The sequence below is a fragment of the Thalassophryne amazonica genome, unplaced genomic scaffold (genome assembly GCF_902500255.1).
Source record: "Thalassophryne amazonica unplaced genomic scaffold, fThaAma1.1, whole genome shotgun sequence".
NCBI classification, from domain to species: Eukaryota; Metazoa; Chordata; class Actinopteri; order Batrachoidiformes; family Batrachoididae; genus Thalassophryne; species Thalassophryne amazonica.
In genome coordinates this window covers 1-72089 of record NW_022986347.1, presented here as the reverse complement: position 1 = coordinate 72089, position 72089 = coordinate 1, and the positions used below count along the sequence as shown (strand labels likewise).

The 72089-nt window shown below is 42.9% G+C and overlaps 1 protein-coding gene and 1 long non-coding RNA gene across 2 annotated transcripts; both read right to left on the bottom strand.

Annotated features, from left to right (window-relative positions):
* Positions 1-2402: 2402 nt before the first annotated feature.
* On the bottom strand, positions 2403-10630 carry LOC117506098. The gene is made up of 2 exons (XR_004559372.1): positions 10589-10630; positions 2403-2626 (listed from the first exon to the last, which is right to left on the bottom strand). It is a non-coding gene; the product is annotated as an uncharacterized LOC117506098 (long non-coding RNA).
* A 20046-nt stretch (positions 10631-30676) lies between these two features.
* LOC117506097 (actin filament-associated protein 1-like) lies at positions 30677-70398 on the bottom strand (the record flags this gene model as incomplete). The annotated part of the gene is made up of 11 exons (XM_034165611.1): positions 30677-30929; positions 32246-32413; positions 32531-32721; positions 38618-38782; positions 46750-46870; positions 62599-62713; positions 66628-66773; positions 68682-68893; positions 68965-69117; positions 69842-69935; positions 70247-70398. Coding segments are annotated over 11 exons (1544 nt in total), but the record flags the coding sequence as incomplete, so codon positions are not given.
* Between the last annotated feature and the right edge of the window lie 1691 nt (positions 70399-72089).

The following is a 72089-nucleotide window of genomic DNA, read 5'->3' as shown; positions in this document are numbered from 1 at the left end:
AGCAATGGAAGGTCAAGGGAGGATAAAACAAGTATTGCTTTATTATGTTTTGTGTGGGTGCGGCATCCAGTTTTTGGTTTTAAATGTATTATTGTTATGCCCCACTTCAACCTAAATTGAATTTCCTTTCTTTTTTCTTTTTTTTTTTTTTTTTTTCTTTTTTTTCTCTTCTCTCTTTTTTCTTTCTCCTCTTTTTTTTTATCTTTTTTCTTTTTTCTTTTCTTTTTTTCTTTTTTAAAAATAAGTCAATGCAAGTTTTGCTGTTTCATGCAGGGGCGGAGTCTTACCCCTATAAAAGGAGCCTCTGTCTTTTGCTTCTCATTTCCACACCGAGTTGAGGCATGTTCAGACCTGTCCAGGCAATGACTGCAATTTGCAACCCTTGGACAAGGACAATTTTTCTACAGTTTTCATACCTCTCAGTACATGCTCTTACGCCTGAGGAAGATCAATACAGATCGAAACGTCGCGACAGAGCATGTTATTTCATTTTTTGGCCAAACAAATTTTTGTTACAACAAGAAGAAGTTACTTATTTAGGCTTCTAATATATCCTAATTTTTGGAGGGTCTTTTGGTCGAGGGAGTGCCCGTGCACCTCCGTCCCTGTTTCGGGGACGGAATCCTAATTTTAATCCTAACTAGCCAGCGCCGCCTCGATTCAGAAGTACCCATCTATAAGCCACAATTTTAGCACGCTTGTTGTTGCCTTAATTTTGTAAGTACATGTCTGAATCCTAACCCTAACCCTAACCTTAACCTTAACCCTAATTTTGATTTTAACCACAATTTGTTTGTGAAAACACATTGTTGAAGTTATGGAGGGCAGGCATTGAAACTTGGGTTAAATAGATTAATAAGTAGAGGGTTATTCCTTTTGGATGTTGGTTATTTACACTAGCATGACAAAGCAATTCTCTAATGTGTTGGTGATAATACAATTATACCTTCATCCTATCCTAACCCTGACCTTAACCACATTTGCTTATATGTACACGCACAGTTTATGGAGGGCAGGAGTGACCCCAATCTTAACCGCAGTGAGGGCAAGTGAGACCCCAATTTTAACCAAAATATGTGCAGTGAGAATTAAGTGAAAAAAAGTTGAGCAATGGAAGGTCAAGGGAGGATAAAACAAGTATTGCTTTATTATGTTTTGTGTGGGTGCGGCATCCAGTTTTTGGTTTTAAATGTATTATTGTTATGCCCCACTTCAACCTAAATTGAATTTCCTTTCTTTTTTCTTTTTTTTCTTTTTTTTCTTTTTTTTCTCTTCTCTCTTTTTTCTTTCTCCTCTTTTTTTTTTTTCTTTTTTCTTTTTTCTTTTCTTTTTTTCTTTTTTAAAAATAAGTCAATGCAAGTTTTGCTGTTTCATGCAGGGGCGGAGTCTTACCCCTATAAAAGGAGCCTCTGTCTTTTGCTTCTCATTTCCACACCGAGTTGAGGCATGTTCAGACCTGTCCAGGCAATGACTGCAATTTGCAACCCTTGGACAAGGACAATTTTTCTACAGTTTTCATACCTCTCAGTACATGCTCTTACGCCTGAGGAAGATCAATACAGATCGAAACGTCGCGACAGAGCATGTTATTTCATTTTTTGGCCAAACAAATTTTTGTTACAACAAGAAGAAGTTACTTATTTAGGCTTCTAATATATCCTAATTTTTGGAGGGTCTTTTGGTCGAGGGAGTGCCCGTGCACCTCCGTCCCTGTTTCGGGGACGGAATCCTAATTTTAATCCTAACTAGCCAGCGCCGCCTCGATTCAGAAGTACCCATCTATAAGCCACAATTTTAGCACGCTTGTTGTTGCCTTAATTTTGTAAGTACATGTCTGAATCCTAACCCTAACCCTAACCTTAACCTTAACCCTAATTTTGATTTTAACCACAATTTGTTTGTGAAAACACATTGTTGAAGTTATGGAGGGCAGGCATTGAAACTTGGGTTAAATAGATTAATAAGTAGAGGGTTATTCCTTTTGGATGTTGGTTATTTACACTAGCATGACAAAGCAATTCTCTAATGTGTTGGTGATAATACAATTATACCTTCATCCTATCCTAACCCTGACCTTAACCACATTTGCTTATATGTACACGCACAGTTTATGGAGGGCAGGAGTGACCCCAATCTTAACCGCAGTGAGGGCAAGTGAGACCCCAATTTTAACCAAAATATGTGCAGTGAGAATTAAGTGAAAAAAAAGTTGAGCAATGGAAGGTCAAGGGAGGATAAAACAAGTATTGCTTTATTATGTTTTGTGTGGGTGCGGCATCCAGTTTTTGGTTTTAAATGTATTATTGTTATGCCCCACTTCAACCTAAATTGAATTTCCTTTCTTTTTTCTTTTTTTCTTTTTTTTCTTTTTTTTCTCTTCTCTCTTTTTTCTTTCTCCTCTTTTTTTTTTATCTTTTTTCTTTTTTCTTTTCTTTTTTTCTTTTTTAAAAATAAGTCAATGCAAGTTTTGCTGTTTCATGCAGGGGCGGAGTCTTACCCCTATAAAAGGAGCCTCTGTCTTTTGCTTCTCATTTCCACACCGAGTTGAGGCATGTTCAGACCTGTCCAGGCAATGACTGCAATTTGCAACCCTTGGACAAGGACAATTTTTCTACAGTTTTCATACCTCTCAGTACATGCTCTTACGGAAGATCAATACAGATCGAAACGTCGCGACAGAGCATGTTATTTCATTTTTTGGCCAAACAAATTTTTGTTACAACAAGAAGAAGTTACTTATTTAGGCTTCTAATATATCCTAATTTTTGGAGGGTCTTTTGGTCGAGGGAGTGCCCGTGCACCTCCGTCCCTGTTTCGGGGACGGAATCCTAATTTTAATCCTAACTAGCCAGCGCCGCCTCGATTCAGAAGTACCCATCTATAAGCCACAATTTTAGCACGCTTGTTGTTGCCTTAATTTTGTAAGTACATGTCTGAATCCTAACCCTAACCCTAACCTTAACCTTAACCCTAATTTTGATTTTAACCACAATTTGTTTGTGAAAACACATTGTTGAAGTTATGGAGGGCAGGCATTGAAACTTGGGTTAAATAGATTAATAAGTAGAGGGTTATTCCTTTTGGATGTTGGTTATCTACACTAACATAACAAAGCAATTCTCATATGTGTTGGTGATAATACAATTATATGCCTTCATCCTATCTTAACCCTGACCTTAACCACAGTGGCTTTACAGACTATGGAGGGCAAGAGTAACCCCAATCTTAATCGCTATGAGGGCAAGTGTGACCCCAACTTTAACCACAGTAACCCCAGCTTTAACCAAACTATGTGCAGTGGGGATTAAGTAAAATAATTGAGGAATGGAAGGTCCAGGGTGGATAAATAAAGTATTGCTTTTTTATGTTTTGTGTGGGTGCGGCATCCTTTTTTTTGGCTAAACGAATATTGTTATGCCCCACTTCAACCTAAATTGAATTTTCTTTTTCTTTTTCTTCTTTTTTCCTTAACCCTAAACCTAAACCCTAACCCTAACCCTAACAACCCTAACCCTAAATTCCCTTCCCTTTTTTATTTTTTATGTATTTTTCCTTTATTTTTTCTTTTTATTTATATTTAGATTTTTTCTTCTTTTTTTCTTTCTTCTTTTTTCTTTTTTTATTGGGTTTTCTTTTTCTTTTTTCTTTCTTTTTTCTTTGTTTCTTTCTTACAAAAAATAAAGTTATTGCAGATTTTGCTGATTCATGCAGGGGCGGAGTCTTACCCTTATATAAGGAGCCTCTGTCTTTTTCTGCTCATTTTAACACCAATTTGTGGCATGTTTACCTGTCCAGGCACTGACTGCAATTTGCAACCCCTGGACAAGGACAATTTTTATGCCTTTTTCATACCTCTCAGTACATGCTCTTGCGCCTGAAGAAGATCAAGACAGATCGAAACGTCGCGCGACAGAGCATGTTATTCAATTCAATTTTTTTTGGCCAAACTAATTTTTGTTGCGACAAGTACAGGAGGTTACTTAGGCTTCTGATTTATTCCAATTTTTGGGGGTCTTTTGATCGAGGGAGTGCCCGTGCACTTCCGTTCCTGTTGTGGGAACGGAATCCTATTTTTAATCCTAACTAGCCAGCGCCGCCTCGGTTCAGAAGACCCATTTATACGCCACAAATTTTAGCCCGCTTGTTGTTGCCTATCCTGTAAGTACATGCCTGAAACCCTAACCTTAATTTTGAATTTAACCACAATTTGTTTGTGTACGCACATTGTTGAAGTTATGGACGGCAGGCAAAGAAACTTAGTTAAACAGATTAATGAGTGGAGGGTGATTCCTTTTGGATGTTGGTTATCTACACTAACATAACAAAGCAATTCTCATATGTGTTGGTGATAATACAATTATATGCCTTCATCCTATCTTAACCCTGACCTTAACCACAGTGGCTTTACAGACTATGGAGGGCAAGAGTAACCCCAATCTTAATCGCTATGAGGGCAAGTGTGACCCCAACTTTAACCACAGTAACCCCAGCTTTAACCAAACTATGTGCAGTGGGGATTAAGTAAAATAATTGAGGAATGGAAGGTCCAGGGTGGATAAATAAAGTATTGCTTTTTTATGTTTTGTGTGGGTGCGGCATCCTTTTTTTTGGCTAAACGAATATTGTTATGCCCCACTTCAACCTAAATTGAATTTTCTTTTTCTTTTTCTTCTTTTTTCCTTAACCCTAAACCTAAACCCTAACCCTAACCCTAACAACCCTAACCCTAAATTCCCTTCCCTTTTTTATTTTTTATGTATTTTTCCTTTATTTTTTCTTTTTATTTATATTTATATTTTTTCTTCTTTTTTTCTTTCTTCTTTTTTCTTTTTTTATTGGGTTTTCTTTTTTCTTTTTTCTTTCTTTTTTCTTTGTTTCTTTCTTACAAAAAATAAAGTTATTGCAGATTTTGCTGATTCATGCAGGGGCGGAGTCTTACCCTTATATAAGGAGCCTCTGTCTTTTTCTGCTCATTTTAACACCAATTTGTGGCATGTTTACCTGTCCAGGCACTGACTGCAATTTGCAACCCCTGGACAAGGACAATTTTTATGCCTTTTTCATACCTCTCAGTACATGCTCTTGCGCCTGAAGAAGATCAAGACAGATCGAAACGTCGCGCGACAGAGCATGTTATTCAATTCAATTTTTTTTGGCCAAACTAATTTTTGTTGCGACAAGTACAGGAGGTTACTTAGGCTTCTGATTTATTCCAATTTTTGGGGGTCTTTTGATCGAGGGAGTGCCCGTGCACTTCCGTTCCTGTTGTGGGAACGGAATCCTATTTTTAATCCTAACTAGCCAGCGCCGCCTCGGTTCAGAAGACCCATTTATACGCCACAAATTTTAGCCCGCTTGTTGTTGCCTATCCTGTAAGTACATGCCTGAAACCCTAACCTTAATTTTGAATTTAACCACAATTTGTTTGTGTACGCACATTGTTGAAGTTATGGACGGCAGGCAAAGAAACTTAGTTAAACAGATTAATGAGTGGAGGGTGATTCCTTTTGGATGTTGGTTATCTACACTAACATAACAAGCAATTCTCATATGTGTTGGTGATAATACAATTATATGCCTTCATCCTATCTTAACCCTGACCTTAACCACAGTGGCTTTACAGACTATGGAGGGCAAGAGTAACCCCAATCTTAATCGCTATGAGGGCAAGTGTGACCCCAACTTTAACCACAGTAACCCCAGCTTTAACCAAACTATGTGCAGTGGGGATTAAGTAAAATAATTGAGGAATGGAAGGTCCAGGGTGGATAAATAAAGTATTGCTTTTTTATGTTTTGTGTGGGTGCGGCATCCTTTTTTTTGGCTAAACGAATATTGTTATGCCCCACTTCAACCTAAATTGAATTTTCTTTTTCTTTTTCTTCTTTTTTCCTTAACCCTAAACCTAAACCCTAACCCTAACCCTAACAACCCTAACCCTAAATTCCCTTCCCTTTTTTATTTTTTATGTATTTTTCCTTTATTTTTTCTTTTTATTTATATTTATATTTTTTCTTCTTTTTTTCTTTCTTCTTTTTTCTTTTTTTATTGGGTTTTCTTTTTTCTTTTTTCTTTCTTTTTTCTTTGTTTCTTTCTTACAAAAAATAAAGTTATTGCAGATTTTGCTGATTCATGCAGGGGCGGAGTCTTACCCTTATATAAGGAGCCTCTGTCTTTTTCTGCTCATTTTAACACCAATTTGTGGCATGTTTACCTGTCCAGGCACTGACTGCAATTTGCAACCCCTGGACAAGGACAATTTTTATGCCTTTTTCATACCTCTCAGTACATGCTCTTGCGCCTGAAGAAGATCAAGACAGATCGAAACGTCGCGCGACAGAGCATGTTATTCAATTCAATTTTTTTTGGCCAAACTAATTTTTGTTGCGACAAGTACAGGAGGTTACTTAGGCTTCTGATTTATTCCAATTTTTGGGGGTCTTTTGATCGAGGGAGTGCCCGTGCACTTCCGTTCCTGTTGTGGGAACGGAATCCTATTTTTAATCCTAACCCTAACCCTAACCCTTATTCACATTTTGCACATTTTTTCTAATAAAAACCCTTTAAAATACTTACCTTTTCTCTTCAATTCCCCCCCCTCCCCCCTGCCCCTTTTCTTAATGTTTTCCTTTTTTTTCTCTTTAAACTTTCTCACACAAGCCCAGAGTGCTGACTCCACCCAACCACAATAAGAGCCACTCACAGCCCAAGGCTGTCATTTTCAAATCCAAACTGGAGGAGAAAGGACTGCAAACTCAGCTGCTCTCCATACAACCACAAAAAAGTCTTTTTTAAGACTAAAAATCACGTGCTTCTCGCCTGAAGAAGATCTTATTAGATCGAAACGTCGCGACTGAAGCACGCTTGTACCATTTTTTTCTATTTTTTGCAGAAATTTCCTTGCTTTTTTTCATTTTTTTCCTCTTCCCTCCTCATTGTACGTCTCCCACCTTTGTTGATTTTCTCATTTCCTGTACATTTTATTTCTATCATACCAAATTGTGGTCTGATTTAACCTGATTGTCCTATTACATGATGTCTGACTGGATTCAGGTGCGTTATAAACGCCACTTCAAACCCCAGCCCCGACCCGACGGGGAGCTTTCTGATCGTGGCAGAGCCCGTGCACCTTCGACCCCGTGGAGGGGCCGAAACCCTAACTTTAAACCTAACCCTAACCCTAACCCTAACCCTAACCTCTGGACCCTAACCCTAACCACAATTGGGCTTTGTACATACACACATTTTGAGCTGTGGTGGGCAATAGGTGAATTTTGGTAGCATAGATTGATAGTGGACATGTTTCCGTTGGATGTGGCTTATTACACAGAAGTTAACACAAGTATGTGCCATGGTCCAACCCTACTCCTGACCATAACCACAGTTTGCTTATGTACACGCACAGTTTATGGAGGGCAAGTGACCCCAATTCTAGCCAAAGTATGCTTACAAGCACATTGAACTTATGGAGTCTGTGGGAATTAAGTGAAACAAATTAAAGAAAAGTGGAAGGTCAAGGAAAATGAAACAAATAATTGCTTTTTTATGTTTTGTGTGAGTGGGGCATCCAGTTTTTACTTGGAAATTCACTTTTGCCTTAACCCCACTTCAACCTAAATTGTTTTCTTTTCTTTTCTTTTTCTTTCTAAAAAGAAAATTGCTGTTTCATGCAGGGGCGGAGTCTTAACCCTATAAAGGCAGCCTCTGTCTCCCCTGCTCATTTTCACATTAAGCTGAGGCCTGTTCAGACATGTTCAGATGATGACTGCAATTTGGCAACCCTGGACATGGAAGTTAATTTTTATGGCTTTTTACAGAATTTATACTGCATGCTCCTACGCCTGAGGAAGGTCCAATTTGACCGAAACGTCGCGACGGGGCATGTTTCAAACTAATTTTTGTTGCACCAAGGAAGAGGTTACTCTGGCTCCTTTACACCAATTTTTGGGGGGTCTTCTGGTCAAGGGAGTGCCCGTGCACCTCCGTTCCCTTTGTTGGGGACGGAGCCTTAATTCTATTCCTAACCCTAACCCTAACCCTAACCCTAACCTCGGCCTTTTGTTTTAGAGGTTTTTGTGTTTTATTTTATTTTTACTTCTATGCACAGTTTTGTAATTTAGGCGGAGGTGGAGTTTAGCCCACTATAAAAGGAGCTTCTCCCCTTTCCTGCTCATATTGATGCCAAGTGTGGGCTTGTTTGGACTTGTTCAGTTGGTGACTGCCATTTTGCTGCTGTTGTTTAGGACAATTTTGGTCCTTATTGATGGACTTTTACATGCCCTTATGCCTGAGGAAGATTAAGTCAAATCGAAACGTCGCGATGGGGCATGTCTTTTGATTTATTATGCCAATTTGGACCTACTGTATTCATAGTTTTGGAGGTTTTCTGGTCAAGGGAGTGCCCGTGCATCTTCCATTCCCGTCTTGGGGATGGAATTCCTAACATTAATCCTAATCAGCCAGCGCCGCCTCGATTGGAGACCTCGCGATAGTGGAGCAGCAGTTTCTGACCAGACGTTTGTTTTTCTTCTAATTTTTTTTTTTTTTTTTTTTTTTCCTTTTCTGCACAGCATGACAAAGCCATTTGGAGATGTGTTGGTTGGGATAGAGGTTTATTAAAAACAAAAAGTATGTAACTGAAACCTATCTTAACCTTAACAACAGTGTGCTGTATATGCCCAGATGGGGTAGTATAAAATAAAGAGGGTCAAACGTCAAAACATTAAGAAATGCAATTAAGCAAAAAACCTAACATAAAAAAAATTTCTTTTTGGCTTTGTCTTATGCTTTGTGTGGGTGGGACACCATGAAGCTTAATTTGTTTTTGGCCCACATCAACCTAAGTTTCTTTATTTTATTTTAGCCCTAACCCTAACCCTAAACCCTAACCCTAACCTCGGCCTTTTGTTTTAGAGGTTTTTGTGTTTTATTTTATTTTTACTTCTATGCACAGTTTTGTAATTTAGGCGGAGGTGGAGTTTAGCCCACTATAAAAGGAGCTTCTCCCCTTTCCTGCTCATATTGATGCCAAGTGTGGGCTTGTTTGGACTTGTTCAGTTGGTGACTGCCATTTTGCTGCTCTTGTTTAGGACAATTTTGGTCCTTATTGATGGACTTTTACATGCCCTTATGCCTAAGGAAGATTAAGTCAAATCGAAACGTCGCGACGGGGCATGTCTTTTGATTTATTATGCCAATTTGGACCTACTGAATTCATAGTTTTGGAGGTTTTCTGGTCAAGGGAGTGCCCGTGCATCTTCCATTCCCGTCTTGGGGATGGAATTCCTAACATTAACCCTAACCCTAACCCTAACCCCTAACCCCTAACCCCTAACCCTAACCCCTAACCCTAACCCTAACCCTAAATTTCTTTCCCGCTTTTTTTTGTATTTTTTTTATATATTTTTTTTCTTTTTTCTTTTTTTTCCCTCTTTTTTCTTTTTTCTTTTCTTCTGATTTATTCCAATTTTTGGGGGTCTTTTGATCGAGGGAGTGCCCGTGCACTTCCGTTCCTGTTGTGGGAACGGAATCTTATTTTTAACCCTAACCCTAACCCTTTGGCCAAACAAATTTTTTTTACAACAAGAAGAGGTTACTTATTTAGGCTTCTAATATATCCTAATTTTTGGAGGGTCTTTTGGTCGAGGGAGTGCCCGTGCACCTCCGTCCCTGTTTCAGGGACGGAATCCTAATTTTAATCCTAACTAGCCAGCGCCGCCTCGATTCAGAAGTACCCATCTATAAGCCACAATTTTAGCACGCTTGTTGTTGCCTTAATTTTGTAAGTACATGTCTGAATCCTAACCCTAACCCTAACCTTAACCCTAATTTTGATTTTAACCACAATTTGTTTGTGAAAACACATTGTTGAAGTTATGGAGGGCAGGCATTGAAACTTGGGTTAAATAGATTAATAAGTAGAGGGTTATTCCTTTTGGATGTTGGTTATTTACACTAGCATGACAAAGCAATTCTCTAATGTGTTGGTGATAATACAATTATACCTTCATCCTATCCTAACCCTGACCTTAACCACATTTGCTTATATGTACACGCACAGTTTATGGAGGGCAGGAGTGACCCCAATCTTAACCGCAGTGAGGGCAAGTGAGACCCCAATTTTAACCAAAATATGTGCAGTGAGAATTAAGTGAAAAAAAAGTTGAGCAATGGAAGGTCAAGGGAGGATAAAACAAGTATTGCTTTATTATGTTTTGTGTGGGTGCGGCATCCAGTTTTTGGTTTTAAATGTATTATTGTTATGCCCCACTTCAACCTAAATTGAATTTCCTTTCTTTTTTCTTTTTCTCTCTTTTTTTCTTTCTCCTTTTTTTTTCTCTTCTCCTCTTTTTTTATCTTTCTCCTCTTTTTTTATCTTTTTCTTTTTTCTTTTCTTTTTTTCTTTTTTAAAAATAAGTCAATGCAAGTTTTGCTGTTTCATGCAGGGGCGGAGTCTTACCCCTATAAAAGGAGCCTCTGTCTTTTGCTTCTCATTTCCACACCGAGTTGAGGCATGTTCAGACCTGTCCAGGCAATGACTGCAATTTGCAACCCTTGGACAAGGACAATTTTTCTACAGTTTTCATACCTCTCAGTACATGCTCTTACGCCTGAGGAAGATCAATACAGATCAAAACATCGCGACAGAGCATGTTATTTAATTTTTTGGCCAAACAAATTTTTGTTACAACAAAAAGAGGTTACTTATTTAGGCTTTTAATATATCCTAATTTTTGGAGGGTCTTTTGGTCGAGGGAGTGCCCGTGCACCTCCGTCCCTGTTTCAGGGACGGAATCCTAATTTTAACCCTAACCCTAACCCTAATCCCAACTTAACCCTTTCCCCTACCCCTAACCTCACCTAGCCCCAACCCTTTCCCCTAATCCTAACCCAACCCCAACTAGAACCTAACACCAACCCCCCCCCCCCCCCCCCCCCCCCCAACCCTGTCCCCTAACACTAACTTGTGGGTCTGGGCCTGCTGCTGGGGCCCAGCACCAGAGAGCTCCAAATGCAATTTCCCCTAACCCTAACCCTAACCCAACACATCAGCCCAAGGTATGACTTGTCGATTTTCAGACCGAAAATTTTTTTCTCTCAAAAACCAAAAAAGGCACCCTGAACATGTGTGCAAACACATCACACTAACTCCAAGGCCTCATTCCACCTCTATTCCCATTCTATTCTACTGGAATAGGGTACTTTGGCAATAGCGCCGCAACCAAACGCGGCACGGCTTTGCGGATGACTCGGCCACATTCGGCACCCTCGATTTAGGGGGGTAGCCAAAGTTTGGAGCCTCCACGACTTTCGGCTGATTTTTCAGGAATATTTTTACACTGCCTTCTGACCTCTTGACCTTTTCTCATAGCTCAGCACAGGAAGGTGCTAGAGACTCCATTCAGGCGGGCTCAGCGCTCAGGTTGATTTTGACAGGAAAAAAAATTTCTCTTCGTACGGCTTCGCGGATGACTCGGGTGCATTCGGCACCCTCAATTTAGGGGGGTAGCCAAAGTTTGGAGCCTCCATGACTTTCGGCTGATTTTTCAGGAATATTTTTACCCTGCCTTCTGATCTCTTGACCTTTTCTCATAGCTCAGCACAGGAAGGTGCTAGAGACTACGTTCAGGCGCGCTCAGCGCTCAGGTTGATTTTGACAGGAAAAAAAAATTCTCTTTGTACGGCTTTGCGGATGACTCAGGTGCGTTCGGCACCCTCGATTTAGGGGGGGTAGCCAAAGTTTGGAGCCTCCACGACTTTCGGCTGATTTTTCAGGAATATTTTTACACTCGATTGTGACCTCTTGACCTTTTCTCATATCTCAGCACAGGAAGGTGCTACAGACTCCGTTCCAACTCAGCCCATCGGGAGACGTTTGGGACCAAGTTCCGGGAAAGTGGTCCGAGGGCCACGGATGAGGTCCGGGGGGCGTGGCCTGGGGTCGGGGGGCGTGGCCGGGGTGGGGGCGTGGACCACCCCGGTGGTCTGAGGACCACCAAGTGAGTCCGGGGGCGTGGCCTAGGGTCGGGGGCGTGGCCAACAAAAAAGCTGTGGTACATAGCGCCAACAGGTGGTGAATTCGTTAGCCTTATGCTAAGCTAAGTAGCCAGACTCCATTGGTGGAGACAGGGTTGGTGGTGACCGCGTTACATAGGAAATAAAATGGTCATCACCGAGCGCGAGTGGACACGACGAAAAGCGTGCCAACTTCGTATGCTTTTCCATATACTCAGGGACACCGATAAAGTTTATTTTCATGTTTGATTGCCTGAGACACATCAACAGACCCTACACCACAGCCCCATGGACTTGATTTCTACCACTCACACCAATTTTTTCTGAACTTGCTCCAAACTCATTTCTGATTGTCTGGCACATGCCCCACGACCCTACACCACAGCCCCCACACATTATTTTGGCCATTCCAGTAAACACTTCATATCTGTCCCCAGACCATGTTGCTGGCCTGGCCCTGGACTATGTTGATGGCCCCGGACCATGTTACTGGCACAGGACCTTGTTGCTGGACTCGGACTTTGTTGTTGGCCACGGACTATGTTGCTGGCCTCGGACTATGTTGCTGGTCTCGGACTATGTTGCTGGTCCCGGACTATGTTGCTGGCCTGGCCAAGAACTATGTTGCTGGCCCCGGACAGTGTTGCTGGACGCTAACCCTAGTTTTTCCTAACCTTGTCATAACTCATGTCTGATTGCCTGAGACACGTCAACAGACCCTAGACCACAGCCCCATGGACTTGATTTCTACCACTCACACCACTTTTTCTGAACTTGCTCCAAACTCATTCATGATTGTCTGGCACACGCCCCATGACCCTACACCACAGCCCCCACACGTTATTTTGGCCATTACAGTAAACACTTCATATCTGTCCCTGGCCTCGCCACGGACTATGTTGATGGCCCCGGACCTTGTTGCTGGCCTCGAACTTTGTTGGTGGCCCCGGACTATGTTGATGGCACCGGACCATGTTGCTGGCACCGGACCTTATTGCTGACCTCGGTCTTTTCTTATAGCTGTTTATTCATCATGGTGAGACAGTCGGCAGAGAACTGATCCAAACACACAGTTAGGTCAATGTGAGAATGGTGCAATACCCAAATGTGGGACTTTAATTGTGAGCCTTCTACACAGAGGGCTGTCCGTCTGTGCGCACAATTACCCAGGCTTTCGCAGTCCAACATATGTTTTAATTCTCACACTTATGAACTGTCCTAAGACTCCCTACAATATCCCACTGACTTCCTATGCCCAACCAAGCCCAGACAGGACTGTATGTGTCACTCCATCAATCCAGGAATTCTCCTTCAGCCTTTGCTGTTGGATACACTGTTTTTGATGGAGTTTAAATGAGACTCCAATACAGGAAACCTCCCATATTCCTATGAAAAATAAACTATCCCAGTGTTATTTTACCCTTGTCTCGGCATCTTATTCTTCTTTGATGTTACGGTTACACTGAAATCCTGGTCAGTCCCCCTACAAAGGGCAAATCCCTCCCAGGTTCGGATGGACTCTCACCTCGATGGCTCAACAGCTGGCTTCCACAACACCTTTCAAAATTTGAAACCAAGCACTTGACATCTCACCCACATCAAATGTCAGTTTTGTGCATTCATTAACTTCACATGAAATTTTATTTCCATTAAATGCTAAATGCAATTAATGTTACATTATCAAAACATTTTGGGTAAGTTACTGTACTGTATCTAATTTATTTCTTGCACAAACACAATTTTTTGAAATACTCAACTTGCAGAAATTCAGTACAAGAGTTCACCTTACCTTATTATTTCGAGGCTTCGGTTGTTTGGAAGAAAATCACTCTCCATCCTTTCTGATGGTCACACAGTCACGGCCCCAATCAGGATCACACCATCCAGGTCACAGCAACAAATTGTATACACAGATCTTAAGTGGTGCTGTCCTGAAACTGCAAATACAGAGCAATAAGAGTTCTTGAAATATCATGTGAAGTCAGATCAGGGTTCTTAATTAACATAGTTCACGCAAGAACTCGCTCAGAAGGAACCCCAAACACAAAACACAAAATTATTTATGGTGTGTGAGAGTTTCCTCCCCATTACAATTGGTGTACCTGTTCTCACAACTAGGGCTGCAGCTATCGATTATTTTAGTAATCGAGTATTCTACTGATTATTCTGGCGATTAATCAAGTAATCGGATAAAAAGTACTATTGCGTTTTTAAACAACTGCCTCCTTACGGTTTTGGGAGCACACAGACACGCCACACACATTTTAGTGCATGCAGAACTTTTGCTGCGGTCAAGATGCAGATTCACCAGGAGTACAGGGGGCATGTGTTGACGTACTCCCTCCTTGCTCTTGCTACTGCCTCCCCACATTTTCACAAAAATGTGGGGGACGTGGCATCTGCAGAAAATGTACGGCGAAAAAAAAAGCAGGGTGGGTTGAGGCCGAGGCTTTAGCAATGGCACAATGTCACTGCGCCAAACTGTTGGCATTTGGCTAAAATGGCGATGGGATGTGGCTTTCTGTTTTGTTATCTCCAACTTGTAAAATTTAACCATTTTTAAGTTTAGGTTTTTTTTGTTTGTTTGTTTGTTTGTTTTTTATAAAGGTTGATGGACTGGCTCCCTGTGTGTTTTTTATCCATCTTTCTCTGCAATACAGCAGATGCATTTCAGCTGGAGGTTGAACATGCAAGCCTCGCACTCAGTTTTTTATTACTATTTTATTTAAGTTGCCATGTTTGTGAAGTGTTGTGTGTTGCCCAAAAAAGCAAAAATTAAAAAGTCAAACACTCAGTGTGAGTCTGAGGGAAACACAGAAGAAATAGTGGACTTCTGCTGTTTATCAATGTAGCTGGGGACAGAGCTGTGACTCACCCAGTCTGACAGCCCGTCACACTGGGCAGAGAGAGACAGCAGCCGGCCACCGGGTCAATACTCCCTCCCCATGCAGAGCAGACAGTGTGTTTTTTGTTTTTTTTTAAATAGACAAACACACTGCTCCACTTTAAATGCACAGTAAGTCTATTTTAGATGATCAGCGTGGAACCATCTTTCTCTTAAAAGGCTTTATTTTACTCTATGTGTCACGTTGGAAAGCGGTAGCTATCGTTGCTAATTTCATTAGCTGTTATGCTCCAGTCTACTGTTTTTTTTTTTTCCTGAGGACGTTACAGTGCCACACACAGGCCTGGGATATGTACTACAACGTTAAACAAAGCTTCCAGGCACAGACTTTGCCTCAAACATTTTTTGAAATAGAATTATTTGAGTTACTTCACTAATCGTTTCAGCCCTACTCGCAAACCGGTTCCTATTAGCTTCACAGCAATTACAGGGGCGGCCCACCAATATCGCAAGCTCAGTGTATGTTGGGAAAGTTGTAGTGGTGGTGTTTGAATTTAGGCCATGTAACTGAACTGGTTCACACACAAATAAGACAAAACAAGACAGCTGCATTTTCTTATGTAGACACAAGACATGATTATGTCTTCCTATAAAGATAAGAGAGGTTGAAACATTCTCAAGAGCACAGTAACTCAGTAGAAAATTACTGGCGGTCACAATAAGATAAAAACAGTGGGAACAGTTTCTGTGAGACATAAGATGAAAATGGTGTGAACACTATTTCTGTGAGAGTTAACCATACATAACCATAACAGATCCAGTGGCCAATTTCATATTAATTTACTTTAAGACTCAACAGAATGTTTTTGACATAGAAAACCTGTAAAGCCTACTTGTAGCACACAAAAAAATTCACAGGAGGTATTGATAAGCGGAATCGATAATGGCATCAATTTGGGATGGGTATTGATAAGATTTTATCCATATTGATGCCATTATCGATAAATGCATATTATTATATTATATATATATTAAAATGTGCCTGAGCCCGGTGAAGCTGACCCCCACCCACATAAAAAACACAAGCAAACAGGCTGTAATTTTTTAACAATAAATGAATGCAGCAGCAGTGATCTGCACTCTGATTATATATTTAATCATCTTTACACTTATATTTATTAATCCATTCGACAGTTTTGTGTTCTAAATCAATATATATGGCATAGTAATGTAATACATTGGTTGAGCAGTCATCACAGCACACCAGCTTTTTGTTTCAGGTCTCCAGCACACTCCTGCAATATTTTCAGCTCCTGCGCATTCTGCCACTTTCAGTCCAGCTGATACAGTCACTTGCCCAGTTCCAGATCATTGCTGGTTCTGGATCAATGATGTAGTATTTGTGCTGCCGTTTCACGTAATCAACACGAATAAGCTAATACTTGGTATCAATGGAAAGACTGATGTTTTGTCTACAAACAACCACAAGCTCAACCGGATCCAGCCATCTTTGTGATCAGCAGATGAATCAAAACATCCCGGAGTCTGCGGTGTGCGCGCTTTTTCTCACTCACTCATTCCTGCAAGTTTGAAAGTAACGATCTCTAAGACGTACCAAAGGTGAGTTAGCCATTCAGTGTCATTGATTCTAGAGTGGGAAAATACTTGGGTAGAAAATGTCAGTGTCTTATCTCTTGCTGTTTAATTGCTACATGCCTTTATCTCTGACGTGAAAATTTGCCGGTTGTGGATCACTGAAGCAGCAGCCTCGTGTCAGTAGTTGTGAGTCATGTGTACTTTAGGGGTCATCTCAACATCACGCATGGCCATGAATGTGGGGGCTTTTACTTTTTAATTTGGGAGAAATCTCACCTCCACACTTCATTTTTTGCTCGTAAAAATGTATAACAGTGCCTTTCGAAACTAAGTAAATTCTCACTTAAGTACAATTTATATCATTTTGTGTTCAAAATGCATTCTCAGGCACAGTGTGTATCATTCTGCATTAGAAGGGCTCCAGCCAGATGCCAGGAATGAACCCAATACAACAATACACAATAAAGGACATTCAGTTGCATTATGGCCCCTTATAGCGGGAATTTAAAAAAGGTGACCCAGAACTGGGCAACTGACTGTACCACGTAGCGATTAGCGTTAGCAGCTGGCACTAGCATTAGCGCACACGGAATATCAACTTTGTTGAATAGACCCTGTGTGTTGTGTGGGCCGCTGAAGAGGAGGTACTGCTGGCCCACCACCACCAGATGGCGCCCTGCTTGGAGTGCGGGCTTCAAGCACGAGAGGGCGCCGGAGCCACTGGGAGTGACAGCTGTCACTCATCCTCAGCACCAGCTGTCACTCATTCATCTCATCACCATCACCATAAAGGCTGGACTGCAACTCCACCTCCTCACCGAGAAATCAGCTACCAATCAGGTAATTTTCTCTGCTGACTTAAACTTTGAGTATTAGTCTGATCTCTTTTTGCAGCCGTTTTCCTGTGGTGTGCCTTATCTGCGGAGTTGGCGTTTGGTGTGGACTGCGACGGCTTCGCCTCACACCCCACTCAGATAAGTGGTTAACTCAGGAGCTGCACGAGTGTGTGATTGGAGGTGCAGGTTCTCCCTCCTTTACTGAATACAGACTGTGGGATTACTGAGTGTGCGACCTCACACTCATCTGGACTGTCTCTGTTCTCTGCCAGCAGTACCGGGTCTGACTGCTGAAGACAGCGGCCACCTGGGACGCAGGGCTTGGCGGCTCCGGTGTTCTTCAGCTCCGTTGGCGGTGGAAGCTGTGTGGATCCGGCTTTTCTCTCGCCAGGCGTCTTCTATCGTCGAGCCTGCCCACACGTCACCTGGTGAATGATTGACAGTCACTGTATTGTTATTGTCTGTACATCGTTGTGTGATTCACAACATTAAATTGTTACTTTTTGGCTTATCCATTGTCCGTTCATTAACGCCCCCTGTTGTGGGTCCGTGTCACGACACTTTCACAACACTGTGCAATAACGTCACTGGGTACCGCCCCCCCCACCATGTTGGAGGACAAGCAAACACTCCAACATGGCGGACGATGTAGAAAGAAGCATTGAAGAGAGTGAATATCAAGCTAATTTACGCGCAGAGGATAAAGTTGCATACAAAGAAAAGTTGAAAATCACTCGGGGAAAAAAGCGCGCACCAAACACATTAAAAAGCACACGCACACACGCGCCAAACACTCGGAAAAAAGCGGGCACCAAACTTTAAAAACACATTAAAAAGCACACGCACACACGCAGTGTGGTTACTCAACTGCATGTAGATATGACAATTTTGCATATTCTATGATTTATAAGTGAAATAAATACTGTACATGAAACACACTAGTTAAATAGGGAGACTGACCTTCAATGAATTGATCCGAACTGGACTCGGATGTAAGGTTACTTCTAGCTATCCGTGCTAGCCAGATTGCTCGCCTCTTTGAAGACAGTTCTCACGTATTTTCTCCTTGATGCTCGATAATTGCCGGTAACCTGAAGAAACTGATTAGTTTCCCCCTGATCTTACGATTACTACAGCCGATTATACCACAAAAACTCGGCATTTTATCGCAAATATCTACAGCTAGCTAGTGTGCGTCTGTAGTGTGCGCGTCTTGTTTGTCCCCCAACAAGGCGGAAGGGAAGTTTCGTGACATCATTTGCACAGGGTCTATAGCAGTGGCACAGCATGCATCAAAGCGTGACAACATTACACAGCATTCATATAAACTCCAGATGGGTTCTTTATTTAAAGTGTCTGGCAGTTGTATAAAAAAAATAAAATGTAGTTCCATCGGCATTAGCTTTGAGCTAACAGTACTCTCTGTACTCTGAACTCACCGGCACTTCCACACGGAATTTTCTCATCAAGTTCCACTCCAGTAGTTAAGTTGTTTGTCTTCTCAACTAATTTATTGTGTATTTCTTATCTTCAGTTACCTACTGGTTTATTCCATTTGCTGTCCAAGTAAAACACGATGAAGTCTCTGTGGCGCGCTTCTAACAAAACGTGCTTCGCCAGAGCGCCCTGTACTGGAAGAAAACAAGCAATCAATCAATGAAACACAGTTGTGTAATTACCTCACATTATCTCTCATTGCACACGGTTCTGTAATTGTTATTGAAGTATGAATACATCATCAAAACTATGCTTCCAAGAGGTAAAAACATCGGGGCCGCTTCACATATAGTACAAATGTTGTCGAATTGCACATGAAGCAGGATTCGTATGTAATATGTGTAAAATCAAAGCTGCCTCCAACGCCTCCTAAACCTGTTGCTACAACTACTTGCGCACACCAGCAGCTGAAAGTCTGCCCGGTGAGAGCCCATTCCATCACTCTCACAGCAGGTGTCAGCCAAATTCCAGGTCCCACACATGACCATCTAACGCAGCTCGCTTTGCACTTACAAAATGCGTGGTTATTCACACTATTACCACAAAAACAGTAGCAGATAATGATTTTCAAGCTGGATGTGAAATTTATATAAGTGCCCCCACGGCTGTGGAGTTGCAAAGCAATACACGTGATGCATGTGTCTCGCTTCGCACCCCCTCCCCCAACACATATGGCGTGCCGGGGGCAAGCACACTTGCTTAAAATGCTTATATGTATGTACAGATCTGATCACATGGGGGCCAGACAGCCAGCTCTGACTGCACACAGCACAAGGAGGTAGCTGATCAAAGCACACTGACACCTGGATGACGGCTCAGTGCATACATTAAAACACAGAAACCACCGCCAGGACAGGTATATAAATAATTATGACAAAATACCTACCTATGCAATTACATAACAAATAATGAAAATGAATGACCACATAACACAGAGACACGTTGGTCTGGGCACTGAATGGACAAGGGGGCATGTCTGCTCACAGCAGCTGCTGTTGTGATCTCTGCTCCTGGACGTCCCAGCTGGAGAACACATACCATGTTTTGAAGGACATGAACTTACAACATTCCTCCATGAGGCGTGTGTCTCTGCCTGCTGTTCTCACGTGGGAATACATAAAAGCATATATTGTTTTTGCCACAGCTGGAGAGCGTGCACAGTGTGCACATTGACAGTTTGTCCCACCTGGAACAGACCGTCAGTTCATGTCGACATGCAGCAGGTGATCTGAATGTCACGTCTGTCTGGCAGGACACGTGTGTGGGCAGGTTGAGAATCAGCAGCTTGGTGGATTTCTGGTAGCGGCGGATATCTCTCAGCGCCACATTGCCGGGCCTGTAATAGTGAGGCTTTTTCACACCGCTGGCAGCCGGAATGCTCTTCCGGGTAGCTTTGGTAGCCAGCTGCTTCCTCTGAGCTTTTCCTCCAGTGGATTTTCTGCGATCTGTTTGGTTCTGGCCATATTAAACGTACGCTGTTTTTCCTACTCAGCGGGATCGTGCATGCTAACCCTAACCCTAACCCTAGGATGTGACATCTCGGCCTTTTGTCGTATCTCGGGACAGGAAAGTGCTAGAGACTCAGTTCCAAGTCAGGCACGCTCAGCACACTCAATTTAGTGGGGGTAGACAAAGTTTGGAGCAACTAGGACTTTTGCCTGATTTTTCAGCAATATTTTTACATTAGGATGTGACCTCTCGGCCTTTTGTCATATCTCTGTATGGGTTAACCCTATCTCTAACCCTATCTCTGTATGCACCACTCTGCATTTAATCATTAGTGATTGATCTCTGCTCCCCTCCACAGCATGTCTTTTTCCTGGTTCTCTCCCTCAGCCCCAACCAGTCCCAGCAGAAGACTGCCCCTCCCTGAGCCTGGTTCTGCTGGAGGTTTCTTCCTGTTAAAAGGGAGTTTTTCCTTCCCACTGTCGCCAAGTGCTTGCTCACAGGGGGTCGTTTTGACCGTTGGGGTTTTTACGTAATTATTGTATGGCCTTGCCTTACAGTATAAAGCGCCTTGGGGCAACTGTTTGTTGTGATTTGGCGCTATATAAATAAAATTGATTGAAAATTGATTGATTGATACTCCGGACAGGAAGGTCATACAGACATCAGACAACTATCCACGGATTTGTCTCAATGAGACCTTTCAAATGACACCAAGATTGTTATGCTTTGATTTCTTATGCCATGTTAATCTCTAATCTCTGTAATAAAATTTTATGGTCAACAGTATCAAAAGCAGCACTGAGGTCTAACAGAACAAGCACAGAGATGAGTCCACTATCTGAGGCCATAAGAAGATCATTTGTAACCTTCAATAATGCCGTTTCTGTACTATGATGAATTCTGAAACCTGACTGAAACTCTTCAAATAGACCATTCCTCTGGACCTGTTGCCAGATTTGGCGCAATTCCGCACAGCAAACTGGAAGGCGGCGGTGTGATTGGCAGTGAGAGCAATCGCGGTGAATTTTTCTTTTTTTTTTTTTAGTCAAGAGAGGTGGCGTATCAGGATCCAGTATAAATAGCTGGCGGAGCCAACGTCAGAGGTTCCGGAGCACGTGTCCGAGGTTCCGGAGCACGCTCCGGCTTGCTCCCCCTCAAATTAAGCCCTGGATCAAACTGTTTCTTTACAGCCACTTTTGCATCAACTTCTTGTAAAAACTTGTGAATAGGAATAGGTATCGAGAACCGGTTCCTTTTGGGTATCGTTAAAAAATTATTCGATCCACCCACATCAATAAGCTTTTTGCTTAATGATTCCCTTATCGGTGCTTCAGAGTGGCTGTTGTTTTGGTGGGGTGTTTGTCAGGAAAATGTTCATTTCTCTACATTGATTACAGACCTGCAGCGGGTCTGTAATTAACTTTTCTGCAGCTTTGCTTTGAACATTGAACCAATCGAAGCAGTGAATTTGTGGATTCATTGTTTTATTTTGCTTTATCCTAATTTTTTCCCCCACTAAAGCCCAGAAGAGCATATGTCTGCGAGTAATATTTAATATTTGTATGTTAAACCGACCTGTTATGGTCTTCTGAAACAGTTGATAGATGTATAACTTAAAAACTGGACCGATGGTATGGCGTTTTCAATGTTAAAGTTAGCATTAAGCTGTTCGTATCAGCACGTTTGTGTTAATTTGTTTTCTGTATAATTAATGGCTCAGCGATTGTTGTCGTAAAAGAGTCAAATTGTAATTTTTTAAATTTATTTTTATTCATATATTAATAATAATAGCAACAACAATAATAGTCTACATAATAGACAATAACAGTCAATAATAATAATAGACTAATAACACTATGTAACACAATTTTGTTCCTGGCTACTAAGTGTTATATTTCAACTGCTTATGTCTAAAGTCTATGGAAAAATGACTACATTCAGCACAAACTTTGATTTTATTTTTATAAACATTCTACAAAGTTCTAAAAGTTTCTTGGAATTTCTAGATAATTCTGGAAACTTCTAGAAAATTCTGGACAGTTCTAGCAGTTAAAGAATATTCTAGAAGACTACTCAGTAGTACTGAAGGGGAATCAAGAATATTCTTGGAAACAGACAAATTTCAAAATATCACTGTCCTGATCACAGAAGCAAAGTTTCTGTGGAATAACAGCTATTTTCTATTTATTTAAGGCATAACAGGTTAGGAAAACACACTGTGTACCCAGGAACAAAACAAAAACTAAAAATTTGTTACATAGTGTAATGTTACAATACAATTTTAGAGAAAGAGACAAAAAGAACCTAATGAAACAAAACAACAGAAAACATAAAACCATCTAACAATGAAAATAAATAAATAAATATAGAAATAAATGTTTCCTGTGAAAACCTAGTGACTCTTACACCTCCATTTCATCCGTTTTATTTAAGTTTAATGACAGTTTGTTTCCGTCAAACCATATTTTCAGTTTGTTAATTTCTTCAGTGATTTCCTCCAGAACTATCTGCCAAACTAGAAAACTGCTGCATCCTAGTAAGAGCAGAATACTACTGGAATGAATTTGAATAAGGAAAGTTGTTTTTTTTCCTCACCTAAATGTATGCTGCACTCACTGTAATTTATTGTCTGGGATAGTCCCACATTGCATTTCAGAGCTTCTGGAATTCAAACATTTTCGTGCGGGTGGTGCTGGGTGTAATTTCGGGTTTCAGCTTTTTTTGTTTTTCACTACTTTCATCCCTGAATGTCAATCGTGAGTCACCCCTCGATTCTGTTCACACAGCTCCAAACGCTGTGCAGCTCTCTGCCGAGTCAAGTTAGAACGATAGAGTCCAGTCTGAATTAATACATTTAAAGCGAAACACTGTTTAAATCAAATGACACCTCTTTCCAAACATTGTAATACAAACAAACTGCAATCAATCCAAATGTTTTTTCCTCAAAAAATGAGACGTCCTGCGCTGACGTGCAGCATCTGGCTGAGCTCAGCTCAGAGGTACGGAGAGACATTCATGCCAAAATGTCTGAAAGGAAATGCTTTTGACAAAAACTACAGATTTTATTTATTTTTATTTATGTCCAGAGATCAAGGATCCAGTGAACAATTTAAAATGTTGTTGACATAGAAAATATGTAAAGCCTACTTTTAGTACTCAGAAAATTCACAAGGGCTATCGATAAGGGAATTGATAAGGAATCGGATTGATAAGCGGAATCGATAATGGCATCGATATCAATAAAATCTTACCAATACCCATCCCTAGTTGTGAATGTGTTTTTCTGATGTGTAATCAGTTTACTGGATCCTCCTCAAAGCAAGGCTGGGAAACAGATTTTGCATAGTCCCCACACTGTCACTTTGTTCATATTCACACCAACAAAATCCAGAAAGCTGATGTTTGTGAAGACGTTTATTAGATTACTGTCTGTCACACAGTTGGAGATGGTCTGAGATATAAAAATATTTAAGGTGCAAGAACAAACACTGACAACACTTACTCCCACAATGCAAAGTGAAGTACATTTACTGAGACCTTTTTCAGTCAAGGAAGGAGGCAAGGACCTCCAAAGATGGGTCCAACCTGTCAGTGCCAATGAAGCAGTATGCAAGTCTGGATATTTACATGATCATCGGATGGTTGATCAGGGTTACACGTGAGCTGGGGAGGGTCACCTTTTCCTCTCCATGCCATATTTTACCATGTGTGTATGTGGGGAACTGGACCGCATAAATAAAGGAAAGGTGCACAGTGTGGGTGTTCTGCATGGAGCTGTATATGACAACTAGAGAGCGCAGTACCAACGCTGCACACTAAACGAAAATGTCCCTTCATGGACAGCAACATGACGTCTCCTAAACGTGCAAAATATTGATGAAGTACCTGGATGTTAATGCATTTTCAATGGAGATTCGCGACTGAACACACTCAGAAAAATTCTCGCAAAATGCGTGTTAAAATGCCATTTTGACCTGGATATCGAGCCAGTAAAATTAAATGACATTAAATTATGTCAGGAAAGTATTAAACTTAGTCTGACACTCACACATTCCCAAATATTAGTGTTGAAAGTTACACGGATCTGCGCTGTTCAAGCTGCTGAGCTGAGGCGTCCTGCTGCAGCAGCTGCTGTGTTCAACGCAGCGTGGCTCCTAAAACCATTACTATATATATATTTATTTATTTTACACAATTATCCTTTATTGACCGAGTTTCATTCATGAAGTCAGTGGTGTGTGTACACCTCTCTGTGTGGGTGTGACTGAGCAGCACAGCATGGGTCATTATAATCTCATTATTTTAAGGTGCAAATGATAAAAAATCCCCAGTCTTGTCGAACAATTTTACTCACTACCGACAAGTATTTTAACTAGACATTGGTCTAACAGTGGAAAATATCAACTAGACATAAGTGAAGAGTTAATGGTCCGTGTCATCGGGTGACACAGGTACGGCAGGAGAAATACAGCTGTTTATCATCCAAATATCACGGACAAAGTGACAAGAAGAACCAAAACCACTTACTCATGGAAGGAAATATTGTCTCCCTTGTTCCTCCGTTTGTGGCTTTGCCAACATGCGCAGCTTTCCAGCATATTCCACCTGTTTCTTGACGAGCTTGTGTGCCAGTATGCAAGCTGCTGAAATTAATTGCCCCTGGTGGGATGAATAAAGTCGTGTAAGTGAACTTCTATGCACGCAAATCATTAAGTTGCCCGGAATTAAAATGGCGATCACGCCTCCTTGTCTGCTCTCTAGTTCTTATATAGAGCTCCATGGTGTTCTGTAGGTAGAACATCAGCCAATCAGAGCATCACTGGTCCCCCCCACACCCATACATAGTAGTGCACAAGGTGTACAGGGCTGTAGTTCTGAGGGAAAGCTGTGATGAGGATTTGGGCATGGGCAGGGTGAACGAGTGCGCTAGTAGTCGCTGTAACAGTCGGATAAATGCACCAGTTACTCCGCTGTGACTGTGCATGAGGCGTGCATGTGAGGTGAGACGGACCTCAGCCATGCAACACTTTTGAAGGTAAATTAAACACGGTTTACATTACATTCTATCTGCAAGCTGTGATCTAGATGTTTCTTTGTCCGTTATGAGGTTAGAGTGTTAGATTAGGGTTTTTAATGTATTTTGTTGTAATGATATACAGTGAGAAAAATAAGTATTTGAACACCCTGCGGTTTTGCAAGTTCTCCCACTTAGAAATCATGGAGGGGTCTGAAATTTTCATCTTAGGTGCATGTCCACTGTGAGAGACATAAAAAAAAAAAAAACACAATTCGGAAATCAAAATGTATGATTTTTTTAATAATTTGTTTGTTGCTGCTGCAAAGTATTTGAACCCCTACCAACCAGCAAGAATTCTGTCTCTCACAGACCTGTTAATTTGTCTTTAAGAAGCCCTCTTATTCTGCACTCTTTACCTGTATTAATTGCACCTGTTTGAACTTGTTACCTGTATAAAAGACACCTGTTCACACACTCAATCAATCACACTCCAACCTGTCCACCACAGCCAAGACCAAAGAGCTGTCTAAGGACACCAGGGACAAAACTGTAGACCTGCACAAGGCTGGGATGGACGACAGGACAACAGGCAAGCAGCTTGGTAGAAGACAACAACTGTTATGATTATTTATTAGCAAGTGGAAGAAACACAAGATGACTGTCAATCTCCCTCGGTCTGGGATTCCATGCAAGATCTCACTTTGTGACTGTGGTCCCAGCTCTCTTCAGGTCATTGACTAGGTCCTCCTGTGTAGTTCTGAGCTTTCTCAGAATCATCCTTACCCCACAAAGATTACATTAGTTACAGATGATGCTATCATGGTTTAAAATCCTGCAGGGCTCAAGCCAGCACATGTCCAGGCCCGTTTGAAGTTCACCATTGACCATCTGGATGATCCAGAAGAGGCATGGGAGAAGGTCATGTGGTCAGATGAGACCAGAATAGAGCTTTTTGGAATCAACTCCACTTACCATGTTTAGAGGATGAGAACAACCCCAAGAAAACCATCCCAACCGTGAAGCATGGGGGTGGAAACATCATACTCTGCGGATGCTCTTCTGCAAAGGGGACAGGACGACTGCACCGTATTGAAGGGAGGATGGATGGGGTCATGTATTGTGAGATTTTGGCAAACAACCTCCTTCTCTCAGTAAGAGCATTGAAGATGGGTCATGGCTGGGTCTTCCAGCATGACAATGACCCCAAACACACAGCCAGTGCAACTAAGGAGGGTCTCCATAAGAAGTGTTTCAAGGTCCTGGAGTGGCCTGGCCAGTCTCCAGACCTGAACTCAGTAGAAAATCTTTGGAGGGAGCTGAAACTCCAAACCTCAAAGATCTAGAGAAGATCTGTATGGAGGACTGGACCAAAATCCCTGCTGCAGTGTGTGAAAACCTGGTGAAAAACTACAGGAAACGTTTGACCTCTGTAATTGCAAAAAAAGGTTACTGTACCAAATATTAACATTGATTTTCACAGGTGTTCAAATACTTATTTGCAGCAGTAACATACAAATAAATTATTAAAAAAATCCTACATTGTGATTTCCGGATTTTTTTTTTTTTTTTAGATTATGTCTGTCACAGTGGACATGCACCTAAGATGAAAATTTCAGACCCCTCCATGATTTCTAAGTGGGAGAAGTTGCAAAACTGCAGGATGTTCAAATACTTATTTTCCTCACTGTATTATGCGCCAATACATTTTTCATCCAATGTTTCGTGTATGGGACCCTGTGCAAAAATATGACCCAGTCACAGCTGCAGGGAGGAAGACAAGTGGTGCTAATGTATGCTACAAAGCAGAACTGTTAAAGGTGTGTTTTTTTCCATTAATTATTACTTTATTTTGTCATTTTTTTGTGTGTGTTTTAACCAGCTGTGTGTTCATATTATGTTCTACTGCACTCTATGCGCAGAGCGTACATATGATGAACCTGCTTGTGGGATGTCAGTCCCATACGAGTCCCTTAAGGTCCAGCTCACAGTGACAGCAGACCAAACAGCTTGACAATCCTCAGCCAACCCCTCTTACTCTCCACATGTCCCCTGTTGTCTCTGGGTGGTTCCTGAACCACCTCAGCTAGTCCATGAGGCCAAAGTCAGCTTTGGCCTCAACAGGACCACTACACGACACTTACAATCCAGCCGCAGTCTACCATGACCATGGCCTGCTCCAAAACACATGGGGGTCATCCCAGGGTGGGGGTCAGAATTTAAACTTACACCACGTTATGTCTGATTATAAAGGCTTCCGAAAGGTCGCGTTTGATCTCTCTGTTACTGAATATTGTGGAGTTCTGTGGGAATAACATCAAAAAAATAGTGACAAAGGTCAGTTTCAGCTTATACAGGAATCAAAAGCTAAAGTTTCTGTAGTTTTGGTTAAAAAAAAAAGGTAAAACAAAAGTTATTGGTTGAGTTACAGGATTAATAAATTGAATAGTTTTGATTGTGCTGAATGTTTAAAGGTCAAGCAAGGTCAATGTCCAATGGATTCCGTGACGTTTCCCCATGACGTCATGGTGCAAACTCTTCCTTTTGTTAGCTGGCGCCTTTGGACATTCATTGCCGCCTCACGGAAAACAAACAATATGCCCCATGATTTGGCCTCACAATCAATGGAGCAGGACACAACTTTTAGGGCGCCTGAATTTCCCTCAAAAAATCCCTTTTAGTACATTTTTGTCCTTTTTTGATGATATCGCTGTCTCAGTTTTCAACTTTGTGACTTCATGCTGACGAAATACCTTCTAAACCCAAAACTGAGTTGACTTTATCTGCTTTTCATGTGGCTGCCCCACTTTGCAGTGGCTCCTGGGTGCCTCTAGAGGGGGCTGCAACTACAAGGCAGAACTGCCCCGTCCCCATGTAACGAGATGGAACAGAGTTACAGGTGGCTCTAAATGATAATACATCATCCATCACAACAGAACTACGTGCAGTGTAATCTGAATGTAGATTTTATTCACTTTATATATGCTTCCCTTAGGCAGTATTATTAGACGGTATTGCTTAAATTTTCATTGTTACGCAGATGATACCCAGCTTTATCTATCCATGAAGCCAGAGGACACACACCAATTAGCTAAACTGCAGGATTGTCTTACAGACATAAAGACATGGATGACCTCTAATTTCCTGCTTTTAAACTCAGATAAAACTGAAGTTATTGTACTTGGCCCCACAAATCTTAGAAACATGGTGTCTAACCAGATCCTTACTCTGGATGGCATTACCCTGACCTCTAGTAATACTGTGAGAAATCTTGGAGTCATTTTTGATCAGGATATGTCATTCAAAGCGCATATTAAACAAATATGTAGGACTGCTTTTTTGCATTTACGCAATATCTCTAAAATCAGAAAGGTCTTGTCTCAGAGTGATGCTGAAAAACTAATTCATGCATTTATTTCCTCTAGGCTGGACTATTGTAATTCATTATTATCAGGTTGTCCTAAAAGTTCCCTAAAAAGCCTTCAGTTAATTCAAAATGCTGCAGCTAGAGTACTGACGGGGACTAGAAGGAGAGAGCATATCTCACCCATATTGGCCTCTCTTCATTGGCTTCCTGTTAATTCTAGAATAGAATTTAAAATTCTTCTTCTTACTTATAAGGTTTTGAATAATCAGGTCCCATCTTATCTTAGGGACCTCGTAGTACCATATCACCCCAATAGAGCGCTTCGCTCTCAGACTGCAGGCTTACTTGTAGTTCCTAGGGTTTGTAAGAGTAGAATGGGAGGCAGAGCCTTCAGCTTTCAGGCTCCTCTCCTGTGGAACCAGCTTCCAATTCAGATCAGGGAGACAGACACCCTCTCTACTTTTAAGATTAGGCTTAAAACTTTCCTTTTTGCTAAAGCTTATAGTTAGGGCTGGATCAGGTGACCCTGAACCATCCCTTAGTTATGCTGCTATAGACGTAGACTGCTGGGGGGTTCCCATGATGCACTGTTTCTTTCTCTTTTTGCTCTGTATGCACCACTCTGCATTTAATCATTAGTGATCGATCTCTGCTCCCCTCCACAGCATGTCTTTTTCCTGGTTCTCTCCCTCAGCCCCAACCAGTCCCAGCAGAAGACTGCCCCTCCCTGAGCCTGGTTCTGCTGGGGGTTTCTTCCTGTTAAGGGGGAGTTTTTCCTTCCCACTGTAGCCAAGTGCTTGCTCACAGGGGGTCGTTTTGACCGTTGGGGTTTTACATAATTATTGTATGGCCTTGCCTTACAATATAAAGCGCCTTGGGGCAACTGTTTGTTGTGATTTGGCGCTATATAAAAAAAACTGATTGATTGATTGATTGAATGAATTACCAACATGCAACTGGATGAGAGTGTTGAAGAGTAAACGCCCCCCCTCTGCCATTACTGATGACATCACTCCTGTTCAGGCTGAAGGGGAACATCTCATCCTAACTGGGATAAATGTCAAGATCTGGAGGTGAGTTCACCATGACCTCATGGTCAATAACGGAAGGATTGTGGACACATCTCCTGTGTCCATTGTTTCTAGCATCCACCCTCCCGTGTCCACTGTCTCTTGTGTTTCACATGTCTCCTGTGTCCACTGTCTCACATGTCTCCCGTGTCCACTATCTCACATGTCTCCCGTGTCCACTGTCTCCTGTGTCTCACATGTCTCCTGTGTCCACTGTCTCACATGTCTCCTGTGTCCACTGGCTCCTGTGTCTCATGTGTCCACTCTCCCCTGTGTGGAAAGGGAACACAAGGAGACAGTGGACATGGAAGACAGTGGACAAAGGAGTGATATTGGCTTTGCTGACACACTTGTCAGGAGTGAGTATCATGTGCTAACCACAGATGTAACACAGGTACTCCTGGCTCACAGTTAAGACGTCCCCGGGATACCTGATGCACGCCTGCAAGCTGTTGCTCCCTGTGACCCGTACGTGACAAAGGATGCTGGAGGCCCTGAAGATATCAGAGTGTCTCAACAAGATACAAGAAGCTGTTCTCAAAATGACGAGGACATGGAAAACACGAAGTGTTGGGCGGAACATGGAAATCTAACTGTTTATGGTAGTGCTGTATGGATATGAAGCATGGACAAGAACAACAGAAGAGAACGGGCAGAGTCCAGTGCACACGCCTGAAATGGATCCGGTCCTGTGCTCAGAGTGGAGAGGAACAGTGAGTGTACAGTGGTGAGAGATTGGCAGCCTGGAGATAGTAAGGGTGATGATGGTGATGAGCTCAACCAATAATTTGCATCACGTTTTACTCAAACTGGAGCAACTTTAACTTTTGACCCCTGTAAAAACTAAACTTGAACTTTGCCAGCGTTGTTGCTGTTTTTGCCCTGTAACGTTCAGTCACAGACCGTACAAACAATACCTTTAAGCAAACAAACAGGAAGGCATGGCCTCACATATACAGTAACAAGGCGACTACAAGCTACAGACATTTACAAATAAATACTTTGAAGATTTCAATCAAAAAAACTGCAGTTATGCTGACAGAGTTTGTAGAACTGAAGTACAGCGACTTACTGCAGTAACCATGGCAACACAAAGATGTGCATATTGTGGTATTGACAGTCTGTGAAAACCTTATGTTGGTTCGGCCGGACGTTTGAAATAAATAATAACAATAACGATAATGATAAAGTCCATGAGGGATGTCACCGGCGTTCATGTGCCGCTCTTCTGCTCCCACTCCTGGAAAACAAGCACATTATCCCCATTTCAGTTCAAAGAAAAACTGATGTCAACTCACAGCAAACAACAACAAAAAGAAGAAGAAAACATCTTGAAAGAGACAAGTTTCAAAATTACACTTGATGGTTTTCTCTCTGAAGAACAGAAGGGTTCGCTGAAAGGCCCCGCCTCCAACGCCACGACTGCAGGAACAAGCATGACCTGAGAGTCAACCTTTACTGAGTGACTACTGCTGCACCAGACGCTTGTTCCTGCAGACTATCATGCACAGCAGTCGGTAAAATGTGCACCCGTGTACGTTTTACTGACTATTACAGAACTCCTCATGGCAGAGAGCCGTGCAGCCACGGACACCCATTAAGGAGTTTCTATGGTGACGTCCGTGTAAATGTCAGGAGGTGGGAGGTATTTGGAGAGCCAAAATCCAGCCACAACGAGTCTGCGTGGATGGTACAGGGCACCCCATAACAGCCACAGAGGCACAGCATCAAGAATGGGTGCAATGGCAGAGTCCTCATAACCTTTTGGAACACGCGACACTGTGGACTTGACCAATGTATGGACACTTTGCCAAAGCTGCACACACACTTGAAGGTTCATCCTGGAAAAGACACAATTCTTCAGCGTGATGACGCGAGTCGCCAAACACAGAACGCATTGCAGCAGCTCAAATCTTACCAAAGACGTCGGACAGTCCAGATATCATGCCCTCCTCCTTTTTCCTTTTCCACAAATTAAAAGTAGAGCCAAAGGGCCACGTGATGCTCAGCATGCAGAGGTGCTGCTGGCGGCGAGGGAAATGGGACGCAGAAAGTCACCCGGCGCCAGTGTAAGTGCGTGGAAAAGGATCGAAAGCACATGGAGAGTAACGACGCTGCCCGGTGGAGAAGCTTCCAATTCATGTCACTATCTTGCGCGTCAATGAAATCGTGGCGTAGGAGGCAAAACTTTTCAGGTGACCGTCGTAAAAATGAGCATTAAAAATGTTTCTTATTTTTCAATTCGGACTTGTGACAATGTGATTTTAGCATCTGTTCTTTTAACTTATATTTTCTAAATAAAAGTCATTTTTCTGCAGAATTCAGTCTGAAGGCAAGTTTAAAAATAACTTTGAACCTCTTAATAAAAGATCTCATAATATAAAGTTGACTTCTCACCGGGTATTTTATGTTCATTTAGCACTTTTTAAAGCCAGCATTAAATACAGTTTTTTTTCTTCCCAGGAACATCACATCTGTTTGTTTTTAATAAGAAAATAATTAAAAACAGAATTATGGAATTTCCCCCCCCACATTCCAATAAGGGTGACCTCTGACCTTGGCCTTCCTGAGCACGTGTCCACGGACCGGCGAGGCCTTCTGGCTGCCCTGCTGCCGGCGGAGCAGAGAGGCGCTGTTGACGGGCAGGGAGCAGGACTCCGTGTCGCTGGTGTCACAGCTGGAGAACGGCGAGGACTCTTGTGTCCGTCGCAGCGCCGCCGGAGACTTTAAGACACAGATCAAACCTGAGTCAGGTCCTTTCTTCTAACAGATCAGAGCTTCTTCTGGCTTCTGAACTGTAGGAAAACCTCTGGTTTCTAAGAGCTCAAAGGAAGAACTGACCTGGAGGCCCGAGGAAGCTGCTTTGGGTTCGATTGTGAGGCCCAGTGTCACCCCGCCATTCAGCGCTTTCTTCAGGCTCTCCTTCACTTCAGTCAGCTCCAGCTCCAGGTTTACATGCTCCACCTCCTTTCGCCGGCACGCCTCCTCTACTTTCTGCAGCTGCTCTGACAGTGAGCTGTGCAAACGTTTACCTGACGGGGGAAGAAACCAGAATGTCTGCTTAGGGTCCTGAACCAGCGCATTAAGAACGCTGGCATATGTGGGCGCACGTCTAATAAGTTATGCAGCTGTCACACCATGACGATTTAGTCAGCACATGCTGACAGCTTCATTTCCACCGAGTGGTTCGGGTCAGTACTGCATGGTGTGGTAGGGGTCGGAACGGTTATGTCTAGCTTGGTTTGCATTTCCGCCACCGGCAGAACTGGCAGATGGAACACGTAAATACTGACAAACATGCCATCGAGCATGCATATGCTGTCATGGCATCTCTACTCCACATGGAGGCCAAACTGAGTAATTTTATATGTTATATGTGATATACAGTATATGTACAGTGAGGCAAATAAGTATTTCAGGGCTGAAACGATTAGTTGAGTAAGTCGAATACTCGATTACAAAAAATGTTTGAGGAAAATTCTGTGCCTCGAAGCTCCTTTTAACATTGTAATACATATGCCAGGCCTGTGTGTGGTGATGTAACATCTTCAGGAAAAAAGAAGAGTAGAGCATGTGCATAAGCTGTGTAAGAGCTAATCAATGTAGCCCCAAAAGCAGGAGTGCCCACGTTCGGTCCTCGAGATCTACCTTCATGACAATCTTAAGCTGCGTTCACACCAGGCGCGACGCGAGCGACTGCAGCCACAGGTTGCCATGTAATCCCTATGTAAGGACGTGTTTTGGCGCCAAACCGCGCAGCGCGACACGATGGACGCGAGTGAAGCAATGCGAGTGAAGCGATTTTGAGCGTTTTGCGCGTTTGTGGCGCGATATTACGTCACGTCACGTCGCATTGCCCTCCTCCCCAAGTTAAAAAATCTGAACTTTTTTGACTCGTCGTGCCGCGATGACCAATCAGGGACTGAATATGTAGTGACATGGAGATGTCTGGAGTTTGACTGAAGATGTGAACATGTCCTGTATCTGGTAGCAGGACTTATGTCTCTTTTGTCCTTTATTTCACAATCATGACAGAGTTTTTGGAGCGAGCAGCAGCACAACAGCAGTGGGGAGCGGAGTTTCTTTTTATTTTTATTTTATGTGCGCGCGAGCGAATTGTCTGTAGAGAATATTTTATTAATTAACTAAACAGATGTATAATAAAACCAATGGTGACTGGTTTCTAAACTCAATTATGACAGAGTTTTTTGGGGGAAGAGCCAGCTGCAGCAAGCAGCAGAGTTTCTTTTTTTTTTTTTTTTTTTTTAATTGTTTACATGTGCACGCGTGAACAGGACAGTTGATCCTCAAACTGGGTCCCGCAGAGGTGGAAGGACCGCTGAAAGCGGCCGTCACCCACACACAGCTCCTGCAGCAAATAATGATACTCTCTGTTTTGGGAGCTTTCCACAGCAACTCGCTCCGTGTGATCAAGGTCCGTCATGTTAGCTTGACTGACAACCGGAGCCGGCGAGCGGAATGGAAGCTCCTCCTATTTGATGATGCACCAGGGCGAATTTTCACAGCAAAAGTCCACCCAAGCAGAGCGACACACCAGGCGAGGGAGGCGCGTCCGTCGCCTGGTGACCCACGCGAATTTGTAGCGTCTGATCGCGCCCGGTGTGAACTCGGCTTTAGTTGTCTCCCTGTTCCAACACACCTGAATCCAATGAAAGGCTCATTAAAAGCCTGCTAACAAGTCTTTCATTGGATTCAGGTGTGTTGGAGCAGGGAGACAGCTAAGAGTGTCAGGAAGGTAGATCTCGAGGACCGAACTTGGGCACCCCTGCACAAAAGCTACCGCTTTCCAACGCGACACAGAGTAAAATTAAGCCTTTTAAGAGAAAGAGAGTCTACACTGATCATCTGAAATGGACTGACTGTGCATTCAAAGCGAAGCAGTGTGTTTGTCTATTTTTAAAAATCACACGGTTTGGTCCGCTGGCTGCTCTCCACTCTATGTGGGGAGCGGCTATTTGCCCGGCGGACAGCTGCTATCTCTCTCTCTACCCGATGTGAGGGGCTCAGCATTCCCCTCACACCGAGCAAGTCAAAGCTCCCCCCACGGCCACACAAACAAAAAAAAAACACAGAAGATCCTTTCAGCAGAAGTCCACTCTTTCTTCTGTGATTTGCTCAGATGCAGACTAAGTGTTTCGCTTTTTAATTTTCACTTTTTGGGGCAACACACAACCAACGCTTCACAAACACGGTCACTTAAATAACTGAAAAAAAAAAAATGAACAAAAACGGGGACTGCGAGGCCTACATGTTCAACCTCCAACTGAAATGCATCTGCTGAATCACAGAGAAAGAGGGATTTAAAAAAAATTCACGCAGGGACCCAGTCCACCAACCTTTAAAAAACAACTCAAAAATGGTTACATTTTACAAATTGGGAAAAAAACAAACAAACAAACAAAAAAAACAGAAAACCACATCCCATTGCCATTTCAGCAAAATGTCAAGACTTTGGCACAGCGACATTGTGCCATTGCTTAGGGAGAGCCCTGGACTATTGATGTTGTTTAAATATGCAAAAATATTTTATGTGATTAATCACCAGAATTATCAATAGAATACTTGATTAGTAAAATAATCGATAGCTGCAGCCCTAAAGTATTTGATCCACTATCGATTTTGCAAGTTTTCCCACCTACAAAGAATGGAGAGATCTGTCATTTTTATCATAGGTACACTTCAACTGTGAGAGACAGAATCAAAAACAAAAACAAACAAACAAAAAGAAAAAAATCAAAATCAGACCCTCCTATTCTGCACTCTTTACCTGTATTAATTGCATCTGTTTGAACTTGTTACCTGTATAAAAGACACCTGTTCACACACTCAATCAATCACACTCCAACCTGTCCACCATAGCCAAGACCAAAGAGCTGTCTAAGGACACCAGGGACAAAACTGTAGACCTGCACAAGGCTGGGATGGACTACAGGACAACAGGCAAGCAGCTTAGTAGAAGACAACAACTGTTATGATTATTTATTAGCAAGTGGACGAAACACAAGATGACTGTCAATCTCCCTCGGTCTGGGATTCCATGCAAGATCTCACTTTGTGGGGTAAGGATGATACTGAGAAAGCTCAGAACTACACAGGAGGACCTGGTCAATGGCCTGAAGAGAGCTGGGACCACAGTCACAAAGATTACATTAGCAACACATGATGCTGTCATGGTTTAAAATCCTGCAGGGCAGCAAGGTCCCCCTGCTCAAGCCAGCACATGTCCAGGCCCATTTGAAGTTCACCAGTGACCTTCTGGATGATCCAGAGGAGGCATGGGAGAAGGTCATGTGGTCAGATGAGACCAGAATAGAGCTTTTTTGGTATCAGCTCCATTCGCCGTGTTTAAAGGATGAGAACAACCCCAAGAACACCGTCCCAACCATGAAGCATGGGGGTGGAAACATCATTTTGGGGGTGCTTTTCTGCAAAGGGGACAGGACGACTGCACCATATTAACGGGAGGATGGATGGGGATCTTTGCTTCACTGCATTTCAGAAGTGACAAATCCACTCCTTATCCCCTCTCAAAGCCATTAAAATATGTCAATCATGAGTCACTTTTATGTGGATTAAAGTCACTAACATGGGACTCCTGTCTTGTTGCAAGAAATAAACGAGAATCATCCTCCTTTCCGTTCTCACAGCTTGAAACACTGCGCGGCTCTCTGCCGAGTCAAAGATAGAGTCCGGTCGGAATTAATAACTTGAAAGTGAATCACCATTTAAATCAAATGACACCACTTTCCAAACACTGTAACACAAACAACAAACTGCAATCGATCAAAACGTTTTTTTCCTCCCAAAATGAGATGTCCTGCAGCTCAGCTCCGAGGTATGGAGAGACATTCATGCTAAAATGTGCAATGTGTGAAAATGTGCCAAAAATGCCAGACCACAATGGAAATAAGCTTTTATTGCTTTCTTGTGCTATCCATGTATTTTAATGGACAAATACACATGTATTTTGTGCATTATTGTACTAAATAAATTCAATCAATCAATCAATGATGTCTGAAAGGAAATGTTTTTGAGAAAAACTACAGAGTGTTTTCAAGTGTTCTTCAGCACTCGAAATTATTTGTTTATTTTTTCTGTAAGAAAAGTGCTTGTAGTGGAAAATTACCAAAGCTTAAAAATAAAATTCAAGATTTGTACTATGTGTAATGTAATTTTGTTTTTGTTAGAATTGATCTTATAAAATTGGTATTGAAAAAAGTATCAATCAGGAACTGGTATCAAAGTGAAGGTACTGGTATCGGTATCAAAATTTTTGGATTGATACCCAGTCCTAGCTAAAATACCCTCTGCCATATGAGCATTGTGTTCTGTATAATTTGCAGTTGTTTAAATAATGATTAGGTTCCAAAAAACTGAGTTTGCAGCTTGCAACCAGACTGTGATGTCACGGTGCAGCTCTACTCTGATTGGCTGTCACCCTCGCCACTCAAAAATGCTAAAGTCTGCTAAATGTCTTTTAAATCACTGAGGTATTATCAGGTTTTTAAAACAGAGTTTTCAGTTTTAGACGTATATATTTCTCGCTAGCTTTTACATAATATGTGACAAAGAGGTTATATTTACAGGTTATATAACACAGAAACAAAACAGTTTCCACCTAGCTAGCAGCATGTCACGTCACCATGCTAACGTCCACGAAATCATGTCATAAAATTAGGTACAGAATGTGACTTTTTGACCTCTTAAAATACCTCTTAAAATATGTCAAGGTTAGCCGTCTTCAAACTTGTCCAAGGTCTGTCTCCCAACAATGTGCCCTGTGAATTTGAAGACTGTGGCAGTAATAGAACTGGACCTATGCTGTACACAGATGGACGGGCGGAGAGACAGACAGACGGATGGACGCCAGGTCTTCACAATACCCTATGGCCATCTGTTGGGCTTGGGTAACAAAGGTTTATGTTACAAATATTAAGGTCTGTTTTTTCTACTGGATCAAATAATTAGTTCATGCAATAAAATGCTAATTAATTATTTAAAAATCATACAAAGTGATTTTCTGATTTTTTATTAGATTCTATCTCTCACAGTGGAAGTGTACATACGATACAAATTACAGACCTCTCCATTCTTTGTAGGTGAAAAAACCTGCAAAATTGACAGTGGATCAAATGTCTGTCAAATCTGATCAAATTACTGTCCCCACTGTATCTACTGTACAGAACACTGTAGGTGTCTTAAGCCTGGTTCACACAACAGGATTTTAAAATTATCTTTAGGTTTCCAAAACCTGAGAGACCACACATGTGAAGATAAAAAATCATGGATCTAACAGGTTTGATCTTACAGTGTATGGTGTTCAGCCACACGGTGAGGACAACAACACCACACACGAACAGATTTCACACACCAACATTCTCAGGTCAGACAGGAAATCTCGCAAAATCTCTTGAGATTAAACGTGACTTCAGAGTAAACAAATGGAGGTACTTTGTGAACTATTTAAAACAGAGGTAAAAAAAACAACACAAAAAGAAAAGGCGTTCTTTAAAGGAGTGGAGACAGCGTGACCACCGGACTTTCTGGGAAGTCAGAACAGCTGTTTTGATTTTAGATTTCGCTCCGTGCGCCCGTCACCTCACTTTCTGATTGGCTGCACGTCACATTCAGCAGGCTGCGTGCTCGTTTGTGGTCGGAAGACACAACACACTGCGATATCAGAGCAAAAAAATCCAACATGTTGAATATCCCCGATTTGCGATCGCAGCGCTCCTGACGTCCTTCCGAGCAGATCAGAGTGCTCTGAACACACCGCACACGGGAGGAATATCTGATAAGATTATCTTTAGCGTCATCACAATTGTCGGGGCATCCTTAAGATTGTCGGAAGGGGAAGATCGGGTCCGATATCGGCCTAATTATCCTACCGTGTGAACCAGGCCTTACCAGCAGCGGCCTCCACAGCGGCGCGAATGTCTTTCCTCTCCTTCTTTAGTTGGGCCAAATGGTTCCTGATGTCCTGTTTCTTTTTCATCAGCTCTTCCTCCTGAGCTTGCAGCCGCTTGGCGTCAGCCTCCACACGATTCTTCCCGTACTTACACTGCTCAGCATCTGCACAACAACAGCACAATAAGAAGAAGAAATAACTAGGACTGCAAGCAGTCATATATGGGCCCTCGTGCCGCGCGACTGCCTACCCAGGCCAGCTCGTCCTCTTGTGACTAGATGTGGGCAGCTGCATACAAGGGACCACCCTCATCACACAGTTCAAGTTTCAAGAAAATCAGACAATACATGACGGAGTTATGACATGTTGCTTGGTAATCTACTAGGAGGCGCCCAGAGCACAAACAGAGGGGAGAGGTTTGTACAGGGGCACATAGTCATCACACAGTTCAAGTTTCAAGCAAATCAGACAATGCATGAAATAGTTATGACAAGCTGATGGTTCATTCACTAGGGGGTGCTCAGTGCACAAACAGAGGGGCCAGGTGTGTTAAGGGGCTGACCCTCATTACACATGTGAAGTTGCAAGTCAATCAGGTGAAGCATGAAGGACAAGTTGATGGTTCATCCACTAGGGGGTGCTCAGAGCGCAAAGAGAGGGGTCAGGTGTGTTCAGGGGCCAACTGTCATCACACATGTGAAGTTTCAACTCAATCAGGCAAAGCATGAAGGAGTTATCATGACTTGATGTTCCAAGGTGAAGGGTCAAAACGGCTGCACCATAGCAGCCACACCCTTCGACAGAGAAAAGCTTTCAATAACTTTTGATCAATATCGTCTCTGGATGATCTGACACAAATTTGAGGTGCACTGGACAAAATCCCTAGGAGGAGTTCATTCTAATACAACGTGTGCAAATCACGCCAAAATGACACAAAAATTCAAGATGGCCGACCTGTTTGGAGTAGACCAATGGTGCAAGAGACTGTTTTGTATGTCTATGCAAGTCACACATGTTTATCAATTTTCATCTCCCCACTTCAAAAAAAAAAAACCCCTATGGGGAGGGGTTTTTGAAAGTTTCAAGGGGGCGCTATTGAGGCATTTTGCGCTGCCCATGGGTGATGCCCCTATGAATTGTAAGAGGTTGTCATGCTTGACCTGTGTATCAATTTTCATGATGATATGACAAAATTAAAGCCGTCAAAAGTAAGAACGTAATTTCATGGAGAAGGGGCAATATTCAGCACGCCACCACACAGACGCCATTACTCGTAACTTCACGGCGATCATCACCTACGTTCACCAACTTGTTCTGCATGTTTTTGAAGTGGAATGAAGTTGATTGGGTTAACTATGTAACATCAGGACCTGTTAAAGTAAAAATAGGACATTTCCTGTTACCATGGTGGGGGGGGGGGGGGGGGCGCTATGGTGGAGGTGGGAAGTTAATATAAGGAGACGTTCAGGGCGGAACCCTCATCATGTCCAGCAAGTTTGAAGGATCTACGATGAAGTATGTGGGTGTGACAGCCGTTCGAAGTGAAACGGCGTGGTCCTAAAAGCTCGTCAAAGTTTGATGAACCCTAGCAGCCACGCCTTTTGAACTAATTACATTCTTTAGATAACTTTTGATCACCATTGGGTCATGATGATGATGTGGACGATCGGATGAAATCCCTAGGATGAGTTCGTTCAAATGTAAGTAGTGGAAATGGCCAAAAATCAAATCAAATCAATTTTATTTATATAGCGCCAAATCACAACAAACAGTTGCCCCAAGGCGCTTTATATTGTAAGATTTTTTTGGGGAATATTCAGACCTAGATATTTGATTGACATTATGTCCCAATTTACTTTAAATTCCTCCCTGATAGATTGACTAGCAGAGTAATTAAATGTCAGTATTTGAGATTTGTGGGTGTTTCGTTTATAACCTGATAATAATCCATATTCCCGTAAGGAGCAATTCGGGAAGGGAAGTGCATGGGTGCCCCAAGTATATCAATCAATTAATTTTATTTATATAGCACCAAATCACAACAAACAGTTGCTCCAAGGCGCTTTATATTGTAAGGCAAAAGCCATACAATAATTACGGAAAAACCCCAACAGTCAAAACGACCCCCTATGAGCAAGCAGTTGGCGACAGTGGGAAGATAAAACTCCCTTTTAACAGGAAGAAACCTCCAGCAGAACCAGGCTCAGGGAGGGGCAGTCTTCTGCTGGGACTGGTTGGGGCTGAGGGAGAGAACCAGGAAAAAGACATGCTGTGGAGGGGAGCAGAGATCAATCACTAATGATTAAATGCAGAGTGGTGCATACAGAGCAAAAAGAGAAAGAAACACTCAGTGCATCATGGGAACCTCCCAGCAGTCTAAGTCTATAGCAGCATAACTAAGGGATGGTTCAGGGTCACCTGATCCAGCCCTAACTATAAGCTTTAGCAAAAAGGAAAGTTTTAAGCCTAATCTTAAAAGTAGAGAGGGTGTCTGTCTCCCTGATCTGAATTGGGAGCTGGTTCCACAGGAGAGGAGCCTGAAAGCTGAAGGCTCTGCCTCCCATTCTACTCTTACAAACCCTAGGAACTACAAGTAAGCCTGCAGTCTGAGAGCGAAGCGCTCTATTGGGGTGATATGGTAGTATGAGGTCCCTAAGATAAGATGGGACCTGATTATTCAAAACCTTATAAGAAAAAGAATTTTAAATTCTATTCTAGAATTAACAGGAAGCCAATGAAGAGAGGCCAATATGGGTGAAATATGCTCTCTCCTTCTAGTCCCTGTCAGTACTCTAGCTGCAGCATTTTGAATTAACTGAAGGCTTTTCAGGGAACTTTTAGGACAACCTGATAATAATAAATTACAATAGTCCAGCCTAGAGGAAATAAATGCATGAATTAGTTTTTCAGCATCACTCTGAGACAAGACCTTTCTAATTTTAGAGATATTGCGCAAATGCAAAAAAGCAGTCCTACATATTTGTTTAAAATGCGCATTGAATGACATATCCTGATCAAAAATTACTCCAAGATTTGTCACAGTATTACTAGAGGTCAGGGTAATGCCATCCAGAGTAAGGATCTGGTTAGACACCATGTTTCTAAGATTTGTGGGGCCAAGTACAATAACTTCAGTTTTATCTGAGTTTAAAAGCAGGAAATTAGAGGTCATCCATGTCTTTATGTCTGTAAGACAATCCTGCAGTTTAGCTAATTGGTGTGTGTCCTCTGGCTTCATGGATAGATAAAGCTGGGTATCATCTGCGTAACAATGAAAATTTAAGCAATGCTGTCTAATAATACTGCCTAAGGGAAACATGTATAAAGTGAATAAAATTGGTCCTAGCACAGAACCTTGTGGAACTCCATAATAACTGTGGCGAAAACCTCGCCAAGGTTTGACGAACCCTAGCAGCCACACCTTTTGACCTAATTACAATCTTTTGATAACCACTGGGTCATGATGATGTTGACCAAATTTGAAGATGATTGGCTGAAATCCCTAGGACGAGTTTGTTCAAATGTAAGTACTGGAAATGGCCAAAAATGGCAAAAATTAGCTCAAAATCGAAACTTAAAATCAAAATGGCCGACTTACTGTCGACATTTCACCATGACAGTAAGAGACTTTTTTGTGCATCCTAGCATGGTAAATATGTGTACCGAATTTCGTGAAGTTACGACGAAAAAACCCCAATGTGGAGGGGTTTTTGAAAATTTCTAGGGGGCGCTATTTCACTGCAACCATGTGCGACACCGCCTAAATATGGAATTTTGGATTCGGCCGGATGACTTTGGAAAGTTGGTGAGTTTTTGAGCACGGGAACAGGCCGAAATTCCGATTTCAAGAGTGAGAATAATAACAACTAGGACTGCAAGCAGTCATATATGGGCCCTCGTTCCATGCAACCGCCTACCCAGGGCAGTGTGTTCCCTTGTGACCAGATGTGGCCATGTGCGTACAGGGGCAACCACTCATCCCACAGTTCAAATTTCAAGCAAATCACACAATGCATGAAGGAGTTATGACATGTTGATGGTTCATCCACTAGGGGGCGCTCAGTGTACAAACAGAGGGGACAGGTGTGTTGAGGGGCCAACCGTCATCATACATGTGAAGTTTCAAGTCAATCAGGCAAAGCATGAAGGAGTTATCATGACTTGATGTTCCATGGCGAAGGGTAAAATTGCCGCACCATAGCGGCCACACCCTTCAACATAGAGAAAAGCTTTCGATAACCTTTGGTCAGTATCATCTTTGGATGTTGACAAAGAAATCTGAAGTGCATTGGACAAAATCCCTAGGAGGAGTTCGTTCAAAAACAACATGTGGAAATCATTTCAAAATGAGAAGAAAATTCAAATGGCCGACTTCCTATTTGGAGTAGACCCATGGTGCAAGAGACTTTTTTGTATGTCTATGCAAGTCACACATGTGTACCAATTTTCATCTCCTTACTCCAAAAAAACCCCTATGGGGAGGGGTTTTTGAAAGTTTCAAGGGGGCGCTATTGAGGCATTTTGGCCCGCCCATGGGCGATGCCCCTATGAATTGTAAGAGGTTGTCGTGCTCGACCTGTGTATCAATTTTCATGATGATGTGACAAAATTAAAGCCATCAAAAGGAAGAACGTAATTTCATGGCGAATGGTCAATATTCGGCACGCTGCCACACAGACGCCATTACTCGTAACTTCACAGCGTTCATTGCCTACGTTCACCAATTTGTTGTGCATGTTTTAGAAGTGGAGTGAAGTTGATAGGGTTAAGTATGTTACATCAGGACCTCTTGAATTAAAAATAGGACATTTCCCGCCACCACCGGGGGGCGCTATGGCGCAGGTGGGAACTTAAGATATGTAGACGTTCAGGGCGTAGCCCTCATCATGTCCAGCAAGTTTGAAGGATCTACGATGAAGTATGTGGGCGTGACAGCCGTTCGAAGTGAAATGGCGTGCTCCGAAAAGCTCACCAAAGTTTCACGACCCCTAGCAGCCACGCCTTTTGACTTAATTAGAATTTTTTGATAACTTTTGATCACCATTGTGTTGTGATGATTTTGACCAAATTTGAAGATGATCGGATGAAATCCCTAGGACGAGTTCGTTCAAATGTAAGTAGTGGAAATGGCCAAAAATGGCAAAAATTTTCTCAAAATCGAAACTTAAAATCAAAATGACCGACTTCCTGTCGATATTTCACCATGACAGTAAGAGACTTTTTCATGCCTCCTGGCATGGTAAATATGTGTACCGAATTTCGTGAGGCTACGACAAAAAAAGCCCAATGCGGAGGGGTTTTTGAAAATTTCTAGGGGGCACTATTTCGCAATTTCGCTGCAACCTTGTGCGCAACCCCGACAATATCAAATTACGGATGTGACCGGACCACGCTGCAAAGTTTGGTGAGTTTTAGAGCATGGGAAAGGGCCGAAATTTGGATTTGAAAAGTGTAAAGAATAATAATAACTAGGACTGCAAGCAGTCATATACGGGCCCTCGTTCCGCACAACCGCCTACCCAGGCCAGTGGGTGCCCTTGTGAGCACATGTGGGCATGTGCATGCAGGGGCAACCACTCATCCCACAGTTCAAATTTCAAGCAAATCACACAATGCATGAAGGAGTTATGACATGTTGATGGTTCATCCACTAGGGGGCGCTCAGTGTACAAACAGAGGGGCTGGGTGTGTTGAGGGGCCAACCATCATCATACATGTGAAGTTTCAAGTCAATCAAGCAAAGCATGAAGGAGTTATCATGACTTGATGTTCTATGGCGAAGGGTCAAAATGGCGGCACCACAGCAGTCACACCCTTCAACAGAGAAAAGCTTTCGATAACCTTTGGTCAGTATCATCTCTGGATGCTGTTCAATAAATTTGAAGTGCATTGGACAAAATCTCTAGGAGGAGTTCGTTCAAATACAACGTGTGGAAATCACGGCAAAATGACAAGAAAATTCAAAATGGCTGACTTCCTGTTTGGAGTAGACCCATGGTCCAAGAGACTTTTTTGTACGTCTATGCAAGTCACATGTGTACCAATTTTCATCTCCCTACTCCAAAAAAACCCCTATGGGGAGGGGTTTTTGAAAGTTTCAAAGGGGCGCTATTGAGGCATTTTGCCCCGCCCATGGGCGACGCCCCTATGAATTGTAAGAGGTTGTCGTGCTCGACCTGTGTATCAATTTTCATGATGATGTGACAAAATTAAAGCTGTCTAACGGAAGAACGTAATTTCATAGCAAATGGTCAATATTCGGCACGCCGCCACACGGACGCCGTTACTCGTAACTTCACGGCGTTCATTGCCTACATTCACCAACTTGTTCTGCATGTTTTAGAAGTGGAATGAAGTTGATTGGGTTAAGTATGTGACATCAGGACCTCTTAAAGTAAATATAGGACATTTCCAGCCATGACCGGGCGGAGCCTTCATCATGTCCAGCAAGTTTGAAGGATCTACGATTAAGTATGTGGGCATGACAGCCGTTCGAATTGAAACGGCACCCTCCGAAAAGCTCGCCAAAGCTTGATAACCCCGAACAGCCACGCCTTTTGACCTAATTAGAATCTTTTGATAACTATTGATCACCATTGTGTCATGATGACGTGACCAAATTTTAAGACGATTGGATGAAAATCCCTAGGACGAGTTCGTTCAAATTTAAGTCATGGAAATGGCCAAAAATGGCAAAAATTAGCTCAAAATCAAACTTAAAATCAAAATGGCCGACTTCCTGTCGATATTTCACATGACAGTAAGAGACTTTTTTGTGTGTCCTAGCATGGTTAATATGTGTACCGAATTTCGTGAAGTTACGACGAAAGAACCCCAATGCGGAGGAGTTTTTTGACAATTTCTAGGGGCGCTATTTCACTGCAACCTTCTGCGTGACCCCCAAAATATCAAATTTCGGATGAGACCGGACCACGTTGCAAAGTTTGGTGAGTTTTTGAGCATGGGAAAGGGCCGAAATTTCGATTTCAAAAGTGTAAAGAATAATAATAATAATAATAAACAATAATAAGAAACGCAATTACAACAGGGTCCTCGTAGAACGTTGTCTACTCGGGCCCTAATAATAATAATAAACATCGCAATTACAATAGGGTCCTCGTAGGACGTTGTCCTACTCGGGCCCTAATAATAATAAATAATTATAATAATAAACAGCGCAATTACAATAGGGTCCTCGTAGGACTTTTTCCTTCTTGGGCCCTAATAATAATAATAAACAGCGCAATTACAATAGGGTCCTCATAGGACTTTTTCCTACTCGGGCCCTAATAATAATAAACAGCGCAATTACAATAGGGTCCTCATAGGACTTTTTTCTACTGGGGCCCTAATAATAATAATAAATAAATAAATAAATAATAATAATAATAAACAGTGCAATTACAATAGGGTCCTCGTAGGACTTTTTCCTACTCGGGCCCTAATAATAATAATAACAATAATAATAATAAACATCACAATTACAATAGGGTCCTCGTAGGACTTTTTCCTACTCGGGTCCTAATAATAATAATAATAATAATAATAATAAATAATAATAATAACAGCGCAATTACAATAGGGTCCTCGTAGGACTTTTTCCTACTCGGGTCCTAATAATAATAATAATAATAAATAATAATAATAATAAACAGCGCAATTACAATAGGGTCCTCACAGGACTTTTTCCTACTCGGGCCTTAATAAATAAATAAATAATAATAATACTACTAAACAGCGCAATTACAATAGGGTTCTCATAGGATGTTGTCCTACTCGGGCCCTAATAATAAATAAAATAATAATAATAATAATAAACAATGCAATTACAATAGGGTCCTCGTAGGACTTTTTCCTACTCGGGCCCTAATAATAATAATAAAAACATCGCAATTACAATAGGGTCCTCGGAGGACGTTGACCTACTCGGGCCCTAATAATAATAATAATACGGCGCAATTACAACAGGGTCCTCATAGGACTTTTTCCTACTCGGGCCCTAATAAAAACAAACATTTAATGTCTACTCATTTTTAAAGGATCAAATAGTCAAAGTATCAAGAGTCTGAATACTTTATTAATATGAGGAAAGAATAACACCACAAAGCACAAATACATTGTTGCTACTTACCAGAGGAGTTGCGTTTTAGGGATGCTGTTCCGTTAACTGGATGCTTCTTGGTTTGGTTCTTTGAGTCCACTTTCTGTTTGGATGCCACCCAACCGGCTGCCAGTCCTTTCTTTCCTTTTAACTGCATGCAGGAGAAAACACTGAAGCACTGAACCAGACAGATCTCAGTTAATTATCGTATGTCAGCATCCTGACATCATATATTAATTAACAGCATGGTGTCTCAGTGGTTAGCATGGTTTCCCGACACCAAGAATGTTCCGGGTGTCCTTCCCACCTGGAGTTTGCATGTTCCCCCATGTTTGTGTGGGTTCCCCCCAAGTGCTTTTATATTTCTATGTGCATCTGTCTCTCCATTGGTGTGCGTGTGTCTTAATCTTGTGTATGTTTGGATGGATGAATGGATTTGAGTGCGTGTGTGGAGGAGCATATGTGGGAATGCGTGTCATCTGTTTGTGGTCTGCTTGCATGCATCTGTGATGTGTTGTTTTGTCTGAGTCTCCAGGCAGGTGCTTTGTGTGTGTATGTGGGAATGCACACATGCATGAAAGTCTTCTTATTGTTTTCCTTGGCTACGCGTAATCTGTCTCTGTTTTGGCTGCGGGTGGCAGGTGTCAGTGTTTCTGTCGGCAGGCTCCACCCTCTGTGATCGGGTATGATTTCTCTTATCCTGTTTCTCTTTGATCCTCTCATTCATTTTTTGATCTTCTAGAATTAGGTTTTTTTATTCTTACTTGTTAGTTCTTCATCCACAATCATGCCATGTGACTCTGGACTGCGTTTGCATTTAGCTGGTGCTCGTGGGTGGGCCTGGCCTCTCACACATATTTTGTGTCCCGCCTTTTGTATTGATGTCTTGGATTTCCTCTTTGTGTTTATTGTCTTTGTGATTCTGATTTAGGTTTATGGTGTATTGCTTTTGTGAGTGTCTAAGTTCTAATTTGATGATCACAGTTGTTTTGTTATTATGGTCACATGTGAGTTGCTTATGATTTTCTGTTTGCTCATTCTGCTCCGCCCTCATGTGATCATCACAAATGTGCTCAATTAGTGAACAGGTATTATTTAAGTTGCCCTTTTATTTGTGCCAGTTGCTGGTTGGTTAGTTCTGATTCCCTGTGTCTCCTGTTTCTCCTGCTTTTGGTTGACACCTCCTAACCGGGCAATATATTGACCAACTTCCCAGATGTTAATGGATTTTCAATGGGGATTCATGACTGAACACACTCAGAAAAACACTTGCCGTTCTGAGCTGGATATCGAGCCAGTAAAATGAATTAACATTAAATCATGTCAGGAAAGTATTAAACTTACTCTGACACCCACACATTCCCAAATATTAGTGTTGAAAGTTACATGGCTCTACGCTGTTAAGCTGCGCTGCTGGGTTTAACCAAGCCGCTGTTTTCAGCAGCAGGACGACTCCTAAAACCATTACCAAACATTTATATACACATATATATGGTTTTGGTTTTGCTCCCATTTTGTATGAGATGAACTCAAAGATCTAAAACTTTTTCCACATACACAATATCACCATTTCTCTCAAATATGTTCACAAACCAGTCTAAATCTGTGATAGTGAGCACTTCTCCTTTGCTGAGATAATCCATCCCACCTCACAGGTGTGCCATATCAAGATGCTGATTAGACACCATGATTAGTGCACAGGTGTGCCTTAGACTGCCCACAATAAAAGGCCACTCTGAAAGGTGCAGTTTTATCACACAGCACAATGCCACAGATGTCGCAAGATTTGAGGGAGCGTGCAATAGCATGCTGACAGCAGGAATGTCAACCAGGCTGTTGCTCGTGTATTGAATGTTCATTTCTCTACCATAAGCCGTCTCCAAAGGTGTTTCAGAGAATTTGGCAGTACATCCAACCAGCCTCACAACTGCAGACCACGTGTAACCACACCAGCCCAGGACCTCCACATCCAGCATGTTCACCTCCAAGATCGTCTGAGACCAGCCACTCGGACAGCTGCTGAAACAATCGGTTTGCATAACCAAAGATTTCTGCACAAACTGTCAGAAACCGTCTCAGGGAAGCTCATCTGCATGCTCGTCGTCCTCATCGGGGTCTCGACCTGACTCCAGTTCGTCGTCGTAACCGACTTGAGTGGGCAAATGCTCACATTCGCTGGCGTTTGGCACGTTGGAGAGGTGTTCTCTTCAACTCTATGCGAAGGAGATGTGTTGCACTGCATGAGGCAAATGGTGGTCACACCAGATACTGACTGGTATCCCCCCCCCCCAAATAAAACAAAACTGCACCTTTCAGGGTGGCCTTTTATTGTGGGCAGTCTAAGGCACACCTGTGCACTAATCATGGTGTCTAATCAGCATCTAGGTATGGCACACCTGTGAGGTGGGATGGATTATCTCAGCAAAGGAGAAGTGCTCACTATCACAGATTTAGACTGGTTTGTGAACAATATTTGAGGGAAATGGTGATGTTGTGTATGTGGAAAAAGTTTTAGATCTTTGAGTTCATCTCATACGAAATGGGAGCAAAACCAGAAGTGTTGCGTTTATATTTTTGTTGAGTGTATATATATATATATATATATATATATATATATATATATATATATATACACACACACACACACGAGGTCTGTTAGAAAAGTAACGGACCTTTTTATTTTTTTCAAAAACTATATGGATTTGATTCATATGTTTTTACGTCAGCCAAGCTTGAACCTTCGTGCGCATGCGTAAGTAAGTAAGTAAGCTTTATTTATAAAGCGCCTTTCACAGACCAGGGTCACAAAGCGCTGCACATGGCATACAAAAATAATCTAAAAATAACATACAAAAACAATAAAATACAATATTAGGCTAAAAGCTAACTTAAAGAAATACGCCTTTAGTTGCCTTCTAAAAGTATCTATACAATCCAGAGAACGAAGGGCACAGGGAAGCTCATTCCAGAGGCTAGGCGCCACCGCTTTAAAAGATCTGTCCCCGCGAGTTTTAAAATGGGTCCGAGGAACCATCAACAGGTTCTGATTGGACGACCTGAGGCTCCTGGAGGAAGCATAAGGCTGGATCAGGTCCCTGATGTACTCCGGTGCCTGTCCATGCAGAGCTCTAAAAGTCAATACCAGGATTTTGTAATGAATCCTGTAGGAGACAGGCAGCCAATGCAAAGTATTAAGAATAGGAATAATATGGTCCCTCCTGCGGGTGCGGGTAAGCAGGCGCGCAGCAGAATTTTGCACAACCTGCAGGCGGGCCAACTCCTTCATATTCAGACAGGTGAAGAGAGTGTTACAATAATCCAAACGCGATGAGACGAACGCATGAACAATCAACTCAAGCTCTTTTAAAGTCACCATCTACGGAGCTTAGAGATGTTCCGAATTTGGAAAAAACAGTTCTTAACCAGGTAATTTGTGTGCTGCTCCAAAGACATCCCTCCATCCAAAATGACACCCAGGTTACGCAGGCTGCTTTTGACCGTGCAGCTTAGGATACCGAGATGCTGCTTAATTCCAGGTACAGCACTATCTGGTGCTACAATCAGAGTCTCAGTCTTATTGGAATTTAACTGCAGACTGTTCTCAGTGAGCCATTCCTTAATTTTGGCCAAACATTTGTGAGAGAGCAGAGTTTCTGTGGCTCAGTTGTCTTAAAAGAGCAGTACAGCTGCAGATCATCGGCATACAAATGATAGGACACATCACTGAACTGCTGGATCAGCTTGCTGAGAGGAAGGAGATACAACGAGAACAAACAGGTCCCAAGACCGATCCCTGTGGCACACCCCACAGAAGATCTGCAGATTCCGACACTGCATTGCCCACCGTCACACTAAAAGTTCTACCAGTCAGGTAAGAGGTAAACCACTCTAAAACACAACCTGACATTCCAACCAAATCCCGCAATCTGTTTATCAGAATGCCATGGTCAACGATATCAAACGCCGAAGACAGATCAAACAGAATCAGCACAGAACATTTGCCAGTGTCAGCTGCCATCATCATGTCACTAGACACCTTCAACAGGGCTGTTTCAGTAGAATGAAACTCATGGTACCCAGACTGAAAAGTGTCATGGATGTTGTTAGCCTGCAAAAACGATCTCAATTGAGCACAGACTACCTTTTCCAAGACTTTGGCCAAGAAAGAGGTTTTAGATATTGGCCTAAAGTTCTTGAGCTCTGTAGAATCCAATCCAGCTTTCTTTAACTGTGGTTCCACAATGGCATGTTTAAAATAACAGGGAAACACACCACTCAACAAAGATATATTAAACATTTTAGCAATGTAGGGTCCGATGGAGGCAAATACATTCACAACAGTTTAAACGGAAGACCATCCAAAATACCAGAGGATGGCTTCACTTTATTCATGATGTCCTCTACAGTAACAGGCTCAAATGAGGCCCAGCACTGAGTGGGAGGTTCCCACTGCTGGGGACCATGGCATGGAGGCAGGTTATCCTTTATAACTCTAACCTTATCAATAAAGAAATCCAGAAACTCCTCACAACTAGTTTTAGAGATAACAGGAGTGACGGCAGCAGGTGACACAAGAGAGCTGATTGTGTCAAAAAGCACTTTAGGGTTTCTTTTATTGGAGGCAATCAGGCAATTAAAATAACTCGTCCTGGCCTCCTCTATCATCGTATTTAAGGAAGATATTAAGTCTCTTAAATGTAGCCTGTGAACCTCCAGTTTTCTTGACTTCCATAAGCGTTCAATCTGGCGACATGTTCTCCTTAGAGTCATAATCCCATCATTTATCCAAGGGCAGAAACTTTCACGAGGAGCTTTATCAGCCTTGAGTGGTGCCACTTGATCCAAGATAGTGGCACAGTGGCTATTAAAGCTATTCATGAAACAATCAGTTTCAGTGAGATTATTAAAAAGTAAAGGGTTGAATTTATCACAGAAAAGCGTAGCTGTTGTCTCTGTGATAATTCTCCTTTCTGCCTTAGTAAAAACAGGTGGAGGCTCAGATGGCACCATCAAATCAAAGAAAACACAACAATGATCACTCAGAAGAACATCCTCCACACATACATGGTAATTTCCAGGCCCAGTGCAAAACCAGATCCAACGTGTGACCCTTGTTGTGAGTGGGACCTGACACATACTGTTTAAAATTATAAGCTCTCTTGCTGAAGTAGAAGAATCAACATCAATCTGGAAATTAAAATCACCCAAAATTAAGACCTTTTCCAATCTAATTATAGACGATAAAAAGTCAGTAAAAGCCTTAAGAAAAGTCCCAGCAGGGCCAGGAGGTCGATAGATCAAAATACTATAAATTTATGTGAGGAACCAACTTCCATCATGAGCACCTCAAAAGAGGGGGCATGGCTCGTATCTGACAGTCTGCATGTGTACCGGTCCCGGTACACAGCAGCCAGGCCTCCCCCCGCACGACAGGGGCGGGGCTTACCCACTGCTAAGCAACCCGCAGGACAGAGCTCATTTAAATGGATGCATTCATTTTCCCTCTGCCACATTTCTGTGAGGAAAAGAAAGTCCAAGTTTTTCCTGACAAAAAGCTCATTAATGGAGAACGCTTTATTTGAAATAGAGCGCGCATTCAATAATCCAATCCAACTCAACAATGAGGCGGTAGTCGAGTCCGCTGAACACAGCGGGATAGGTTGCAGACATCTCCCATGGTCACGTGACGCACCACTGTACCGGCAAAACCCACGCTGCTCCCGAGATGTAAACACGGAAAACTGGGACGGACCCGGGACCCAAGCGACTCGTCCATCGGGGACCCAGTGATGTCCAGGCTGAGTCCTTCAACACAGAGGAGTGGTGGGATGCGTGAACAGGGCCGCACCGCCAGCCGTATGGCCCTGTAAGAGTGGAACTGGACAAAGCCACCTGTAGCTTCGGTATCCACGAGCCGCACGCCACACTCCTCGTCTGATCCGAACCTGGACACCCGCTCTGCAGGCCTCTTCTCCTCTTTTCGGACTACCTGGACGTCGCCACATCAGGTATTCCGGGAGGAGGGGGAACACACAAACGGAGGTGGGAAAGTTTGCTTGTAGCTATCCCAGTCATGAAAGAGGCATTCCATTGTCTCTTTAATTTTAAAGAGAGAGTCGCGATCATAAATCTGTACTGCACTCACGCAATCACTATCCATCAAAGCTGATATGACAGCACACACAATCAGGAAAATAACAGAAAAACGACATGGTAACAGGCAAGCAGCAGCCAGAACACACACAGGCGCCATCTGTGAGTTTTTCCATGCCTGTCGGTTGCGTCATTTGCCTGTGGGCAGGCTTTGAGTGAGCACTGGTCCACCCCACTCATCGTTGTTTCATTGCGAGGAAATGGCGGAATGATTTGGGCTTTTTTTTCCATCAGAATTTTTTCAGAAACTGTTAGAGACTGGCAGCTGGAAACCATTAGAAAAATTTATCTGGATTTCAGTGAAAATTTTACAGGCTTCACAGAGAATAAGGAGTGTTACTACAGCTTTAAGGACGGCCCACAATGGCGCACGGCGCGCCGCGCTCCGAGCCACCATCATGAGGCAGAAACCACCACATCATTTCTAAACGGATGGCTGTATGGAGCCGGGACCGTCGTGCGTAATTTCTCTGGTTATCACAAGAGCTGGACATCAGCCATTTTCCGGCAGATTTCACTTTTAACAAGAGATTTTGTCATGGAAAGCCGCGCCGAGGCTTTGCGCGTCACGACCGATTCACTGATGAAGCGAGACAAAGGAACACCTCCGTTTCGTTTGTCAGAGGACAAGTTGGGACATGCCCAGCTCTCCACAATTTCTCTTATACTCACTCGACTGGTAAGCACTGAAAGCCGAGATAGGCATGTCCCAACTTGTCCTCTGGCACTCCAGAGGACAAGTAGTGTCCACTGGCACTATTAGAAAGTGGAAGAAACACAAGACGACTGTCAATCTCCCTCGGTCTGGGATTCCATGCAAGATCTCACTTTGTGGGGTAAGGATTGTTCTGAGAAAGCTCAGAACTACACAGGAGGACCTGGTCAATGACCTGAAGAGAGCTGGGACCACAGTCACAAAGATTACATTAGTAACACATGATGCTGTCATGGTTTAAAATTCTGCAGGGCAGCAAGGTCCCCCTGCTCAAGCCAGCACATGTCCAGGCCCGTTTGAAGTTCACCAGTGAACATCTGGATGATCCAGAGGAGGCATGGGAGAAGGTCATGTGGTCAGATGAGACCAGAACAGAGCTTTCTGAAATCAACTCCACTTACCATGTTTAGAGGATGAGAACAACCCCAAGAAAACCATCCCAACCGTGAAGCATGGGGGTGGAAACATCATACTCTGGGGGTGCTCTTCTGCAAAGGGGACAGGATGACTGCACCGCATTGAAGGGAGGATGGATGGGGTCATGTATTGCAAGATTTTGGCAAACAACCTCCTTCCCTCACTAAGAGCACTGAAGATGGGTCATGGCTGGGTCTTCCAGCATGACAATGACCCCAAACACACAGCCAGGGCAACTAAGGAGGGGCTCCATAAGAAGCATTTCAAGGTCCTGGAGTGGCTTGGCCAGTCTCCAGACCTGAACTCAATAGAAAATCTTTGGAGATCTTTGGTCAAGAACTACAGGAAACGTATGACCTCTGTAATGGCAGACAAATGTTTCTGTACCAATTGTTAAGCTCTGTTTTTCTAGGGGGTCAAATACTTCCATCCATCCATCCATCTTCTTCCGCTTATCCTAGGCCAGGTCGGGGGGACAGCAACTCAAGCAAAGCCGCCCAGACCTCCTGATCCACACACACCTCCCCAGCTCCTCCGGGGTAACCCCAAGGTGTTCCCAAGCCAACTGAGAGACGCAGTCCCTCCTGCATGATCTGGGTCTTCCCCGGGGCCTCCTCTCCATGGGACATGCCCGGAACACTTCTCCAGTGAGGTGTCCAGGGGACATCCGGAAAAGATGCCTGAGCCACCTGAGCTGGCTCCTTTCGACATGGAGGAGCAGCGGCTCGAGTCTGAGCTCCACCCGAGTGACAGAGCTCCTCACTAGGAAACTCATTTCGGCCGTTTGTACTCGCAATCTTGTTCTTTCGGTCATGAGCCAAATCTCATGACCATAGGTGAGGGTCGGAACATAGATCGATCGGTAAATCGAGAGCTTTGCCCCCCTGCTCACCTCTCTTCACCACGATGGTCCGATACAGCGACTGAATCACTGCAGACGCTGCACCGATGCGTCTATCGATCTCATGCTCCATCCATCCCTCACTCGTGAACAAGACCCCGAGATACTTAAACTCCTCCACCTGAGGCAAGGACGCCAAGTCAAATACTTATTTTATGCAATAAAACGCAAATTAATTATTTAAAAATCATACAATGTGATTTACTGGATTTTTTTTTTAGATTCTGTCTCTCACAGTTGAAGTGTACCTACGATAAAATTACAGACCTCTCCATTCTTTGTAGGTGGGAAAACCTGCAAAACTGACAGGGGGTCAAATACTTATTTTCCCCACTGTGTGTGTGTGTGTATATATGTATTATATTTTTACACAATTATCCTTTATTGACTGAGTTTCAGACCGAGTTTTATTGAAGTCAGTGGTGTGTGTGCACATCTCTGTGTGTGAATGGTGTGTGTAAGTGTCGTCCGTGTGCTCAGATGACACACAGGCACGTGCAGGAAACACACCTGTTTATCAACCAAATGTCACACACAAAGTGACAAGAATAACGAAAACCACCTACTTATGGAAGGAAATATTGTCTCCCTTGTTCCTCTGTTTGTGGCTTTGCCAACATGCACAGCTTTCCGGCATATTCCACTTGCTTCTTGACGAGACTAATAGAACTTCAATGAGCAAGCTCAGTAAACTGCCCAGAATTCAAATGGTGACCATGTAGGGTTGCCAACCGTCACTTGAAAAACGGAATCGTCCCTTATTTGGAAATAAAAGTGTGCGTTCCGTATTGACCTGAAACGGGACGCAGTTTGTCCCGTATTTCTGTGAGAATCAAAGTCTGTAAAATGTCAATGGAATTGACTTGCGCTTTATATGGAAACTTACGGTAAATTTGATCCCAGCCTCTCTCCTGCTCTTCACCAATGAGCTGACAGACACGAGTTGACGATACAGAATCACTCTTATCTCATTGGTTGAGGGACATCTGCTCGCAAGAAGATCCCGGACGAGAATCATGAGCCGACGACCATCGTCGGACGACCATAACAAATCAGCATGGCTGATACCGACACAGACACCGACACTGGCACTGCAGATACGCCTACGAACAGCAATAACGTCGTTACTCCTCCTCGAAAAAAAGAAAGCAAAAATACATGGGCAAATGGGAAAAGGAAAATGGCTAGGTGGAAAAGGTGCGCGACAACAGCTATAAGTATTGTAAGTATTGTTTACTTTACAATACATTGTTTTGGATGATTTTTTTTTTAATTTATACACTTTTAAGTTAAGCAATAACACGACAGAGAAAGATTTATTTTTAAAGAATTTTTTTTTATATTTTGAAGCAGGACAGGATGCTCATATTGAAATTGTGAGTGAAAATTTATTTTGCACTAAAAATAAATTGCTAAATAATAATTTGTTTTCTGCATGTTCATATCATAACAAATGCATGTGTGCATCTACTTAAATTCAGGGTCAAGTCAATAGTCAAATGGTTAAAAATCGTTTCACACACACGCTGGGAAGGGTGAAGGCAATGGTCAGTTGGCCGGTCCATGGAAATAGAGACCTGGAATGGACGTCACGTGACTAGCGGCGTGCCCCACGGTGGCCATTACTGAGGGTGGAGAGAGACCATGATCCTGTTAAACAGAAGCGATATGAGGAGAAAAAAGGCAGCCAGTGCTCCACCATCAACTGCACGAACCACAAAAACAAATTCTCCAATACTAAAATGAACTGTAAAAGAGCCTTAATGTAATTATGTAAAACAAATGTCTATTTTAAAGTCGTTATGCCGCAATTTAATGTCAGTATACTGAGACTATAACTCAACGCCATAAGTTCTTTTCATTAAGCTGTGTTCACATGCGGAAACAAAAATGTTTAAATATATTTATGTCTATATATATACTTGCAGCTGTTGTTTAATATGATATGTACATGGTGGTCACAGGAGGCATTTAAATTTTAACAGTGTGGTTGGAGGGGATGGAGGAGGTACTTTTTACCCTGACTGAGGGTCAAAAGTCATAAATTCTGAATGGCTTTATATCTACTTGTAATAAAATGTTAGTAAAAATCATATATATGTTGTTGTCATTAAAAGTCTAGCAGTAATATTACAGTTGAAAAAGCAGCAAGGTAAATGAGCACAATGGCAAGGCATACTTCAGATTAATATTTTAATACAAAAGGATTTTTTATCCAGACATGTATGGGTTCGTTAGACCTTTTAATTAGCATGAATACAACTTACAAGCGTCATTTATAAAAATCCATCGAGAATTATGATGACAGGAAAAAAAAAATCACAGTAAATGAACAGAATGGAATATTTTCCACAAATTTCCACACTTTACATAAAACATTTTTTTCTACCTGTACATGTATGGGTTCATTAGAAAGAGCAATTAAAGAGCAATTAAAAGGCTTTAAAACAAGCCTACTTTTATTAAAATCTGTTAACAAATAGCAACAATAAAGTGAGAAAAGCAGCACAGTTTGTTGTAATTTACCCAGATTTCTGCATTTTACATAAAAGTTTTTTTTCACCCACACATACACAGGTGCATTGGAAAGAGCTTTCAAAGGGCTTTGAAACAAGCCTACATTTATTAAAATCCATTAAGAAATAGTGACGCTAGTGCAAAAAAAGCAGTCAGTTTATTATTGATGAGCTGCACATTTCCACCCTTAGTAATGGCGCCTTCCTGTCCTGAGTGACGCTAATAGATAGAGGCGCGCATGTCCATTCCAGTCTATATTTCCATGGGCCGGTCAGCCCTGCCAGTGAGGTGTCCCTTATTTATTTTTCAGAGAGATGGCAACCCTATGACCATGCCTCCTTGCCGGGACACAGCTCAGTGCGAGTGCGGACTCTAGTTTTTATATATAACCTCTTTGGGCACCAACAACATGGCTTCGGGATCAACGGGTGAAAGCACATCTTCGGAATCGCTTGCCTTCTGTTTGTGTAGCGATGTGTTGCTCGTCATGTTGGATCTCGATCGCACTCATCCCCAGCAGACAAGAACCCAACCAGTGACGTCAACTGGATGTGCCCTCCACTGACTTCAGTCAATGGCGATTTACAACCCCAATCAGTCCAACAGTTTTAGAACAATGTTTCTCAATGTTCAATTGCAAGGAATTTAGGGATTCCATCATCTACAGTCCATAATATAATCAGAAGATTCAGAGAATCTGGAGAATTTTCTACACATAAGTGGCAAGGCGGAAAACCAACATTGAATGTCCGTGACCTTTGATCCCTCAGGCGGCACTGCATTAAAAACCAACATCACTATGTAAAGGATCTTACCGCGTGGGCTCAGGAACACTTCAGAAAACCACTGTCAGTTAACACAGTTCGTCACTACATCTACAAGTGCAAGTTAAAATTCTACCATGCAAAGTGAAAGCCAGACATCAACAACATCCAGTAATGATGCCGCCTTCTCTGGGCTCGAGCTCATTTGAAATGGACAGACACAAAGTGGAAAAGCGTGCTGTGGTCTGATGAGTCCACATTTCAAATTGTTTTTGGAAATCATGGACATCGTGTCCTCCGGAGAAAAGAGGAAAAAGACCATCCAGATTGTTACCAGGGCAAAGTTCAAAAGCCTGCATCTGTGATGGTATGGGGGTGTGTTAGTGCCCATGGCATGGGCAACTTACACATCTTGTGATGGTACCATCAATGCTGAAAGGTTCATCCAGGTTTTGGAGCAACACATGCTGCCATCCAAACAACATCTTTTTCAGTGACGTCCCTGTTTATTTCAACAAGACAATGCCAAGCCACACTGTCCACGTGTTACAACAGCGTGGCTTCGTAGTAAAAGAGTGCATGTACTAGACTGGCCTGCCTGCAGTCCAGACCTGTCGCCCATTGAAAATGTGTGGCGCATTATGAAGCGCAAAATACGACAACGGAGACCCCGGATTGTTGAACAACTGAAGTCGTACATCAAGCAAGAATGGGAAAGAAGTCCACCTACAAAGCTTCAACAATTAGTGTCCTCAGTTCCCAAACGCTTATTGAGTGTTGTTAGAAGGAAAGGTGATGTAACACAGTGGGAAACATACCACTGTCCCAGCTTTTTGGAAACCTGTTGCAGGCATCCATTTCAAAATGAGCAAATATTTGCACAAAAACAATAAAGTTTCAATTGAAACTGTATTCAATTGAATATAGGCTGAAGAGGATTTGCAATCTTGTCCTGTCCACCAGCAACATTTCCTGTATGTGCGTTTTGTGAATTGTTCTGTAATTTGTGTCTGTATCATGACCCAAGCAGAGGGTCACCCCTTTGAGTCTGGTCTGCTTGAGGTTTCTTCCTCAAAGGAATTTTTTTCTTACCACTGTTGCTCTGGGGGTTAGTAAGGTTAGACCTTTCTGTGTGAATTCAGCGCCTTGAGGCAACCTTGTTGTGATTTGGAGCTATATAAATGAAAATAAATTAAAATTGCAAATCATTGTATTTGTTTTTATTTACATTTTACACAACGTCCCAACCTCATTGGAAATGGGGCTGTACATGTCAATTTAGCTGCAAATTTGATTCAAATAATATTATCTACACTGCTCTCTACACTGCAAGTGTATGAATAACAATTTTTACCAAGGAATGCACAAACAAATTCTCAAAAAGCATTTCTCTTCCCTTTAAGATGTTTTGCTTTATTTTGGAATTATCTGGACTTTGACCTCTGAGTCAGTTTTTGTTATCACTGTTGCTTTTGGAACTTTTGGATCATTAAACACCTGCCTTTTTGCTCCTTACCTCTTGTGTCCACTGCCTTGCATTTTGGGTCCATTTCCTCCTGTTGATGACGTAAATCGTAACTGGCCCCTCTCCTCTACACTCTGTACTCCTCAGACTTCTGCTACACCTCTGAGCTGGTGTGCAGATGGCACAGCCATCACGGGGTGTATCAGAGGACGGGTACGGGAGCCTAGTGGAGGACTCTGTTGTCTGGTGCCACAGAAAAAAAAACTTGCATTTCAACACCTCAAAGACTAATGAGCTGATTTTGGGAAGTCAAGACCATGTCCACGAACAGTTCTGTCTGAGGGTGTTTCGATAGAGGTTGTAGACAACTACAAGTATCTCAGGCTGTGACTGGACAACAAATTGGACTGGACCTGAAACACAGACCACCTGTACAAGAGGGGCCAGAGCAGGTTGTACTTCCTAAGGAGGCTGCACTCTGAACATCTGCAAGAAACTCCAGAAGATGTTCTACCAGTCTGTGGTCACCAACAGTGCTGGGGGGACAGCACATCCAAAAAGGACTCCTCCAGGCTGGACAAACTGATCAGATGTGCCAGCTCCATGGTTGGCATGAAGCTGGACTTTCTGCTGACAGTTGCAGACAACAGATGACTGAAAAAACTACTGGCCATCATGGATGCCTCCAGGCAGCCTCTGTATACTGTCATCAGTGGATGCTCCTTCCCAGGAGCAGGACCAGCAGAGCCAAGAACTGCTTTGGCCCCTGAGCCATCAAGCTGTACAGCTCTGAACTCAGGGAGAGGAGGAGGAGTAGCAGGAGGAGAGAAGGTGGGAAGGACTGGACCAGATGAGACGAGGACAGAGCATGCAGTGTAATGCTCCGTCATTACAGTGCCATCATTTTGTTTATTCACTTAATATTGTTTTAGCATTTTTTTTGTTTGTTTGTTTTTTAACACTTATTGTTCTTATTGGTGCTGTGCTGCAAATGGAACATTAATTTACCCAAGGGGCCGTGACCAAGGGATCAATAAAGATCTATCTAGCTATAAATCGTAAATCAACTGCATTTATATAGTGCTTTTCCATCTGCATCAGATGCTCAAAGTGCTTTACAATTATGCCCCACATTCACCCCAATGTCAGGCTGCTGCTATACAAGGTGCTCACTACACATCCGGAGCAACTAGGGGATTAAGGACCTTGCCCAAGGGCCCTCAGTGATTTTCCAGTCAGGCTGGGATTTGAACCAAGGATCCTCTAGTCTCAAGCCCAGCGCTTAACCACGAAACCATCAACTCCCCTCCACCTATCTATCTGTCTATCAAACCTGGTTAGACATCTGCTGTGGATTTTTTTTTTTTTTTGTCTGTATCTGCTCTGTGAAGAATAATTACAGCTGACCATTGAAGCATTTGGTGCTGGGTTCTTTTTTCCCCTCACATTATTTATTTATTTGTTTTTTCACTTTAAGTTTGACCACTAATGTCTTCATTAGACTAGTTTTTCATGTATGTCAGCCTGTAGACTTTTTACGGTGTGCAGGTATCTTGTCTTCTCGTACGCAGCAAGCTATAAGCATTCTGCTCAACAACAATATGCAACCAGAAAGACTGAGGTTAGAGAGAAGATAGAAAGGTGTTCTGGGGGATTTAAAACGTTGAGGTATTAGGAGTCATCACCTGAGCAGGACCTTTAGACTTCGAGTCCTCAGTGAGGAACTTCGACGAGAGATTGGAAACAGTAGCTTTGTAGTGATTAGCAGAGACCGAAGTAGAAGAAAAAGAAGAAGAAGAAGAAGCAGCAGCAGTCAGCTGATTCTGAGGCGAGGACACATTCTCATAGAGGTCAGCATCCTCTACAAATTGGCACCCCCCAGTGGTGGAACCTGGGCAATGCACCTCTGGTTCCTTGGGTTGAGGAAGCAAAGCAAGGCGAAGGACAGAAAGGGGACAGAAAGGAAGACGTGACAGCAAAACTGTTAATACTGAAAAATGTGACATCAATAGTTCATGGACGTGTACAGCATTCACTCATTCATACTGTACAGTAAAGATAATTACACATTTAAGGTATTGGTTAGATAAAAAATTAAAGATATAAAGGTGTTAGTATTATTACCTGAAATGGTAATAATGTAAGGCTTGGACACCGAGTGAGTGAGTGAATGCCAGCAGCAGTAACTTAAAAACTATAAATGTCATGATGCTGGAACTCACCAAATTAAAAGAATGAACTTTATTGCACCTGGTGAAATTTGCTGTTAGTTAAGTTTAGTGGGAGATTAATCCTGTCACATGGTTCCAAAGGCTCTCAAAGCCAGGAGAGGAAATGCTCCTAAGGTGCATATCATGGCCTCTGACAGTCAAGTCCAAGTCCTGGTTTGACTGACAAGGACACGGGGAAAAAAGTGAGTCTCTGGTGCCTCAAACCCAGGTAGCTTTGGGCAGGTCAGGTCCATCAACCTTGGCTGGTAACTGAGCTACTGGAAGATAAACCCCGACTCCAAACATCTGCTGCCTTTAGCTACCGTTTCCTGGAACAGGACTCTATATGGTTTCTCTAAACTCGATACGCATCATTAGATGTCCAATACATGATACATATCATGATATCAATACATGTGTGTGTTCAATACTGCTTATATAAATTTTATTTATATCATGCATTCATTCATTTTGGTGTACATTGTTAGTGGCACAGTGCTTTAAAATGTTTGTTACACTGCTTAATATGTGTGTTGTATTTGTATTTTCTTTGCATATTTTCACTTTTTCTTTGTAATAAATAAGTTTTAGATTTAAAATAGTCAGTCGTGGGTCCCTGGATCTCTCCTGAATACAACAGTCAGTCATGTGATCATAACAGTCAAAGCTACAGGTGGCAGTGCCAACGCTTCTCACTGACAAAGTTGAAACACAGAATCACACTCTCTTTTTTTTACCGTTCCGTTAACAGGCACGTCGTCGTAGTGCAGAGCCAAACCGGTGGGACAGGCGTAGCCATTGAGCGGATTGTCCAGATACGGGTTTGGAGAAACGGCATGCTTACTGGTGAAACTGTGAAAAGAAACCAGTAGACCAGTCAACCTCGTGAGCCGAGCCGGATAAACAGCTGAAGAGGAGTGATTCAGAAATTGTACGGGGGAACCACTTCACATGGTAAGATGAAGTCGTTCTAATCGTGACGAGACACGACATCACTTTAGGGTCACATCGAAGTAACAACCTCCACGCTGAGTGCAGAGTCTGCGCCAACCCCCAGCACCCCGGCACCCCAGCTAATGCTGTCATCAGCTTCTCTGCAGAAGGCGTTTACAGAGTACAGGGTGTTTCTGAGGGAAAGTCTGAGGGATGAAACTAAACAGGCTTAATGTTGAGTAAAATTAGACTTACTCATCAAAATTTGAATGAGAAATTCAAAAGGTGTGTGGATTTCATGAAGGATTCCACAAGTTTTCAACATGCCACTGCCTGTGACACAATGCACATCAAGCTGGTCGACACACTAAACTGTCCTGTGGGGAATCTGGGTTTCCAGACTTACTCTTCTTACGGGCTTCCTGGGGCTTTGCAAAAATGTTTCGTGAACCCACTCGGTCATCTGTCTGATACTGGTGGTTGTACAGAGCCTTTAGCCGTGCATGGACAGCCTTCCTCTCTGAATGGTTTGGGCCACGTCCAAATCAGCAGTGCAGTAGGAGCGTTTTATGGGAATTTTTACAAACATTAGACTTTGTTCAAGCTTACTCTATTTTTATACCTGAAAAGAAAAAAATGTAAAACATAGAATTTTCAATTGTTTCTACATATGCTGATAAAACTTGATGTAATTTGAATAAAAATTGGTCAAGTTATTAGATGATGAAATTATGTAGATTTTTTTCTGAAACACCCTGTACAGTTCAGTGACTGAACCATTTGACCCCAAAGAAAATTTACTTCTTGGGGTCATTATGAGTAATGAAGACACCAACTTTGGTGGACAACTCAACCTGACTGACTGACTGATTAACTGAGTGATTAACTGACTGATTGTCTGATTAACCGACTGACTGATTGATAAACTGACTGACTGACTGATTAACCAACTGACTGATTGTCTGATTCACTGACTGACTGATTCATTCACCAACTGACTTGATTGCCTGATAAATTGGTTGAATGACTGACTGACCGATTCACTGACTGACTGACTCATTAACTGATTGACTAATTAACTGACTAACTGATTGTCTGATTAAGTGACTGAATCACTGATTGTCTGATTAACTGATTAACCAACTGACTGATTGACTGACAGAGATTAACTGGCTGACTGATTCACTGACTGCAGATTCACTAACTGACTGACTGATTGACTGCTGACTCACTAAATGACTAATTAACTGACTGATTCACAGACTGACTGATTAACTGACTGATTAACTGATTGAATGACCGATTCACTGACTGACTGACTGATTAACAGACTGTCTGATTGTCTGATTAACTGACTGACTGACTGCATCCACTCACGACTGGCTGTGTAGTGTCACCATAATAAGGTTGTTTTCAGAATGACTTAGTAAGACCCTGTCTCACTGGCTGCTGCCTGTACGATCAGTGGCTACATTTACTTTTCAGACAAAGGCATTTGGGATGAAGATGTGACAATGCCAGACTTCATTTCCACTATGCAAACTTTAAAACACAGACACAGTCATTTATCAAACAAACATTTGTGTCTTGTTGGCAGAGAGGTCTCCGGAATCAGTGGACGACCTGGCAGGACAGAAGGACGGCAGCCTCTGGCTGTGACAAAACCTTGGGTGTGGGAGGAGTATGGAGAACTACTTTTGGTAAGCCTCAAAGCGGTTCGCACAAACCATCAGGCCACTCAGGAAAGGGAAAAGGGAGGCAGTTCTTATCCCAGGCTGTGTTCAGCGAGGGAGGGGTGCTGCTAACCTGGACAGGGGACATTGTCTGCTGGAGGGAAGAACCCTTTGGGGATCTCCTCAAGTCGACTGACATGTAGTAGGCTTAGGCTTAGGGATGGGCGACTCGGGTGGATCTGGTGCAATCTCCCTCAAGGTAGCCAAAAAAACCCTTAGTGGCAAGATGCCCGGAGTGGACGAGTTTGGCCCTGACATGCTGAAGTCTGTGGATGGTTTTGGCTTGTCATGGCTAACAAGCGGATACAATGTTGCATGGAAGTTGGGTATAATGTCTTCGGACGGGCAAACTGGGGAGATGGTCCCCATGTTTATTAGAAAAGGGGACCGGAGAGTTTTGTTCCGAATACAGAGGCATCACACTGCGGGAGTATGGGATACTAGAACCGCAGCAATGCACAATCCGTCCAAGGTAGGAGCCAAGTCCGCATTCTCTGCATTACATCGGAGCTGATCTCAGTGGGTGCTGGACTCCACCAGGGTTGCCTCTTGTCACCAATCCTGTTTGTGATATTCATGGGTGAGATTTCAAGACACATTCTTCAAAGACACTTAGTACCAAAGGTATCCAGTCGTTGCCTTAGGACACTGGTTAGCATCCAAATCTCCCACCCATACAGTGGGACAGGAAGCATCAAGACCCTAAAGACTTAGACCTTTGTTCACCTGCAAAGACAACAGCATTGCTATGCACCTCTGTCTAGTGACCTCATGACTCCATGAGCTCCTCCCAGGCACCTCTCTATCTCAAAGGTCGAGGACCCAGAGGCACATATGTCACTACTGAGACAAGGGAGTGTCTCTTCCAGTTTATCGCCTTCACTAGATACAGATACACTTCTGATGGCCGAGTCCAGGAAGTCATTTAAAGCCTGAATCTTAATCTTGATCCAACACAATCTCAAACCCAGGCACTGATTCCTCATTCAGCTTCTCAACAAAAGCACCAAAGTGATTTTTGGTGCTTCTGCCAACAAAAGCACCCAAGTCAATGGTTTCGACAACCCCACCTAACACCAAGTCCACGTAAGCATTGAACAGTGTAGGAGCCAGAACACACCCCTGAGGGATGCCAGTTTCCACTGGGAAAACTCAGAGAGACCATGGTCCTGTGTTAGAAAAGGGTGGATTGCCTCCTCTGGGTCAAGTATCTCAGGGTCTTGTTCCCAAATGGGGGTAAGTTGGAGTGTGAGGTAAACAGACGGATTGGGATGGCATCTGATGTTTTACAGATGCTATACTGGACTGCTGTGGTAAAAAAACGAGCTGAGACAGAAGGTGGGATTCTTGATCTACTAGTCAATTTATGCTCCTATCCTCACCTACGGTAATGAACTTTGGGTAATGACCCAAAGAGCAAGGTCGCGGATACAAGCAGCAAGAATGAGAATACTCCATCTGGGCTTACAGTCCTGGACAGGGTGAGGAGCAGGAACATTTGTGAAGGACCCAGAGTTGAGCCTCCTTGCACTGAAAGGAGTCTGCTGAAGTGGTTTGGGTATCTGACATAGACGGCCCCTTGTCATCACCTGCGCGAGGTATTAGTCAATCAATTTAGTCAATCAATTTATATAGCACCAAATCACAACAAACAGTTGCCCCAAGGCGCTTTATATTGTAAGGCAAGGCCATACAATAATTACGTAAAAACCCCAACGGTCAAATACAAAGGTATTACAGCCATGACTAACTGGGAGGTGACCCTGGGGAAGACCCAGGACATGCTGGAGGGATTATATTTCCCAGATGGCATGGGAGCTCTAACCCTGACTCCAGGAAGAGACAGAAGACTTAGCTGAGGACAGGGAAGCATGGGATAAGTTGCTTGGTCTACTGGCACTGTGGCCCAGACCCAGATACATAGTAGAAATTGAATGAATGTGTTTGTAGCATCTACAAGGACCCTGTAAACTGAATGCAATTGAATTCGGGAGAAAAAACAAAAACCCAACCCCCAACCCCACCCCACCCCCCCAAAAAAAGACTGTCCAAAAACCCGGGATACAAACAGCCGGGTACTAAAGTCAAAGTGTGTCTCACCAAAAGGACTGCTTGGCCAGCTGGATGACGTTGGCAGTGGTCTCCACATCGATGTAGTCATAATGCAGAGTTGCTGGATCAGCGGTGGATCCTGTTTCAGCCAAGAGCACCCCCAGCCAGTGGCCCATGTCTTCAGAGGAGGAAGCCTTCAGGAGCAGTAGCAGGATCAGAAAAATTCATGTTCCTCGATATTTCTCTTGATCACCAAATGAATGTTGACTTTTTTTTTTTGTTTTTTGTTTTTTTAAATGGTACAATCACAGGAAGTCGCGGTGACTGGAAATGACTCATTGAATTGATTTAAAATTCAGTTTATATTTATGTAATAAAAAGGAAAAAAGCAGCATGGCAGGTTGTGTCATGTACTGGTTGATCAATTATGCTGTGGAAGAACACCAGAGTGATCCCACCAACCCAAAGCGGTGGTCTATCTGCTCCATCAAGGTGACAGGTGGCCATACTCACTAGGGTCCTCAGCACGGAGGCACCTGTGTTCTGGACCACGGGGCCATCCTGCTGTAGCTGACAGAACAACCACTAAGCCTCATCTGAATCTCCCCAAGAAACCAGTTGCTTCAAACAAACTTAAACAGTCCTTAATGATTCTCTGGAAAAATGAGAACCTAAAAACTAAAAATAAAATAAAAACATAACAAAAAAACATCTCGCCTCAGCTTCGTATTCAGCCTGGAATAACCACCAGGTTGTGCTGCACTCCAACATCATAAGACGGTGACCATCCCTAGCTGTCTGTCCTCTGGCTCCCCCTAGTGACTGTTCCTGTTGTTGATATTGTCTGGGGTCCATGTGGGCTCTCATGTCTGCGTGCTGTCTTTAAGGCCCCTTCACACATAGCACGAATGAGGCCTAATGAACCATGAAGGAAGATTTAGACGACAGTCATGAAAATTCGAACTGCACTCGAAAGCTTCATACAGCAGTCTCACAGTGTCGGCACATCTGTTCGGCCAGAGCACATACACACCACATTTGTGTCGCGCTCGCATTGGAAACCCATTGAATGGCGGCCGAGATGCAATCGTACCATCATCTCACTGATGTCACAACATTTTGCCGCATGTTTGTACGCAAGTCAGACCGAGGCCATACGAAATGTTTAGCCACGTCGACGAATATCCCGATCGAGCCAGCCTTCATACTACAGGTTGAATGAGGGCAAATGCCCATTTGACCCACACTCAGCCAAAGTCCACGTGCAATCCAAAGACCAACAACAGCCAGGCCCACTCACGCGGCCAGCCCAAATGTAGTGCACGAGAACACAGTCGAGATGCGCTCGTGGTGGCAAAAGCTCAAATGGCGGTCGGAGTGCAGTGCAATCGCTGTCCAGTGCAGCATGCACATCTGAAGGGGCTGTTATGTCCATGATGGACCCAATTTAACAGATATATTATCATCTCCTCCTATGGGTCCCATGATGTATGCAAGACAATATGATCATCACAGCTGTAACACAACGTGAAGGTGCACGTGGTGCGCTGCTGGCCCATGGCGAGTCAATGCGTGTCACAGGCCCAGGGCGCTGCCATACAACATGGCTGACCGGGATGTGACAGCTGGAATACAGCTATCATGACATATACAGTATGGCCAGGCCACCACAACAGAAATAAAAATAAAATCCCAATGTTGGAATGCCTCCAGCTGCATCTCACAGCGCTAGGCAAGCACCAACCACATAGGAGCCTGTGCTCACCACCCTCCAATCCCGCTGTTAGGTCCCAGCGTCAGCTCACAAAGGCATCGCCCACCACAGTGTTCCACAACCAGTGCGCCATTCCACTGGACACCAAGACGGACATTTCTTGGACCTGGTCCCGTGCGATGGACAGGTAAACGTGGATTTTTCTGGGACCTGGTCCTGTGAAGTGCAAAGGCAGACATATGGACTTTTCTGGGACCTGGTCCCGTGCGGTGGACAGGTAGATATATGGACTTTTCTGGGACCTGGTCCCGTGCGGTGGACAGGTAGGCATGTGGACTTTTCTGGGACCTGGTCCCGTGCGGTGGACAGTGCCTGTCACATGGTTTACCTCGAGAACGGCCACCTCCTGACTGTTACGAAGCAAACGGAAAGCCAGGGGATGTTTGTGGTCGAGGCCAGGACTGACTTCACAGCCTCGAAGGGGCAAAGAAGCGATGTGGCTCTTCAGGTCATCTCGGTCCTTATGGAGGAGAAGCTGGTTGTCCTTCAGTCGACACCAGCGCTCCCTCCAGCGGTTATTGGACAGCACGTTCAGATAGCCTAGCCATGAAAACCAGGTTCAGGATCAAACCACCACGCTTAGTTTGGGAGATATGCACCAAGGATCTTACCACATGTGGGAACGTCTTCTTCAGCCGATGAGGTTTGCTCATCCATGGATGGCTTCTTTTTGCCCAGACTCATGATCTTGGTGATCTTCTTCCCTGCCCCCTTTCCTACTGTCCCACTTTTCTGTTCAGGCTTTGCATTCTTCTTGTTCTTTGCTGAGTCAGAAATAAAGAAGATGAAGAACGCAAGCTCACCAAATAGCAACAGTTCATAGTATACAGTACTTAGGAATGTAAATTCTGTGTTGCTTGTCAATGAAATCACTTTGAAATTTTTTAAGTACATTAACATTACGGATGACTGACACAAAGACAGGTGGACAGACAGACAGATGAATGGATGGACAAACAGGCAGACACACAGACAGGCGGACAGACAAACAGGTAGACACACAGACAGATGGATGGACAGACGGATGGACAGACAAACAAAAAGATGGACAGACAGACAGACAAACTAGTGGACACACAGACGGACACAGACAGATGGACAGACAGAAACAAACAGATGGACACACAGACAGATGGACAGACAAACAAACGGATGGACACAGACAGATGGACAGACAAACAGGTGGACAGACAAACAAACGGATGGACACAGACAGATGGACAGACAAACAGGTGGACAGACAGACAGAGGAACAGACAGTGAGACGTACTGACAGACAAACAGACAGACGGGCAAAGGACCCACATCCAGTATCAGTCCTCTGTCACTTCTTCTAAGTCGCTGTCTTTTCTGTGGATTTCGTCATCTTTCCAGCTGCTTCTCTTCTAATTCCACAGAAACCACACACGCTGGTTTCCTGTCCACCCCAGAAGGATTGTCCCGCTTAGGTTGTCATACATGAGTGAGAAAGACTCTGCAGGATCTCACCTTGGTCCTTGCAGTCGGTGTGTCCGTTCTCCTGAGACGCCTCTCCGTCAGAACGCGGTCTATCGCTCGACAGCTTCTGGTACAGAAAGACACACAAAAACAGTCAGTACACAGTTTGCACGAGTACAAAAGCCTCCACAGCCAGACTGTCAGACAGACCTTAAAAACAAGTTTTTACTTACTTTGCTACTTTTTAATTATTGTGTACTTTATTGGTTGGTGTTTTTTGTATTTTATTTTGTGAATCACTTTGTCTGTTTGATCTGACGATACTATTGTTACTATTATTGTTATTATTATTATTGTTGTTATCGTTATATTATTATTATCCAACAACATTTGTGTGTGGGACGGGCTGATAACACCAAGTCATGAGTGTGTGGGTCCCTCCCTGCCCTCGCTCACAGTCAGGTGGCGGGGGTGTTCCCGGAGTCCCCCTCTTTGACTCCGGTGCTTCCAGAACCTGGTGCTGCTCTGCAGTCTGATCTCAAGTAGGGTCTGGCCCAGATGCAGGACGGCTGGAACTGCATGTTTCTTAATGATGACTTTAACTGCGTCTGGTTTACAGAAGATCCAAAAGAACTTCAAAGTCAATTCTTGAATTGATAAAGTCCTTATTGGTTTTTCATGTACAGTCATTCCATCCCGGCAAAAGAACATTAAAGCTCAAAATTACCATCATGATGAGCGTAATGTCAGACCAGAACTGTGTCACTGTGTGTATGTCAGACTGGTGGTTCTGTACTCTTTTTTTGTACTGTTGTTTTTGCTCTGTCTTTTATTTGTTGCTTGGGGTATTGTGGTTATGTGCTTGTGACTGTCACCTGGGTGCTTGCTGGTGGGTGTGTCACTTCTGCTTGTTTCCTGCCCTGATTGCTCACACCTGCTCTCCATCACTAGCTGATCACCCACTTAATTAAGTCTCTCTTCCTCCTTCCTATTTCGCCAGATCGCTGTGCCGTGTGCCTTCACTTCCAGCCTTTCTTCTGAGCATTCTGTGAGTCCTGACTGCCTTACTCTGCTTTTGAATTTCCCTGCCTGTTTTTGACCTCTGCCTCTCACCCGATGATTTGGTTACTGCTGCTTTTCTCTGACTGCCATTTTGTGTATCGAACCATGCCTGTCTTCTCAGTAAAGAGCTTTGAACGCCAACCATCTGTGAGTGAGTCAAGCATTTGTGTCCTACCCAAGTGTGTCCCCACGCCTGATAGTACCAATTAGCTAAACTGCAGGATTGTCTTACAGACATAAAGACATGGATGACCTCTAATTTCCTGCTTTTAAACTCAGATAAAACTGAAGTTATTGTACTTGGCCCCACAAATATTAGAAACATGGTGTCTAACCAGATCCTTACTCTGGATGGCATTACCCTGACCTCTAGTAATACTGTGAGAAATCTTGGAGTCATTTTTGATCAGGATATGTCATTCAAAGCGCATATTAAACAAATATGTAGGACTGCTTTTTTGCATTTACGCAATATCTCTAAAATCAGAAAGGTCTTGTCTCAGAGTGATGCTGAAAAACTAATTCATGCATTTATTTCCTCTAGGCTGGACTATTGTAATTCATTATTATCAGGTTGTCCTAAAAGTTCCCTAAAAAGCCTTCAGTTAATTCAAAATGCTGCAGCTAGAGTACTGACGGGGACTAGAAGGAGAGAGCATATCTCACCCATATTGGCCTCTCTTCATTGGCTTCCTGTTAATTCTAGAATAGAATTTAAAATTCTTCTTCTTACTTATAAGGTTTTGAATAATCAGGTCCCATCTTATCTTAGGGACCTCGTAGTACCATATCACCCCAATAGAGCGCTTCGCTCTCAGACTGCAGGCTTACTTGTAGTTCCTATGGTTTGTAAGAGTAGAATGGGAGGCAGAGCCTTCAGCTTTCAGGCTCCTCTCCTGTGGAACCAGCTCCCAATTCAGATCAGGGAGACAGACACCCTCTCTACTTTTAAGATTAGGCTTAAAACTTTCCTTTTTGCTAAAGCTTATAGTTAGGGCTGGATCAGGTGACCCTGAACCATCCCTTAGTTATGCTGCTATAGACGTAGACTGCTGGGGGGTTCCCATGATGCACTGTTTCTTTCTCTTTTTGCTCTGTATGAACCACTCTGCATTTAATCATTAGTGATCGATCTCTGCTCCCCTCCACAGCATGTCTTTTTCCTGGTTCTCTCCCTCAGCCCCAACCAGTCCCAGCAGAGGACTGCCCCTCCCTGAGCCTGGTTCTGCTGGAGGTT